The 69385-nt window shown below is 39.3% G+C and overlaps 1 protein-coding gene across 1 annotated transcript; it reads left to right on the top strand.

Moving 5' to 3' along the window:
• The first annotated feature begins 21156 nt into the window (after positions 1–21156).
• On the top strand, positions 21157–65736 carry LOC135473482 (gamma-aminobutyric acid type B receptor subunit 2-like). The gene is made up of 18 exons (XM_064753333.1): positions 21157–21265; positions 21640–22193; positions 46750–46887; positions 47304–47474; positions 48032–48142; positions 48620–48685; positions 49353–49541; positions 57494–57721; positions 58139–58199; positions 58512–58601; positions 58975–59125; positions 60198–60330; positions 60586–60702; positions 61563–61685; positions 61937–62272; positions 62855–63010; positions 63506–63639; positions 65493–65736. The coding sequence occupies exons 1-18, from the start codon at positions 21157–21159 to the stop codon at positions 65662–65664; spliced, it is 3039 nt and encodes a 1012-aa protein (XP_064609403.1). The 3' UTR covers positions 65665–65736.
• Positions 65737–69385: the final 3649 nt, after the last annotated feature.

Here is a 69385-nt window from a genome sequence, read left to right as displayed (position 1 = left end):
TGTCATGGATACAACATTGAATTTTACCTAACTACATTGTTCATGTATTTTTCAACGCTGTGAAAGGAAAGCACCGTCTGGCTTGTGCTACACCAAACCACAACATGGATATGCATGGTGACACGCCATTTAGCAAATTGGTTTAATGTATGATTTGCCGGATAAAGTAGCTCCAACATGTAGGATGTTAGTTGAATGAAATTTGTATTCATGACTAAAACATTTACACGTGAAAAAAAATACTGGTACTGGAGTTCAGGAAGTATCAGATAATATCAGATTCGCGTTATCTATGCCATGCATTGCACGCCCTTGCAAGAACTGTGGTCTCCTTATTTCAAGATGACTATTCTGTTACAGCACAGTCGCATCATTGACATTAAAACATCTGGAAAAGAGGATTAAGGGCAAAGACCACTGTTCACAAAAATATTTCGATTGATTAAAAAAAAAAGCAACTTAAAAAATACATTTTAAACTTTGGATTCTGTGGTTGCCCTTTCTACCCATGTTGAGACCAAGATTTTTGCCACATAGCACACACAGGCTGCTATATTTCATTACTTAAAATAGATATACATCTAGATTTATGAATTAATTCGCCAAATAGACCTTGAAATGAAATATTTCAAGCAAAAAATACGGATGTGATGTCACTGATATACTCTAGGTAACAACAGACCACTCCCCCCCCCCCCATAGATTCTGATGTTTTAAAATTATTTTACTCCACTGGAAAAATTCGAAAAAAAAAACAACAATCTCAGACCTTAATGGTCTTTCATCTGCTTTATACTTCGTTTTAGTGCTTTCTTTGCTTTTAATGCCTTTAACACCTATTATCTTATAATAACGATGGATACATGTTTTAACCCAAAAATATTGTATTTGACTCTGTCCCTTTTTAAAATATTGCATTTGAGTGTCTCAGCCATTTTCAAGTTTTTGACGTCTTCCAGCTAGGACTGAATGCAGCCCTCTGATTATTTTTTTTTAACTTCGTGCCTGAAACCGTCCTTAAGTAAAGTTTTCCATATTTTTCTTCTTTACATATTTTTATTGTTTTATTGAGTCAAATAGTGATGACAATGGTGCAGTCAGTCGAACTCTGTTATTAATGACGCTGGAATGTTTAGTGATTAACAAGGGATCATGGGGGGAAAAGTTTAACAGAAATTTTAGTGTGACTTTTAGTCTGAAACTTGTGTCATTTCGGAGTGAAGAGTTTGTAGGTTCTACCGCTCTGCACAACTCGTGATGAGACCTTACATGGCGACATATAAAAAAGTGGTCAACCATGTGTGGCTATTGGCGCACTTGAAAACCACTTGTTTCCACCAATATGATTTGCATATCCATACGTCACAATTAGTGGGAAAGTATCTGAATAATTGTTAAAGGTCGGTGGTTTACTTCGGAAATTTCGGTTTTCGGTTTCTTTCATCCATATAAATCTGCCCCACCCCCCTCCCCCCATCGTATAAGTGTAGGCTACGTATGTATATGTTTGTATGTATGTGTATATGCATGGGGTTTAACGTCGTACTTAACACATTTTCAGTCATAGGACGACGAGGTGTCATTGGGTGTGTGTACATATACCGTGTCTTGCCGCCAGTGAAGCATGTTGTCGAAGACACCAGACATGACACCCCATCCAGTCACATTATACTGACACCAGCCAACCAGTCCCGTTTCCTTGATACAGCCTCTCAGTGTTGATGACCAAGCGAGGCGGCAACAAAAACCAATTTATAAAGTTTTTGCAAATCCTGATTGATCTAGAAATTAGGTAGATCTCTCAGAACAACCTGTTAATCCCTCAGTTTGTATGCTGAACGGCTTGGGATAATAAAGAAGTACGACACCAGAAGTAAACAGCCTGCATCACCTGAACTGATGCTTGTAGCCTTCTAAGGAATCAACGAATTGACGAAACTATGAAAACTGACGTCAAGCAGACTTAGGCCTACTACCAGGCTACAAACAGTGTGGAGGTTGACCAATGGAAACTTTCGTGACATATACATGTAACGTATGGCAATTTCAATCACCGGTGTTATATTTATTTATTTATTGTTCAGTGCCATATTTATGTTAAGCAGTTTGTTATCGTGCTCGGGTATAAAACGCGTACCGGCCAAGTAAATGACGATCCTGGCCTAATGAGCAACAAGTCTCATAGTAATTGGTGCATGAAGGACAAGTGGTCTACGAAAGAATGCATAACGCCACGCAAACGGTCACACTGCTAAATATAACAAGTTCCCAAGAAGAGTGACAGATTAACAATGTTGTAATTCCCTGTCCATGGCCGGGATTGAACCCCTACCTTGTGTGGATCTTGGAGGGTGAGGTGTATCTTACTATTACAAAGACTAAGCACATCAAAACCAACGAACCAGCGACGAAAGTGTGAAACTTGGCAAATGGTCACCCTTAAGCAGTGAAAACAGCCTCTTGTTACTTTACCTCAGTTATATGGCTTTATTCTAATTGTTCATGTAAATGGTTAACAAGTTCTACCCCCACCCACCATGGCTAACGCAGAATTACCTGAAAAAATCAGTTTCCCACTGGTATTAATGTATGTGACAGATATGGGCATATTATGGGCTAGATGTGACATCAAAGGCGAATACATAGGCACACCAGATATGTTGGGTGCTTTGATAGATAAATTTGAAGTTCCTTAATTTAATCGCTAATTGTTTTCCTCTGTGCTGATAATTTCCACGGTTTGGAGACCTCCAAGGAATATGACTATAGCTTAATTAATTAAAATTGCTATAGTAAATCATCTTAATGATAAACCCATGTTGCCTGCTGATCGAGCCAGATCAAATTGAGCTACCCGATTTAATAAGGTCATTCCTCTATGAACCCTTTGAGAGTAGACAGAACAACTCGCTAAACTTATCTTCGATATTGGTGTATAACGTGAACATTTACGCCTACTTCATATTAACCCTGGCTATAGGCCTACAACCCACCGAAGAGCTCAGACAACAGTATCAGGAGAGAGGTAGTCAAAATCATGACATAAGTAGTCTCCCTTGTACCGCTCTGCCGTACCCGACTCGTCCTTTGTGCCGGACTGTGTTTACATGTTCTTTAGCGCAAAGGTACGAGTATGCAGTTCCTCTATTCTTTTCCGGTGTAGAAAATCAATGATCTCCTTTCCGTATGTAGTCGTCTATAAACCAGCCTGCATAATAGAAGGCTTCATGCAGCCTTACACCACGGGTTGACCGAAGAGCTCGCTGCACGTGTTTGTACAGTTTATCCAACCAAAGTAAACATTCACGTGGTCTACAAAGACAGTAAGTACTCAGATAGACAAAGCAGCTCCTAATGAGTTAAGCTTACAGTGTGGACCTAGCAGTGTTCTTTGTGCCCCACTGCACGAATTAGCTAGGTCGTCAAAACAGGAATCAAAATGTCTGCCCCTGTGGCGCGGACAGCTGAGGCAAAGCTAAGGGAAGGCTAGTTTGCTCACTGCTCCGTACATCTCTTGTCCCTAACCGCAGCCTAAAGTCACATTTATTCTTGTTTCACTGCTGGTCTTAAATTCGTGTTCATGTAAATGTATTTGCGGTATGAATACCTGCAGTTCTACTTGCAGAAGCCTGGCATGCCTGGGCTGGAACATTTTAGTAGTTAGTTTTAACATATATATAATACATAAATACAGTGTGTACATATCCTGCTATGTAAGTAATCTTGTCGAGTATAGACAGTATCTTATCAAAAAATTTTAATTTCATTTCCACTGAAATAATATGTATTGTGAAACGCAGTTCTTGGGAGTTGAAAAAAATTTGAATGTTTATGGTCAAGCTATGTCTACAATATCAACAATTTTGTGTTTATACTAAAATTTTGTGAATGAAATTTAATTTTTTTTTTTTCATTGATAGAAACAGACTTGATTAACAGCGTATTATCATGAGATAGACCCAATAGATGTCATGAAACTCATTCTTCTGCACTTCCATCCAAGCAGCATTATTCATAAAAATTCATTAAAAAATAATAATAATAAATAACAGTAAATACTTTTTATGTTCTTCAAGTTTTGTCCTCCAGATTTCTATTATCAGATGAAAATGTATAACATATAACATTACTGACTTGGAATAGTTTTAATTTTCAGAAACCTCCCCCACAAAAAAAATGGTTGCATTAAAACAAAAAAATTTATTAAATGTAGAAAAAAATTTTCCTGCTATGTAAAATAAAATTTGAATTTACCAGTCGTGCCAGTAGTTGTAAGAAGCATATGTATTTAATAAATCGCAAAGATCAGTTGATTTAGGGAAAAGGTTGTTGCCATGTGTGATAAAAATGCAGACTTCTTTTTCAAGTTTAAAATCATAGGCAATATATTAAATTTAATTTTTTTTTTGATTGATAGAAACAGACGTGATTAACAGCAGTGTGAGAGGGAACTGGACTGCTCAGAGTAAACCAGTGTTCTTCACTACTTTGCTGTTTACAGGACTAATTTGCTATCTGAAAGGGATACAGAATCAAAGCTGATTGGCTGACAGTGGACATAGGGTTTCCTGGGTTAATTCCTGCTTGGTCACTCTTGCTTAAATTTGCCATACCTAAAAGTCAGCTTAGGCTAGGCATAGCCTGGACTTGCCTATCTCTCGCACCAGCCAATCAGAATTAATTCTGTATCCATTTAAAGCTGTAACCGAACAGGGATTTTTTTTTTTAAATACATATATACCAGTAATGTTTGGATAGTTCATGAAAAAGTATGATTTACAGATGAAAATGCTATATACATTTTGGGTTATTATGCAATCTTTTCTAGGATCCAGAACATGTCAGTTTGAAAGTATTTATAGGTTGTGGATTGTGTCTGTTGGAAATGATATTTGTGTTGGAACAGGCACGTGTTAGCAGAGGGATTGTGTATGAGGAAGTAACAACTGATGTGCATATATCCATAAAATTTCCTCTATGACTAACTTGCTCAATTTACCACATTCTGAAAATTCTAATGATTTTAAAAAAAATGCTTTAAGGCTGGTTTGGATGGTATTATGATATCCTGTTGGCAAAATGTATGTTTCGGCACTAAAAATGATATTTTATGGCTTTTTTGCTGCTAATGTGATGAGGACTGCTATTGTTAACATGGCACTATATTGTAATTCAGCATGTGTGGCTGTGTGTCTTGGTATCGCCATAATAAGGGAGTGGGGCAGGAGGGGGGTCATTTGTGTTTCTTTAAGCAGGCATTGCAATGTGTAATGGTTAGATATTGCTTAGTGACATCTTATGTCTCAACATCACATCAAGGGTATGGCTTGGTAGCCTGCCTAGCATTTTGTGTGTCAGTGTATATGTTTTGGACAAATCCTACGCAGTATTTTTTGTATTTCCTTTTCGTGACATACTAAGTCAACAAAAATAAAAGCATAGATTACATGTAGACTTGTCATGTAATAAAATAATAATTTTATATATGCATTGATTATTAATGCCATATAGAAACATGCAGCACTGGTGACTCAATTCCAGCAGTTTCAAAGCACTTTTAGATATGTTATGTTTTTTATTTGTATCAGGTATGCTGCTGGCGTTATAGACTGATTGATAATATCATACCTTAGAACTGAATTGTTGAAAACTTTTCAGTAATAAGGATAAGTTACATTTCCATAGAACCAGAAATAATTTGGGCTTTTGTGAAGCTTTGGAGAAATCTTTCGATTCCACTGAAGAGCTGTTGGCTGAATTGAATTCAAATTTATTATGTTAGTTTAAATTGTCTGATTATCCAAAGTAAGAAGTCACACCAACAGCAATGGATAGTTTTGTGTAATATGTTGCTTGCCTAGATAATATCAAATCAGAACTTTTTTTATATTTATATAGTTGGTGCACAAATATTGTTGTTATTGGTATTTTTTAATAACACCTCTCATGGAATGGTAACATGAACAGCTGATAAAATGACTTAATAAAGTGTCATGAGGGACAGTTACGTTTGGCATATGTATCCCTTACTTCTGTGGTAGTGTGGCAGGTCAGTGAGAAAAAGTAAAATTAATTATGACTTTTCTCTATGTTTAAAGGGATACAGAATTGATTCTGATTGGCTCATGTGAGAGGTACATGTAGGCAAGTCCCGGCTTTTACTTGCCTATGTAAGCTGGATTTTAGGTATGGTAGATTTATTCAAGCGTGACCAAGGCTGCAAAATTTAACCCAGGAAACCCTGTTTTCACTGCCAATCAGTGTCAATTCTGTATCCCTTTAAAGTTGTGAATTATGTTGAATTTTTATGGAAGTGTGTTCTCACCTTGTACCATGCACCATGAGTGTTTCTGTTGTTCTTCTTGAATGATGCACTGCCCCAAAACGTTACTGCATGTGTCTTGGAAGATAAAGTGATTCAGTCCTAATCTTTGAATCCATACATTGTACATGGCAGTAAGTTAGCAAAAGGTTTATTTGAAATTGTACTGGAATCCACCCCTTCTGCATGAAAATATAGAACAAAATATTGTATTTATTTGATTGGAATTTTACGCGATACTCAAGAATATTTCACTTATATGACGGCGACCATCATTATTTTGAGAGGAAACCGGGTTCTGGAGGTTGCTGACTGACATTCCCATATACCACCAGAGAGAAAGCCAGCATGAGCTGGACTTGAACTCAGCAATCGCATTGGTGAAAGGCTCTTGGGCCATTGTGCAGGGCTGGCACGCTAACCACTAATCTGCGAGATTGTAAAAGGACATTTTAATGATGCAGAAAGGTTTTCAAGATTATAGCCTTATTTAGATAGTTTTGGGGAAGAACATCACGACCCAGGAATGATAAATATGCAGCGTTTATGATTTCAGAGAGGACTTATAGGTTTGGTATGTATATACTGTAACCTTAGTCTACACCGCGCTAAGTATAAATAGAAATCGATATCGCTTAAAATAATAAAAATGTCATACAATGTATAACTTAAAATCAATTGTAGGATGAAAACGCTAATAATGTTATTTATTACAAGAGTTCGTTGGGTGCCTTGCAAAGCCTACAATATTTAAGGCTGTCCAACTTTTTGGAACCGAATTGAGGTATGGTTATACTGCTAAATCTTACCAGACTGGAACAAATTCATTTATAGGTAATAGATGAGAAGATAATCTCGAATTTGTCTGGGGAACAGTAAGCTAGGTGACCAAGCATTTAAGTTCATTTGTGTTGGCTTTCAGTGTATGCGTGGGAAGGTCTGGCATCCACCTGTGGACGGTCGTCTGTTTTCCCTTGCTCTGCCCGGTTTCCTTCTACTATAATGCTTGCACCGTTGTATAAGTCAAATATTGTTCAGTGTGGCTTGAAAAACCAATCAACATACGAACGTAAATAAATACGGTATATCTGTACGTTCTGTTGAAAATCATTTTCCGCCTCTCATTATGGCCAGCGTATTGAGCTCGTTCTTCTGCATGGTGAAAATGTGTGCTCCACATGTTGAAAAATTCATCAGTCTTGATGGACACTACACAAACAAAAGTTAAAACGTTCCACAGAAACTGGGAAACATGCGCAGTGCAAGGGAAACAACCATTGCTGTCTTTGCAGAGCCAACTCAAATGCAGCCTGCGGTTCATTGTCAAGTATTTGGATTAGCGTGCCTTTTGTTTGCATACAGTATCAGAAAGACGAGGGCCAGTGGTTGTATTGTAATTGGTTCACCGTGCGTACACTGTGTGTGTGTCTAGTCCATTATAACACACCGGAAATCTGCACAGCTGAGACTTGAGAGTAAGGGATAGGCTTTAGGTTGCGTGCATGAGGGCATTTAGTTTTCTTACTATTTATGTAGTTAATTTGTCAACTTCTAGCCCTAAAGCATATAATCCCAAACTTTGTCACGATGCCATGCCCATACCACCATATGGAGCTTGCACTTTCTCTGCAACGGATAAAAGAACCAACCTGGAATGACCACCATTTTTAGCTCGCCGGTGCAAAGCAATGTTAAACAAGATGTCAGGGGTGGTGCACACATGTAGAGCGCAATAACACGAGGGGGATATTCCATCATTGATTCGGTGTGTACATATTACGTCAGTTAGCGAATTCCTGACTTAGTTATTGTGCATTAGAATCAATATTAAACAAAATGTTACGGGTGGTATCTCAAAAAGTAATGCCGGTGTTGAGATCGGGGTTTGCACATACTCCATTCTTGATTCGGTTGTGTACATATTTAGTATCAGACTATCATAATTCATTGAATTCCTGATTTAATGTATTGTGCACTAGAATCATTGTTAAACAAAATGTTAAGGATGGTATCTCAAAAAGAACAGCATGTTTTGTCCTGAAGTTTTACATGCATATAAAGCACAATGACGCAAGGGGGTTTTTCCATCACTGAAACTCTATGAGCATATAATTACCGTAAATTACCAAATTCACGATTTCAGTGCTATATGCATTGAGCTGAAGGTTTGCATTCATGTGTCACCTGCAGGCACGCTCTTTGGTAGCCTTGTTACTAAATCTAAGTTTTGATATGTGGTTGCAGGAAGTGAAGTCAGAGACTTTTGTCACATTGGTAACCTCTGGGTGGTGGGTGGGGGGTGATGTATCACTTGACCAGTTTTCCGTTCTATCCAAAGCAGACAAAACTGTGATATATATGTAACTATGTGCAAAATAACTGTGCAGAAGTTTGCGTATTCACAACCTAAAATGTCTGTGTGGCAATATTAACCAATCAGTGAGTGATTGCTTGGGGTTTAACGTCGTACTCAACAATTTTTCAGTCATATGACGACGAAGGAATCCTTAGGGTGCATGTACATGTAATGTGCCTCCTTGTAGCAGGACGGATTTCCACCGCTCTTTTATTTAGTGCTGCTTCACTGAGACGATTTACCGAAGGCAAATAAGCCGCCCCGCCCGAGCCATTATACTGATACGGGTCAACCAGTTGTTGCACTATCCCCTTCATGCTGAACGCCAAGCGAGGAAGTTACAACTTCCTCTTTTAAAGTCCTAGGTGTGACTCGATCAAGGATTGATCCTGGATCTACCGGTCCCTAAGCGGACGCTCTACCACCAATCAGTGCCTCAGCACTGTTCAGTTAGGAGGCAAAATTTGAACCCAGTTGGACGAATGGCCCACGTGTAACCTATGAATAGAGCTAGGTCAACAATAACTTACTAAGACAAGAAATAAAATGAAGACATAAGCACACGTCCAAGACAAGCGGTTCTCTGAAGAAAAGCATCATCCATGTATGTACTATGTAAAAAAAAAAAAAAAAAAAAGAGAAAAAGGCACCTTAAAGTCAGGTTGATAAAAAGAGTGAATGTGACTACAGCATGACTTAAGACGACTGTGGCTACGTACCTGTGTGCAGTTTACAGTTTGTAAGCACTAAAACGAATTTCTTCGTTTCATTGAGTGGCAGTTAAAAATCTCCCTCTCTCTTCTCAGGTGATTAGAAAAAAATCAAAATTTTACTTTTCCAGGCACTGTGGGTTACCTCCACCTATCACGAGTAAATTCGTAAGCACGACGTTAAGTATACTAATGAATCAAATTTTTATTTATCTTTTGATTGTGTTTATCGTTGTAGGGGACCATGCTGACCTCGATGGTGGTTCTGGTCATCATGTCTGCCACAGTAAGGGGAATACCCATCGACACCAGGCTGGAGGAGTACTGCAAGACACTTTTGGCTGTCTACGAGAAGAACCCTGAGTCAGAACTCGTCCAGGGCATCATAGAGCCCTGGGTGTGCCGAAGTTTGGATGCGATGGAAGAGTCTGATTATTTCCTCCCCAAAGTTCTGATCTGGTGTCCCCTTACTAGATTCAAACTTGTCCTTAAGTGTCCCACGCATGACACTATTCTAAGGGTTGGCGTATGGAAGGTCTCCACCAAAATGAGTTGTGAACCCCGCCTCTTGTTCGACATGGACGGCAACACTTTGCTAATCGCCAGGTACTACGTGTGCTCCACTCGGGGAATATATCACCGGATCCTTTCTTCAGATCAGGTTCTAAGAGAGCAGGTTCAGCGTGATGTGGAAATACCCTTTTTTTTGTCTCACCGTTCAGGCTACACTCTTCGCTTTCTCACTCATGTACGTGTGGAAATAGGGCTGGGCATCAACTTCAGCGAAATCTCACAGTCATTGAAGAAGATGAACTTAAACAATTATGTTAAAAGAAGGGAGTTAATGTTGCTTTTGTATAACTACCACAACAAACAACCCAGTCGAAAGTATCTGGACGAAACAGAATTCACTGAAAATCCGTTGTATGCTCATCCCAGTGACGATCACATTCGTGAAATGTTTCTCTTGAACTTCAGGCACACCCGAGCGATTTACGAAAGTGACATGAAAAAGCTGTCGGCAACATCCGTGTCTATGTTCCACACCTTCAAAGTGTGCAGTGTTGTTGGCACAACCAGATCCCTTGATGATCGCTGGGTTGCGGAATACAAAGGTCTGTTTGTTGTGACAAATGAACGCAGTGAAATTATCAAATGGTCTTTTTGTGTTGATGACAGTTTTGAAGAGATAAGAGTTCTTTTACTCGAGTTAAGCGGGAGGCTTGGCGTTCAGGGACGTCAACTAACTCATGCAATGGTGGGCTCATGCTGTACATGGCGACCGATGCTTTTGGAGATTTTCGGTGGCAACCTGTTAGTGAAGCAAGATCTATTCCAGACTGCACAAGTCCTGCGCAATAATTTTGAAGTTCAGGCACCGGAAAAGATGCAGTGTTTAGAGGGATTCGAATTGGTATTCAGAGATCTTGACGATAAGGGGCCAGAACGTCTTAAGCCCACCCCTGATCCGGATGTTCTCAATCGTCAGCTGGATGAATTTGTGGCAAGGTGGGAGTGTTCTTTCAACAGAGAGGTTCTTGATAGATTGAATGACCTCAAGGTACATATTGCACGAGGCTGTTTAAGTGGAATCCCGGTAGGTCACGGTGTGCATGAAAGCGAAGATCTGAATGAATTGATGAACAAATCGCTAATTCAGGGAGCGACAAGGATTGGCCCTGAATTGGCATTTGCCCTGATAACAGTGCTGTTTTACATTGTCAATGGAAAGCTACGAAGGAAAAAACAACTGTATGACGTTTACGGGGGAACCAATGCGTTTTCAAAGGAGCTGGAAGGCGAATCATTTGGCTTTTTGCCAAACGTTTCCGAGGGCTATTCGTCGAATGCTGACCAGATCTTACCCTCGCAATCCTCGGCATCTGGTGATCGTCAAGAACCGATGGACTATAATGTGTTAAGGGCAAGTGTCCAAAGTCTGCTAAGAGAAGATGTTTTACAAGCCCTGGTGCCGAAGTCGTTGGAACTACACGATATGTTGCAGAAAGTGGCTACAAGATGCACTCTGAAGACATTCAACGTATGGGACCTACCCTCTATCGGGACAGAGAAGTCCCTGCTGCTTTTAGCGAGGCCAAGTATTGAAAACGGTGTGATGGATGATGACGAACATTCATCAAGACTAGGTAGTAGATTGGAACAATTCAGCCTTGAACTAGAAGCAGTGGAAAAAGATGGGAACTGTGCGTTCACTGCAGTCGCATTGCAAATCAAACATGTTTTGGACCGAGGCGCCGACGACGAGTTCAGGGACTTGCTGTATTCTCTGGATTTAATAGAGACAACGTCCACGGAGATGATGGCTGGATGCTTGCGTTCTATGTTCATTCGCGAAATTACGACCAATATGGACGAGTATTATCCCTGTACTCACGATCTCAGCGAGGAAATGTATATGGAGGAAGCCAAGGCATTTCAGCTCGATGGCGTCTTCACCTCACAGTTGGGGGACTTCATAATGAAAGCTCTCGCTAAGGTTTTGTGTAGTGCAATTCTGGTCATTACTTCCATGCCTTCTGTGGAAGTTATACCATTCATACCTGATACTATCAAAAGTAAAAGCCCGTTGTTTTTGGCGTATAACCAGGCCGGCCCAGGACACTATGACAGTACAATAGACCGTCAAAAGAATGACTCAGCGTTGAACGGTGGACCAGGGTCAACCGTGATCGTCAGTAAGTACGCCTCTACCCAAGGCAAGTGTCGCTGCGGACGCGGTAAAGTAGCGGGCGATGGTGGAGAGACCCTGTCTTGTACCAACAAAGTACAAGAGGCTGGGAAGACCGGAAAGTATTTAACCCGATGCCCATGCTACAGACTGCAGCAAGGTTGTACTGTCATGTGCAGGTGTGTTAATTGTGGGAACGAGTATACTACGGAAGCTGAACGGGCGGAGATGTCCCGCGAAAGAGTGCTGAAAAGAAAACGCAATCTAACGGAATCGATTAAACGGAAAAAGGCCGAAGACTTTATCAATGATTTACGACTTCAGACACCCGCTTCTCAGTCAGCGTGGTCCTCTTTCGAATCTTGCGTTCTAGAAGCGGCTCTTCGTTTTCTTGACTTGTCCGGTTTGGAGCATACTCCAGAGAATGTGGTGGAGATGTACAACTTCATCGCAAAGTCTACAAGTGTAAGTTCCATGGGACTTGCGTTGCGATGCAAAACTATAACGCAGGTTGAGTGCAAGTTGAATGCAAGGAAAGCTACAATACATGAGACAGTTCTGGGCGTGTCCTAGGATATCAACTGATCATGTTGTGATAATACAGCTAGACCACCATGTAATTTTGAGAAAACCTACAGATTGGTGTTTTTTTGTTAGCCTTCATATTTACATAAATGTCGATGAAGCCATTCGATGCAAAAAAGTTCAAACCTCAACTTGTTTCTTGTCTTGTTTTAGATATCGTATTTTTTTTATGACATGCAGCTTGTATATTTTTACGTTTTGTGCAAACGTTTTTACTTTCATTTTTGTACTTATATTGAAGATTTATCGTTTCCATAGGAATCTTGTGTGTTTTACCATGATACTTCTTTATTTCCTCTTTAAGAAGACTGAGAAATTTCATATTACAACCGATGGGTAACAGTTGCTATTATATATTTCCAATGAACCGGAAGGTATAAAAATCTTCGGCAAAATAAAACTGCCAAATACTTGTTTGTTAAACTATTTGTTTTCTCATTGTGGAATTTGTTTTTGGTTTGAATTGTTTTGAGCCAGTCAGGTAAGCCGAGCCATCCATGCACTCACGGAAGAGAAACTGTTTTTTGAGGCACACACCTGCGGATTCGGTCTCTAGATATCTTTCACGTTTGAACCCTCATGGCAGTCGTTAGTGAATTGGGAGTGTCTGGGGTAAAGACTTAGTGTTTCATTCCCTTGGCTGTACACTGCTTTAGATTATGAAATACGCCGAGAGTCGGCGTCCAATAACAGCGGACGTTTATTTATTTATTTGATTGGTGTTTTACGCCTTACTCAAGAATAATTCACTTATACGACGACGCACAGCATTATGTTGGAAGAAACTGGGCAGAGCCCGGGGGAAATCCACGACCATGCACAGATGGTGCCAGACCTTCCCTCGTACGATCGGAGAGAAAGCTAGCATAATAGCTAAAGCAATGTTAGGGTGTATGTTTTGGGTGGTGACTTAAAGGGAAGATTCCACGTTATATGTTCTATGTTTCCGGTGCCTTCGGGGCAATGAACGCTCGATGATGCCCTGTTGTGCAGTCTTAGATGAAGGTTACATTCAAAAAATTAATGTGTAAAAATGTGATTGATGGTAGAATTGATTCTGTAGTGGAGAAACGACGAGCAACAGCTGCGTCGATTCCTTTTGAAGAATCAACTGTTGTGAGTTGTTCCTACTTAAACGTGTTTGTAGTAACGTAACAACTTTCGATTCTTTTCCAAGAATCTGGCGGTGTCACTTCAAACCTATAAACCAGCCCGGATAGCACAGTTGGTAGAGCGTCCGCTTGGTTGACCCGTATCAGTATAATGGCTCGGGCGGGGTGGCTTACTTGCCTTCGGTAAGTCGTCTCAGTGAAACAGCACTAAATAAAAGAGCGGTGGAAATCCGTCCTGCAACAAGGAGGCACATTACACGTACATGCACCCTAAGGATTCCTTCGTCGTCATATGACTGAAAAATTGTTGAGTACGACGTTAAACCCAAGCACTCACTCACTCAAACATGTAATAAAAAAACCGTTACAGCACAAGTAGCGTCAATGAATGCTCTTTTTGCCGGCTGAGCGGCATTATTCCAACAGTTGAATATAATACGTAGTATGATTGATCTTTCGTTACAGTGTTACATGAAGTTTTAGTGCAATAACGTGAGAGTTTAGCCACTGGGAATCCAGTCGGTTGTGCTCATATAATTTACTACTGGGTGTATAACATTATGGACAGTGACCCAGCCTGTGATTTGTTACGGGTAAAGTAAATCTGAATTGATTGAAGCTTACATATAATCTAGGGAAGTCTGATAACAGATCATACAATCTCTGTCACATTGACACAACCAGGCCTGGAGATATCCATGATCGTAATGAGAATGCGTCACGTTTGCTGTTCATATTTGTGCCTAAGATAATTGATGACGCTACTCTGCCTTTTCTCACTCTGCCATTTAGTGTATTTGAAATGAAGGCGAAGAACGAAACTGTTGATCAGAAACGAATGGACCCTTCCAATATAATATTCTTAAGATCGGTTAGACAAAGGATTGACGTCACCACAAAAGTTCAAATTCACCTTAAAGGACAAGGTTGTATGGTCTTCCCGGATAGCTCAGCGTGACATTGGAATGTTTGTGTTTCTGAGTTCGAATCCATCTCTACCCTAGGTCGTCTTCCATCACCATTCAAACTAAAAACTCGCAATGTGGTTTCTTGAAATATAATCAACTGAGCAGACAATAGTGTGACATCACAGCAGACGCTTAAGTTACTGTAACACAATATTCTGTAGTATTCAGCATAATATCCTATTAGTCTAATAGAGTCTATGTTGAATTAATAGAATATGTGTGTTATATGTAACAGAATAATCTGCTGCAATGACATAATACAATCTAGCATTACTCAGACAACGCATTACTCTGTTAAAACTATCATTATTTTTTTTCGTTTTACTTGATAACATTTACGATGGCGTGTGTCACACGTGGAAACGTTTGCCAGTATAGCTTGTCAGAGCTCTGGGATTTACTCTTAATATCAAAGAAACTGGCCAGGTGATGTTGTCCTCTGACTGAGTATTAATATATGTAGCAAAGAATTGCCATGTTAGGGTTGATTATATATAGCAAAGGACGTTTACTGCACATAGTGGCTCCGGTGTCTTTCCACCCGTAAGTCTATATAACCCCTGTCCTATAAGTGCATAATTTTTTCTTGCACCGTTAAGCAAACAATCAAATAAAAGTAAGGGCGTGTTAATCTCGGTCTTCCGTAAATGGTACTATATGTTGACCTTTATCCTGTTTTATCTATGCTTTGTATTCAATTTCGTTATACTTAATTGACTTAAAATTGTAAACTTTACTCTCTAACGTTTAAACAATAAGTCGACATTTATCTATGAAACAGAATTTGTAGGACATGAATGACTATTAACCTTTTACGAAAATGCTGGGAAGAAATCTTTACGAACAGTCTAATGCAACCGCCATTTATCTTGAGGGGTGACTTGTAAAGCACCAGTTAACCTCATGTGTTTGACTTGCTCATATGTCCTGTCTTCATGTTATAATAATAGAAGTATATTTTGTGAATTATGCGATTTGTTTAAATTTATAGTTACGTGGCGTGCGAGAGTGTGAATTTTTTTTAGACTAAGCCAGGCTTAACAATAGATCGGTCTGATCAGCATGAATAGTATGTATTATAGGCGGGCAAATGGTACTTCATTTTTGCATTTGCAAGGGACGTAACTGGCAGACGTAATGGTTTGAAAACCTGGTATGTATTGCGTCCCTTGGAGCGTACGCTTGTTTGTTAGCACAGTTGAAATATCTGGAAAGAGAAAGGCCAAACTCGATATCATTTCCTGCATCTAAAGAAAAGGCATACCGTTTTTTATGTGAAACGTGATATATTTATTTATTTCAGAATTTTCAACATCAATGATAAAGGTCAATTTTATGGAGAAAACGGGAATACCCAGGGTTAAACACTTAAGCAAGGTACTGACGAATGAGACGCACAGACTTTCACGCCATACTGGCAGAAAACTAAATGGCCATCCACGACTGAGCACACACTGCGGAATAGGCATGACCCCAGCGGGAAGGGTAAGATTTTAACACGATATCAAGGTCCTCGTGAAAGATGAAAAGCGCAGACTGTTAGTAAGATATGCCTAGCACGTAGGCCTATAAAAAAGGCACGGGTGCAGGTTAACAAAACTTCGATATTTTTCTCATCGGGCACCGCCGTGGTCAAGTAATTTAGCGTGCTAGCACAGCAGAATGCCCCAGAAACGTCTCTAATTAATGCCAATCGCTGTGAGATCAAGTCAAGCTCATGTAGGCTTCTTCTCTGGTCATATGTGGGAAGGCAAGGCAGCTACCTGCGCACGGTCTTGGGTTGAGAGCCCGATTTCTTCCCACCATAACGCTAGCCGCGGTCGTGTAAATGAAATATTCTTGAGTGCGGCATAAAACTCCAATGAAGTAAATAAATAAATATTTTCACTATCGCTCACAATTCCAGTATATCTACGGCTCATGGATCCTTGAACTTAATAACATCATGTCAAAAGGTTAATTGTATTTCATGTCCATCAGAAGATAAGGAAGCTTCCGGTGGTCTGTTGGTTATCCGGTCATCCGCACTGAGGTCTGGGGGATCCGGTACGTTCAGGACTACGTCCGGAGGTGCTCCAGTCAAAGGCTTAGGACGTGAATTCAGCTTCTACGCTCATCTGGCTGCTGAAGCCCCTAACAACATATGGCACCATGCTAGCCATTTCGTTGGCATCATTTGTGGTCAATGCGCCTGATAGCGGGTGAGATTTTCCACGCGTTCTTCTTGGCTGTAGGAATGTTTAACCTCTTAATTTATTATACAGATATTTAACAATTATTAATAATAAAAACTATGTCTTAGCATCCAGTTAAAGGCCTGAAATCAACAATAGGCTATCGGATCTAACCAATCAACGGCAAGATGTGATTCATGTAAAATACTTGGTTCTCCCTCTCAACGAAGACAGTTAGGTAGGAGACGCATACGCCATGTTTATCATGTGGCCATTTAAGTGATGGAAACTCGGATGCTCAAGGACTCGGCAAACAAGGCTGGCCTTTTCTCTAGTTGAGCACATAATAATGGCACTTCCCTAACCTGCCACGCGCACCTGAAAATCTATACCTGACATGGTATTTTCAATGACACCTTCATGATAAGAGAGTACTAGAGATCAAAGACCTGGGTCACGAAGCCTACATGATATAAGACTATAACCTGTGTATCAACGTATCGATGCTGCAATATACCAGAACTGACCTAAAATTTCGCCCACAGAAGTGCATTTTTAGAGGCAAATAAATGTCACAAAATATTTTGGGTGCTGAAACTTACAATTTTCCAGTAGAACATCTGTGATATTTGAGATACAAACAAACCTCAACACACCATTCTAAAAATCAACAGAATTCTCAGAATCAGGAAATATGAGCACGGCAGTCATGGACGAAATTTGTGATCATTTAGGGTATCCCTAAGTATGTCCTGAGTCTAAACGCCGGTTATGTTCAGTGGCAACAGAATGTAATATGGGCCAGTTACAGTGGAACATGTTTCTACATCACACATTTAAGGAACAGAATATGATAGCAACCTCGTGGATCATTACTTCATACAAAACGAATGTAAATTGTTTTGAACACGTACAAGTTTTGCGGGAAGTAACCATTACTTGTTCTGGGTTCAAGATGGTTCAAGATCGGTAGTTCCACGTGTTAGTGCTTATAAGACAACAGTTTATGTATTTATTTGATTCTTGCTAAACGCCATACTCGTGAATTTTCCCCTTATAAGATGACGTAGAGCTTTATCGGCAGAGGATACGGGAAGGCCCGGAGTAAACCACTGACCTTGGGTAAATTACTGACAAACTTTCCCGCATGTGATGTACAGATATGCATACCATATTGGTGGAAATCAAGCGGTCTTCAACGAGCGTTTGACTGCTCAAACGGCCACTGAACGCCGTTGAACCCAATGTCACCAAGGGCCCACAAGCAGGTTAATCGGTAGAATATCGGACTTTATTGAGAGCCACTGCTTTCCTGTTGGCCATATACTCACCTTAAAGCATATTGGTCATAGCGATAAAATATTCTGTAACAGGGAATAAATACTATGTAACCAAATAAATTCTGAAGTCCAAAGTCTGACTGTTCATGCATGTGCGTAGGGTATGTACTAATTAAATTTTGGTTTCATGCTATAGCATGGGTTTCCGTGCAGAGCATTACATGAGGTACACATTAAGCACATTATTGAATTCCAGATGTAAATTCATGAATACCGCAGTAATTAATGAAGGAAAAAACAAACACCAAAATACACGATTTGTTAGTTATGCAATAGTTGCTTCTATGATTTTCAGTGCGGGATAGTTTATATCACATTACTCAGTTTAATGCCGATGTTTTTCAGCCAAGAAATATCACTTATGACTTAACTGATACTATGCAAGACGGCGCACATCCATCATGGTGGATATCAAAGACGTGTGTGATATTACAGACGTTTGTTCATATATCTTCCTCACGAAATAGGACGAAATTTAGAGGAATGGATAAAATCAGCTCATTTTGTCAAGCGTATATGGTAGAGTATTTAATGAAAGCACGGGACTTCACAGGACTAAAGTTAATCGTGAACAGAGTGTATTATAGTGCAGCTATAAAACAGTGTAAAAGGTTGTAGACGGCTTATAAAATGCAGGCTATACAAAAAGAAGGGCAGCCTGTTTTGATTGGTTGACATTTTGTTTCCTTAACGACAACAGATAAGAGTTTCATTACACTTCTGGGTATATACGCCAAGTAAAGAAATTTTAAACAAAAACAAAAAAAACTGACTAAAGATTTTCATCGAGATCGTAAATCATTTTTAACCTGGTTTGGAAAGCAATTTAAGGAACTTAAACATGGTCTCATATCGTTTAACAATATCGTTCTGATCCAAATTCAAATGGTTTTCTAATGTAGTACGAGGCGAATTGACCAATTCTTAAAATCACAGAAGTTTTTCTGACAAAGTACTTTAAACCTTTTTCCCACTTGGTTGCAGAAGGGTACATAATTGTCTAGAGAAGCGGCGCTGTGAACCACGTCAGGACGCTTTCGTAGAATTAAAAGAGTCTGTTCCTATATGTATATCTGGAGCAATGTACTAGGTGCTGGTTCAATCGAAACAAATTATCTTCCAGATGATCCCGTACTGTTGGATACTTGGAGGGCAATAAGAGACCAGGAATACTGGTATGGCAGTATAAATGGAATGTATGTGTATGAAGCTAATACATAGTTACTATATACATTGAACTCGCCGTTAAGCATGACAGTCAGCCACACAAGCTGATTCATCAGATGCTAACGGTCGATGTTAATTATTCTGCACACTCCTTCGGCTTCCTCCACCCATAAAGTTCATGAAAGATTTTTGAGTGCAGCTAATAAAAGACAAATGTTGGAACCTAAAATCGGTTATACGAAGCCTACGCAGCTTGTAGTTGCACATGAATAAGTGCCCAGATACACGAAATTCATCTATTGGCACGTGTGCTTTGCGATTCTGGGTCCAGTGTGTCCAAAGAAGGTGTGTCAAGGTCCGAACATGAACAGGAAATAATTGAAAACCAACAAATTCACAGTCAAGAGAAAGTTTTACAAAGCTTTGTGTTAAAATGAACAGATTAGGTTATTGCGTGTATCTGACTGAATATTCTTGAGAACGGCTTCAAATATCAATCAAATAGATAAATAAATAGATAAATAAATAAATAAATCTTAACTGATTGTGTGTAAAACGATACAAAATCACACTTCCACGAAAACATTTTCCGGCTTTTAAAGTCCACCCCCTGCACTTGGCTATAGCGTCGGCCACAACCCAATATACAGCCTTACCCTTGCTCTGGTCGCACTGACTTTATTTACAGTTTTGGCTGACGTAAGGCTACGAATTCTTTGTGAAAAAAAACAGGCTCCTGCCCTTTGAACTGGTTTGAAAGCAGCTTCACTTGGTTAAATATAATTGTGAAATTTAGGAAATATTGACATTGCATCCGATTAGCAATAAGGTAAACTGTTGGTCCATCTCCGTACATAAAGTTATTCAATTATTATGAAATGGAAATGGTTCACCATATGTATTTTGGAATTTTTCCTTCGTTTTTATGTATGAGATTTGTTTTTATATCTTCCTATGTAGGGTCTGAACTTTGTACGAAAGGCGGCCGTGCTCCTAGGGCGACGTATTTCATTTCCCCGTTATAAAATGAAATTATGTGGACAAAAGGTTTCAATTTTGCAGCTCATCTCGTTGTGATATAGGGCGGGGTGCTCATTGATTGGAAGCGAACGGCAAACAGAGTTACGATTACTTCTGGTGAGGTTAGGCAAACGCCGTCGACTAATGCTCGCCTTCTACACCAGCCGTCTGTCCTCCGGCCGATGTCTCATTCTTGTTCACAGTGCCAGAAAGTTTGTAGGTGAAAATGCTTCTACTCTACAGCCACAAGCCACATGACCGCATTTCCATCCATATACTGTCACAACAGCATTTACAGAGGCCACCGTAGTAACCCGTAATATCGGAATCTAAAAATCTTTATCTTGGCCCGAGAAACAGTTATTAGTATTATGCAGACGAACCAGATGTGCCATGCAGGCCTTCAATATCGACAAGCGTTAAGTCTTTTAACCGGATAGTCTGAATTGAAGTGTCTGTACCTTTTAACCATGACAGAGATATTTGTGTGTCGAATAACTCTATAATCATTCATTAAATTTGAGCTTTTTCTTAAGCAATAGTCATAGTAGCTTTTCACAACGACTAACAAGAATTACAAGCATTCAACATTAATTCTCCGCATAGCTTTTGGTATTATGGTCCATACTAGTTACATACTTTGACGTTTTCTGTACAACATTAGTTGCATAATGGTGTTAACGTGTCGTAGACAAACGGGTAATGTAAAGTCGATGCGGGACGTGGTACAGGAGTCGACATTCTCTCTCTGTTTCTGCTGCCTGACAAACGAGATTGATCCATCAAGCGCTCAGTGGCAGTCTTCCCCCTCAGTAGCCAGCTGCAAGCACGCACAACCACACGGGGCTGGAGAGGATGCTTTCTTTTACGGGATCTTACTTTGACGATACGCCACAGTCTTGTTATTCAGGTGTATTCAGTCCTCTAAACAGACTTTTAGCGAGTGCCCTATGACGTAACTAAAACCAGCAGCCAACTCGGAGCACCGTGTGCCCATCCCGCGGGGAAGTGAAACACTACTGTCATGATGGTACATACACGGGCTTGTTATTGTGGACCCAGACCCCGGCTCCTTTAAGAAGATTTAATCCGACTGATTGCAGTTTTAGCCATGCTGTGCCTTCTGCCTAGATTGCCTTTATGTTCTTACATCATCCCTGTCTGTATATCTGTCTATGTTTTAACATGGCTTGTAGATGTCCGCTGTGGGCCGGAAAGTGATTTTGACCATATCGTGAATGTCTCTTTGCTGTCCGCCAACGAAACTGTGCCAACTTCGATTCAAAGTATTTCCAAACAGGGAAACTTTTCACAAGAAATACTCAACGTGCGACAGGTGTCTTCGGGGTGTAACTCATCTTTCGCCAATATAACCACAGAGAGTAATTTTTCGACTTTGTCACCAACGGTTCACAGTTTGGAATGGTCACCGTTTGAAAACGCAACGGTCACCAGCGGTGATAATCAGCGGGATAAGGAAAAAAGTTTTGAAGTCACTTCTCAGAGAGGTTTCTTAGGTGAAAGTGTATTCACAACTGGTGGTACAACGCCGCCTTTCACAGTGGAGGCGAATAGTTCATTAATGAAGGTGTACATCGGGGGTCTATTTGACCTTAGTGAGGCCTCGCCGGGGTCTGGGGGTCGCAGTGGTCGAGCGGAACTGGACAGTGCCTTGATGGCCATAGACCATGTGAATAACCAACAATTCATACCCAATGTTACCTTGGAGTTATTACATAACAGTACGATGGTAAGTACCACTATCTACAATTTATTTTCACAATCGTTGCGAGTACGAGGGGTTGTTTTATGGCAGAGTAACCCGATCTTTACGTCGTCTTTAATGAAAGTCTATTTAACCACTCCATCTTTCACAGGGGAACCTTAAATAGAGTTATTGTTCGAAAGACAAGCAATCTATAGACTACTTCAGATTAAGCAAATAGGCATTGACCACTGATGTTGCAGGTTCAAACCCAGATGATTCAAAATTTTGCCTTGACGGTGTTCTTTTCATTGCACTCATAAAATTTAGCACCGACATAAATGAACACATTGTTGGACATATACAGAAAAATAATGAATACATACACAAAAAGCCTGTCAGTAAGAGAAAAGCAAGAATGCTACGAGCAAATTTTAATACAATAGAATTGAGCGAACAGTCGAACAACTATGAGTCATTATATAGGCCCTACCACGTGTATCATAAGGGGTTTGAGATGAGGAAGCTTATCTTAATCACTGTTAATTAGCAGCAGCTTGAAAATATAAACAAGTATATTCTATTAATAGACCATTGTATGTATACACGTGTGTCTAAACCCTTTTCATGTATTATGTTGATTTACATGTAATGCACCCTTTGTCGAGAGATGAAATGTACACTAAATACACAGAATATGGTCTTTCAAAACCATAACTGAATGAAATTAAATTGACAAATATAAAGAAATATCGTCTTAGCGAAAAATTTCCCTCCATGAAATTAGACTTTAACGGGTTTGATGATTTCGTGATGCAGAAATGTTTGTTCTCTGTGGCTGAAAATATACACCAGTAATATGTTTACATGGCTAACACAAGAGATCTCATCTCCGAGGAAAAGACAAAAACCATAACTGGTGCAGAACAGCACTATAACAAGGCATGCATATACTAATTGACATGAGTAAAATGACGAGTGCCTCTATACATGTGTTACATGTGCGACGAAAGGCTTGATGATATAGGATACGTCAGCTGCCTTTCCGCAAATTTGGGTCAACCCTATCTACCATCGTTAATTGAACATCTGTTCTTAAGAACAAAACCACTAAACCTATAGAAACATGCTATACTGTAACCAAATAAGCTGTCTGGGACATGTACAAGTAACAGACCCATTGTCTATTTTCGGTTCTTATATGTAAAAAAAAGTCTCCCAACACACTTCGTTTGGTCAGTATGTGTATAATTTGAAGCGGCTTATTTAGTCTATGTGTATATAGATGGGAATAGGTGCTACAAAGGTACATTTGAGACAATATTAACTACATACCTCCCAACTGTTGAGTATACCTCCCGGTTTAATATACTGTGTACTTCCGTTATGACAGCGCCATGCTCTTGTTCTATTTTCTGACTCGATGCCAACTTAGATACATATCTTACCAATTTTTTAAACAGATTTATAAAACTCAGTGTTTAAATAGACATACGTAAACGTGTTCATCTTTGATAAGCAACGTTAATATTCTCTGAATGAAATGACGCTTACGTAAACGCACATACCCTCTAACCTCTCAATACCGCGGTGAACTTCTGTGTTATATGGGCAGGACATGTTTATATCACCACAGTTAAGTGTTCTTTTCTTTACTGTACTTAATTAGCATGATTGTGGTAATCATTGGCAGGGACAATTGTGAACGTATTGATTTAGATGTGGTTAGAGGGCGTCAATCAGTGAAGATGGCCAGTATATAGCAAAACACATATTAATTAGTAAACCGTACAGCTATATGTAACACGCGACCAAGCCTGTGGTATATGCCGTACAGGTGCAAAGGTTGTAATTCAGTGTCTGCTATATCAAGTGATATAACTGCATCTCAACTAATAAAGTTGCCTACCAGTCGTTGATTGCGTGATACAAATTCATTACCACCTTCCTCTCGATGACTAAGGTTTTTCGCTTCACAGGATTCACGACGGTCGGGCCGGCTACTCCTTCCACACTCAACTCTGGTTAACTCACTGGTTTTGTGAATGGCAGATTAGTTGCATACCCTCTGGTGCTATGTCTAGGTGTGAAATGTCCCTCGAGACCACCCACGGGTTATCGGCATAACGATCAGTCTAATCGGAAGTGAAACCAGAGAAATTAACTCGTAAACTATTGAAATCTGATTATTCGTATATTATTTTTAAGACGTTTTTGCTTGATGCCGCACCTCCCCCTTAGAGAATTAGAGATTCTATAAGCAACGACTGTCAACGATAACTGTGTGAGTAATAATGTGATGGAGTTGTATCATGGCGTGTATACAATATACATTAGGTTCAAATGAAATGTGAAAAGAAACACCCATTAAATATTACCCAACTCAGATGAAAAGTTGTTCTGATATATGAAAAATGAATTTTAATATTACTTAATAACCCTGTTTTGCACCGAATATGTGTGTTAAATAACGTAGAGTGGAATATTTAATTGTTGGCGGCGGAAGTTTGCCAGAAGCTTCCGGTATATGATGGAATAAGCAGCTATTACCAAAGTATGGTGGTCCCGTAGAAGTATGTTGTACATGCGGAGTTTGTTTAGACTGCCATAAGTCATCTCAGGCAGTCCTCTGACATCACGAAGAGTACAGAGATCTCTCGTGTCAATCTGCTGCCATCGAACTGTACTCCTCTTTGTGGAGTGTTTACTTAACTGGTATTGTGTGCCACAGATACATTAGTAGTGTAAAAAAAGCCCCCATATCGGTCTTCAAGCTTAAGTTTGCAATCACGGACCAGCAGGAATTGTATCGATGCGCCATTGTACTGGCCGGAAAGATGAAGAAATCTGTCAGACGAACTCTACGTTGAAACCTCAATAAATCACTTTCTAGCTTACTGACAATGGCTCATGGTAAATGGCCTGAGTTGGGCTGACAAGAGATGATAGATTACTTGGGAGACCGACCGCAGCGCCACGCTTTCCCTGCTTGGCCAGACTCCCTCACTTGTATCACACTGATATTACGGACGAGTTACAGATCTGTACGTCGTCAATGTCTGGACTACAGCTTGCGGGGGGAACTATTAGCACATTGGGGTGACAAACGTTTCATGTAAGATTATACGTGCGACTGACTTACAGTTTGATGGATTGCTTTCTGAACCTACGATACGCTTGACAACATGCCAAATGTCTCCACTACAAACAAGGAAGAGGGAGAGCATCCAGTTACATTATCTACAGTTTGAGGACTTCTTCACCGACATTCCAATTCTAGACACTTACCAAATATACTCTTCTCTCAAATGTCAGATTCAAAGATTTAATCAAAACATAGCTTACACTTTCATGATAACAACGGGTCAATAAATATTTTTTGTTATTAGTCTACGGATTCATTCTTTTGACAAACCAATTCCAGCTTAATTGAAGACAAGCGTGTCTTCAAAACAGAAGATGACAAAATTTGTCGCAAATCGCCCGATTTACTCAGATGTACATACTTAGGAGGGCATGTGTGGGAAAGGCGTAAGGAGAGGCCATCTTTGTGTTTGAATCTCAAACAATTGAAAATTAAAAATGAAATCCTTGTAAAGTGGTTATTGTATAATGTCACAGGTTTTGCTTATTTCAGCTCCAGCTCGTTGAATATTGCACAAGAAGGGGGTGGGGGGGGGGGGGGGGCGTAGCCGTGACCGGTTCTCCTTGGTTTCCTCATTGATATTATTGCGGTTACATCATACACGACGGTGTGTCCATGAAGTAGACCAGTCCCACTGACAATATAATGCTGCCTTACTGAAAGCCATGCCGAAGGTGCGAGACCAGACACCCCACAATGCTCAAGTATACTGACACCATGGGTGATACCTCACCTAGTTAAAATAGAACTGACACCACACCAGACGACCCATTCAGCCAGCCAAACTCTACTAACACCACACTGGACCTCCAAAATCAAGTAAAGCATGCTGAGACCTGACCAGACAACTCACTATGTTAAAGTATACTGACACCAGTCCAGACACCTCTGCTTGTCCAAGTATACGGACACCATACCAAACACCCACTATTTCACAGTATACTGACACCAGACTTGACACCCCACTAAGCCAAAGAATATTGACACCAGACACCCCATACAATCAATGTATACTGACACCACGTCAGACACAAGACCAACACAAAATATACTGAAACCAGACCAGACACCCCACGGAATCACAATATACAAACAGACCAGGCACAAAGTATAAACTGTTACCACACGTCACCAAAACGAACAAAACAACCAACCAGAGAATAATAATCCATGGACAAACTCTCGTCTATGCGCTTAAAAGAGAATAAAATATAAAAATGATGTCAAAATCAGATGAAAGATCGTCAAAACATAAAAAAACACAAAATATTTTTGTATGTGTTTTGGAGACAACCTTTTGTTATTTATCGTCCTTTCATAATGATGTCCCAAATAATGATGTGATCTGGCGTAATAAATTTATTTGAATCTAAATTATATAACTTGTTTGTTTTTATCCAAACATATTCATTTAATCTAATCGGGTCATATTTATGGATATATTATAAATATGATCAAAATCCACGTTGAATACATTTGTTTGCTAAAAAGACCAAATTCTAGTGCTAATATATTTATTAAGGATGTATTACAACCTCATTGGTAGCATTATTACGCGAAAACTATATGAACATAAAGGTGGCCCAAATACCCACCATACAAAATTTTTTTCAAGCGTCTTTTTGTCTTTAAAGAAAAATCGAAAAAAAAATATTGAAGACCACAAAGTTTTCGTACTCTTTCATCTAACATTATTGTAATGTTTCTGTTTTCTCCACCTTCAACACCCTAGCTCTAAGCTAGAAAATTCTAAGTTCCGATGGCTAAAGTTCGGACCTACGTAGAGTTCACAGTTTTTTTCTTGTAGGCACTGAATGCGAACAGTGACAAGTTGTCTTCAAAACATAGGTAACAGCTTTTAGCTAGAAAAGTGCGCACATAAAGGTCAATCCATCAATTAAATAGTCATTTATTCTTGTAGCATATCAAATGCTGGTCGTTTGTCAAACACATTATGCCCGGGTACAGGTTTAAAATAAGATTTCTTGAACGAAAACTGGCAGACAAGGGAGAAATAATGGATCATTTGTTTAACAAATCAATACGCCATTCACGCGAGGAAATAACGTAATCTGTGGGTTCGCTAGTTCTTTTTTCTGATCTCATCGTTCTAGCGTTGTAGGCCGAGATATTTTAAACTTCTCCGTGTAGAGGTCTCCTAAATTACTGAGCTGCCTGTTACAGCTACAGCTACACGTACCATTATGTCCAGCTTCACAAAGGCAACATTTTTTTACACATTCGTAGGCTTTCAGGTCCTTATATGCTTTTCGGCTTATAATCCTCTTTTTTGAATGAATGATTATGGCTTAACGCCACATCGCAATATTTCAACCCATACCGTGGGGTTTCATTTTTTGAAGTATTAAGTTATCTGCTCGCTTATCTAATCATTCATATGCAAATGTCGCGCGGAAAACATGACGACGTCGCCTGTACCACTGTGTATTGCTTCAGCGAAAACCACCAACTATTTGAGAGGTTTTGTAAAGTAACATATTTACATACAGATGAGAATGTGACAAGTGAATAACCGTTAGTGTTCACAAGCGAAGAAGTTATTTCGCTGTTTGAGTCATAGTTCGAAGAGAGCGTCGGTTTTGATTTTTTTGTGTGAAATTTGACTTTTTACTCACTGTAGAGATGGTATGAGAATAGCCTTCTTTTAATTTATAGCCGGCTGAATCAAAACTACTTCATGAGGTATACCTTTCAGTACTGAACTGTATGGCGCCTGGTATTCGTTGCATACAGGTGGGAAAGATTTTTTGCCGCGGATATACGCTAGGCAGACCGCTGAAAGTGATGACGTGTCACGATATACCCTAATTCTTCTAATTTTTGGGACATCTTATCTGCTCTTTTTTGCCAATATAGATGTAATTGTAGCAGAAATATTTAGTTCCTTTTTTCACGTGGTTAATCCATCTAATGAACAACATATTCATATCTTTACTTTTCAAAATAATTGGGAGAAAATTTATTATGAATGCTGTAAGTCTTTATTACAATTTCTGGTCGCGGCGACGATACATGCATGTTTACCGAAATATCGCTGCCAAGTATATCCACGTGGCATGTTGCTCTGTAAAAGATTGTCATTAGTTTTAGGGCTGTTTGAGTTAAATCCTTTTCTGAAATATTCCGTCATAAACACCTGTCTCAATCGGCTTTTAACGAGAGTCTTAAATAGTAATTAATTATCGTATAACATCCGTTTTGCCCAGTACGTAATAGCTCGCCTGTCATCTCTACAAATACAGCTCCCCTAAGTAAGCCATCTGTTGGTGTTTGACAAACTCGGTAGGCACGGATCATATATCGATTATATAGATCTCTGCCACATGCGTTCCAGATATGGTTGAATCATATCATACAGGCCTTTCTGTATTGAACCAATGTCATTTTTGTCGAAAGGAACACAAACTAACGTATAATGATGAGGTATCAGATGTCAGTCCCTGAATGAATGTCAGCCAATTTCCTAGAAAATGAGAATGCTCAAAACAAATCCCAGCAGAGTCTGTAATCGGTGCTGTTCGCTTTGAGATTTTACATATTGAAATTTCCGGTTCCATTCCGGATTTGAAAATCGCGTTTAATATAAAAATCGATGTGCACTAAGGACTGGAAAAAACTGTTTGCATGTGTAATTACTTTTGGAAAGCAGAAGGTAGAGCAGGTGATTGACACGGCTCTCCCGAATTACATTCAAATTTCTTTTTTGTACGAAACGTTTAATTATCATATGCTTGACAGCAAGGCTTTAGTCCGGCTCGCAGCACCTGCTACCAGCGTAATTTACAAAACAACTTAATTACACACACCGCTCAAAGGCAAGATTTGTTGAAGAGCTCTACCACACGGCTGAGCTTGCTCTTACTTTTTTCCCCTTAACTGTCCGTTTTCATAAACTGCCCTTTCATCTTCGCCGTTGAATGGGATTTAAATAAACTTCTTCCTGAATTGCATTGGGGAATCCAGTTGGCACGCTTTTGTTCGTTGCCAGTTCTAGTGCAGTTTCTCCAGGAGCACATGTCTTTTATATAGCGCATCTTGTGCTGATCAAACACGGTTTGATTAGCTGTACGACCATGTGAATAATAAATTAACAAAGAAGTAAAATGCACAATATGCAGGTAATGCTCAAGTCAAAGACAGGGGACAGAACCGCAGATAGAGAACTGTGGACAGTAATGCGGCAGGTCACGAAGTACAGTACAAGACACAATCAAAGCGTCAGAAACTTTGACACAACGTTTGACACAACCACAAAATAAACTACACATCCTCTGTTACACAACAGATAACACTGATATCTATACTATAGAACCAAAAACACAACAATGCCAAAAGTAAAGAACAAGAGCGCTACAGTGCGAAAGGTTGATATATACCTGGATATAGCAATTCCGTTGATGAAGAACAGAGAAAAAGACAGTTTTTCCAGAACACAGGATTCCAGAGCGACAGCTAAAAGCGAAGTACATAGTAACATTGTAAGACTGTACAACAGTAGACAAAAACCCAGGACAAAACACTTGAAATCAACAGAATGTGGGCAATGGACACAGCATTACAGGCCAACAAACAACGAACATGACATCTACTTAAGAAATAATGTTCGCGTCAGGGTAGTCTAACGGTAGTTTTACATCAAATCGATGTGGAAGAGTTTACAAATTTTAGGTCTCAAGCTTCGCCTTCGACCTAAAATTTGTAAACTCTTCCACATCGACTTGATGTAAAACTACCGCCTTCGCCTTCGACCTAAAATTTGTAAACTCTTCCACATCGATTTGATGTAAAACTACCGTTAAACTACCCTGACGCGAACATTATTTCTATTCTATTATCTTGGTAGAAGCAAAATGTTTTCGTAATTATAACAAAAACGCCATTGCGGTATAGATTAACAGCAAAAAACGCCCCCGCTTTCCCTGACATGTTGTTTTCGTCCAACCGAACGTTCTAAAGGGGCGTGACCTAATTCCGGACGAAACCATGATGTGTTTTACAGGAGGTGTTAAAATGCGATGCTAAATATTACGGGCGTGCTTCACGACTAAAATGGAATAATAAAAAGAATACGTTTGTTTCTCGAAAACAATTCCGACTGTAAATATAGCACTATAGAGTAAAACATCTGCAGGGTTGCTTTCATATTGTCCTGCTTTCAGCTAAGGCGCTGTTATCAGGGTGGGCTTCGGAAAGACAGGCACGGTGTCAAACGACAAACATTGACAGTGAGCTGGGGAGGTCGCTCGTTGCTAGCAGCGAGAGTTCGGGCAGGTTAAAAGTTTTCCCAAACTCTGTCTGACAGAGCTAAAGGAGCTGGAAACCTCTGGCATCAGCAAAACTAAAACTAAAGTCGGGAGTTCGACTGTTTAAACGTAATTACAGTCTGAATTACGTACGAAAAAATAATAATTGAAACACACGAAATTAGGTTAACAATAGTTTGATACTGAATTTTATTTGGTTTGCTTGTGTAAATGCCTTGCGGTCATGTTATATTCTGTATTAAATTCAATAACACTGGGTAACGAATGCTGGAATAATGGAACACTTCAGTTCACATTTTCAATTCAATGTTAATTTCTCAACATATGTTGATAAATAACAAAACAATAACAGCATCATAGATATGTGTTTATGCTTATTATAAGTAAGCAAATAAACATAATTTATATGTTCAAGGTATCACGAGGATAAATATGATTTGCGTTTGTAGTATTGTGAAATACAATGGATATCACAATTTAAATTTGTAATGACGCAATCTGTACAAAGTTATATGTACATTAAACCAGCCCCGTGCACTTGTTTCACTCAGTACGCCGTACCATTTACGTAAAATATACGCGTCACACTCATGCATAAATGATGTACCAAATTTGAAGATCTGGATCAACGGCAATATATTGGCGGCAGTCAGACAACAGCGTTTGCGGAGAGAAAACATGAGTAAACGGACTGGACATTGTAGGGAAAAAAACAAGCTCAACATGGATAAACATCAAACAAGGATTGGGAGTTGAAAACGACGATCTGCAGCCAGTCCGCTTTCCACAGGATGTGAAGCTGATGTGAACTGTGCTGTTATTTATTGTTGCTTTGTTGAACAACCCTCCAAAACTTTGAGGCGTGACTGAAACCTGGGATTTTGCCATTTGGATGGTATTGCTACCGTTACGTGTAACATTACAGTCGACAGCGTCGGGCATTTGCACTGGGAGTGGCATGACTGACATGGGAGTACTTACACTCAACGGCATTTTCACTTTCAGCATTTTCTGATTACACACTTGAAGCATGAAGGGTGGTGCTGATTTCACGGCGTTTTGAAACATAACTCCGTACACTGGATTCATTGCGGTGGCCTCTCACAGACATAACGTCCATCACAGAAACCCCGGGATCAGCAAGAACTGTGGCTGTCGTAGCCCGGACGCAGTGATTCGTGTACCAGCGGCTAAGTTTTGCATCGCGGGAAATATCAGACATCATGGATCCGATCGTTTTGTGACCCACTGGCTGATTGCCATACCATGGTTAGTCGTCAACTGGGACGTTTAGGAGAGGCCGCTGAAAGAAAGACTCGCAGGAAGAATTATCAGGTCCATATGTAAAAAAAAAAAAGTTTCATGAAACCATTACTATCTCTTATTGTGTAGCATTCAAACGTGCCAATGGGTTTAAAACATCTGTGACTTGAAACTTTTCTCCTTTAAAGTAAACGTTCGCTTCGACAGAAAAAATCACCATTTTGTTTCTTTGTTTATATTTGTCGTCTGCTTTATTCAATGTAAACAACAACCTCTATCCACCCATACAACGCCAACAGAAGTCAAACGCTTCTGTCTCGTGATGAGGGGTTTCTAACGACTCAGATAATGTGCACTTGGCACAGAGCCAAGCAGTGCGTTGTATGTAATAAAAAGGAATCGAAGGGTAATAGAATTGTATATAACGCATTCTGGAAGCGTAGATTATAAAGGTATATAACTCTCCTTCCTATAGTCTTTTTACATTGTACGGCCAACGTAGAAAGCGATGGAAACAGCATTGCAGTACCATAGTTAAGAAAGGCTGGATACGGCATTGTAAAGTCATAGTTAGAAAACTAGAAGAATGCACTAGAGCGCAACAGAAAACGTTGGCACGGCATAGTCAAGTCATAGTTAGAGAATGTCGGGAACAGCGCTGTGGAGCAATGGTAAGAAAACTTTGGAGACAGGATTGGAAAGCCATATAGCTAGAAAATCCCAGAGACAACATTGGAGAGCAGTCGTGGAACGCTGGAGACAGCATTGTTTGGAGCATTTGCTGTACACAGTCTTAGAACATTCTTCCATTGCTAATGTACAGTTTTGGTAAAATGTTACTTCTCGTTAAATAAAGATTGTTTTTGAAGGGACACTTCGATCTAACGGCGTCTTCAATTGGTGATCAGGATCCATTGGTTTGAAAGTCATACAGTGAATACTGGGGATCAATAGACACAATGAGAAAAGTGTCGAGCATGGCAGGTACTGTTGAAAGAGCAGACAGTGAACGATAGCCATGGCTCTTAAAAGATACCCGATATTCACCGTAAAAAGTGCTAGTCGTCTTGGGGGTTGATATCAAATCTAAGCATGTTTAATTATGTGTGGGAATTTTCTAGCGGCGAGGCGTGCGTTTTGGCACAACACGATTCCGTCTGAAGGAGCTACTGTTTCCGAACTGACTTAAGCACAGAGGCCGAGAGTCCTTTGGCAGAGGGATCTGGCTTCACTAGCATGGTCCTAGGAAATTACCTGAAATTGGATTTCGCTCATATTTCGACATTTGACCAGCCATTAACAAAGACGGGTTGATCAGCGGGGTTTCATCAGCTTTCTAAATATTTGCTGCAATCGCTGAGTGCCAGTTAAAGATGTTTACACATTTTGTCCAATAATGTCCCTGAGAAACGGCTAATCTTCACCACTAAATATGCCTATGGAAATTAATCTGAGTCCGCCTGCAATAAACTGAGTGGCAGCCCGTGTGCAGTTTATTTCATCTGTATATACGTGTAAACAGCGAGCATTGTTTTCATTCCAGCCTGTTTAAAGGAAATTTTACTACATCTACACGGCCACCAAGTTTTATTGTCTCAGCTGAGGTTACCGAAAGAGAAACGCTCAGGTGATGTCTTGTGTAAACGTAATTTCGTAATGTGGTTCTAATTTGTAATTGGGAGTTACGCAGGGGGGAGAGAGGTTGATCGATCGAAGGTTCTTTGTAATAATCTAGGCTGCTGCTGCAGAAAAAGAAAAGACTTTGGATTAAAACATCAAACGCTTTCCCAAGCGCATGAACATTCTGATAACGATAAAGACTTTGCATGCAAGTGTTTTCTCTTTCCACACAGTAGCAGCGTGCAAAGCAGGGGTTTCCTTTGTCCATACTTTTGATCCCTGGTTTTTGAACACGAAGCCTTTATTTTAAAACCACAATCTTGCATGTCAAGTATGTTTAAGATCACTCTCGAGTTCAAGCGCAAATAACAAATTTTTATGGAAGCTTTTGATGAAGCAAAAATTAATTAACCTGGTGGAAACGGCTTGAGCGAGATCTTTTCCAAGACGTTTTACGCTTGATCACATGAGCTTGAGTATTTTATGAAATTGTTTTGGTGTTTTGTCTTGAGAGCTTTAATTCAGATTGACGGTCTGGTTGAACTGTAAATATTATCTTTAGGAGGGAAATAATAATGGTTGGCAAATCCGCCTCTTGTACACTGAAGGTAAGGCCTTCCTGGTTAGTCTTCAATAACACAGAGAGTCTGCTGAAGAGAGCCCGCTCAAAAAGGCTCTTTCAAACGATGGTAATTACGGCAAGATGGAAACGCATTCATAGTGCTATGAACCAAGCCATCTGTAACCCGTGACAAAAGTTCTTGGCGGAACTAGCCAAGAATCACGTCTTGTGGCCGCAACATCCGAGATATAGCACAATGTACAATGGCGCCGTGATTATCTGCTACTATGAGGGCAATTTGGAAGACGTGACGGTTAAACTCGGTCTACCGCGTGACTCTACCTCTGGGTAGAGACTAAAAGAAACATGGATATAAAACGGCTTTTGTCTGTCCAAGTACACCGAGATTCTTCCAAAGGAAAAAAGCTTTCCGTTTAAGGGTGGAAACGAAGTTTTGATCTTCATATGGATATGTTTCAATCAACTAAAACGGATTTATGAATACTTGGTAGTAAATCAAACAAATTTCATCCTTCATCTAGATGCCCACCGAAAATATTTACAACGAAGACAAGGTATTATTTGTTTCATTATGTAACGTTTGACTTCTTCTCCCTACAATGGGTGTAAAATTAGCAGGCAACAAGACGAAGACAAGAATCGATCAGTCCAAAACCTAGACTCGATGTACCTCGGGTAAATCATACTGCAACAGTTTCATGATTTCTAGTAATTAAGGCAACTTAAATGAGCCGTGTGTTATGATTGTCAGCACGTTATGTAGCTAGCATAAAGGTTATCGTTGTGAAACCGAAGTTTAGAGGAACATCTCCTGGGACGGAATTTGACCGCGAGTGGAAGCAGAATGTTATATATGCCCTATGTATGAATTGGTAGCTTGATTATAACTGGAGCAGGAACTTCAATCAGTATTGACAGAATAAGTCAGACGTGAGTGGGTAATTATCACAAACAAACAATCCTTGAAATCAGATATTCTGGTTTAGATGAGTTCAGAAAGTAAAATTGCACATGCGACAGTTTGTCAATGTCAATATCCCATGTTTTCATTTTCTATCCAAGTATTCTGCAGTCAGTAGTTATTAGTTTCCACCCTGCTAGTTGTATGTAAACACAAAGCTTTTTTTTAAGCTATGGGAGGGAATATTCGCAAAGAAATCAGAATACACACGGATTAATATTATACAAAACCTGAAATATAATAACTAGTGTTCACTAATAATGTTTGATTTACATTCTCCAATAATGGTAATACAACAGCTAGTAATAGCTAGTAATTGTAATCCGTCAAATTGTATTCGGCAATAACTACATATTAAACATACTGTAACATCACAGGGAACAACGTTTGGAACGCAATGACCGATCAATATCGGTTTATCCGACTTTCCGTGCATTGGTTCCCTAAGCGAAAACGGGCGTATTTCATTCAAGGATCCTGTTCCTACTCTCGGTTTAAATGAAATCATGAGGGTAAATAAATGTGTGAGCTGTAATTCTTAAATAGTTAGGTTCAGGTTGTCTACTTTGATATGGGTATACACTTTGAAACAGAAAATGTTCATGCGACTGATTAAGGCAAGAATCCTGAAGGCCTACTACTTGCGCCACAGGAACATTAAAGATGAAGTTCCAGTTGCAGGTCGACAATGAAAACTTGTTATTAGCTTATTATTTATTTTTAATGCTTTAACAAAGAAACCCCATAACTCCACCATAAATCTGACCCTTACCAATGCGATCGCTTTGAGTCCATCTCGTACTCTCTTCCTCTCTGGTTACACGTGGGAAGGTCTGCCAACACCTGCAGAAGGTCGTCGGTTTACCCCGGGCTCTCTTCGATATCCTTCAACCATAAAGCTAGAATATAAGTGAAATATTCTTGAGTAAAACACCAATGAAATAAAATAAATAAATAAATAAACCTGACCATTTTGTGACGGTGGCAAGGAATATAAGAGGTAGAAAAGCGGAGTGCCTGAAGTAAATCAACGTCTTTTGCCTGATACAACGCTGTTGGTCAAAAGCCTCTTACAAATCAGCTACAGCTGGATTGGAGACTGCGACCTCATAATCTAGGCGTCTTGTATACCTGTCCACAATCTAAATGGACGTTCCATTTCAATAATCGTAAGACCAATACCCAAAACATCACTGTGGGCTGAAATCTTTTGCAACGATTACAGCGCAAGGTTACCATATTTGTTCCACTTCTCCGAACTTTATGATGTTTGCCAAATGTTATAAAGATTTCTCACAAAAAAGTTGAAATTATATACGAAACGACCGAAATTTAACGACGTCTTGAGTGATGTAATTCTCAACACTGAAGTGTAATGACAAAACAGCATTTGAGTAATTCTAGACCAGTAACGTCTGCAGCTCTAAATCAGGTAAACTGAAAAGTGACTGGATTCTACTAACTACGTGTGACTATAGACTGCTGTAGTCTGTTATATATTTTGGTGAAATTAAATTGATCAAATCGGTTTTGGGCGAAATGACTTCCACGTGGGCTACGAGATACAACAACGACGAGTCCCTTACACTCAAATCTCGCATTAGTATGATTTCCATGTAGCGGGAGCTCCTGTGACATGTAGCGTATACCAATGAAGATGCAGGTAGAGCGATGAAACTCTAAATTCGCAGTGAGATGATTGCCGTGTCGTTTATCACCGATATTTGACAGGCTTTACGGTGATACAGGGCTGTCGTTGAGTAGAAATACGCCTACATGGACAAATCCTCTTTTTATGACAGATGGTTAAGATAGATTTAAGGATTCGTGAAATCTAACGTCTTTTTGTCCGCTATATTTAGTTTATGTAGTGTTCTAAAAACGTATGAGGACAAATAAGCTTTTCAGGCTTCATCTGTTATAGGAGATAGGTATGGTTTTAGATACAAAATTTGTTCAGCTCTTATCAATCATTCCGAAAGTTAATAAGCTAGGCATGTGGTTGTAAATGCTATTCAAAGCTAATATTGGATGAGGGGTGCAGAGAGAGGGGACAACCTGCGCATAAAACGAAATTCCGATAAATCCGAAGTGTTAGCGGGAAATATATATATATATTAATTTGTTGATTTCTTTGGTGTTTTACGCCGTACTCAAGAATATGTCGCGTATATGGCGGCGGCCAGCATTATGATGGGAGGAAACCGGGCAGTGCCTGGGGGAAACCCACAACCGAAAGCATATTTAAGCGGGCATTGAAATTACAAGACAGCAAATTATGCCCCAAGAATGAAAAATAACTATGTTCAGTTTTGTTCAGATTCTGAATTAATACCTGAAATACTGAACAATACAATGCTTATGAATACCTTTATGCCTCATGAAGCACTCTAAGTGGCTTCAACATCTATCGCTTCTGGCGAATGTCAGATTAGTTATTACGTGATGGAACATTGTTACGGTTTGGCCGAATTAAAAGGCTTAATTAGGCTCAAATACAATTGATTGCCCCCGGAACTGATTACTGTCCAAATATAACAGGACAGCAAATTATTGTCACGTCATTTTGCAAATTTGATTAATAACTAATCTGCTCACGCCACCTCTCAATTTGTCATTAAATTTAATTTCAATAATCTAGGAAAGGCGGTAATAGTCACTAATGATGTGAGGATACATCATGTTATGCGTATTATGATTGTTTTGCTCCAAAACCTACAAACCTTGGAAATATTCGAATATAAAAAAAGGTGGATTATTTGATGCAAATGGCACAATAGTGTATCTGCACATATTATGTAAAGTGTAATTAAATAGTTTACATTTGGCCCAATGTCGAATCTAGAAATATATCGTATTTATGATGGTTCGATTACTAAAAATATGACCTGATTTCTCCATGTGGAATCTTAATTAACACCCCCGTAAGGTGTATTCACTTAACCACACAAGTGTCCTTCTTATGTTCATAAAGTTCCAACTCCACAGTGTTGCAATTTACCGCACCGTGTGCTGTCTTTACATTTACAGCTTTGAAATGTTCACCCAATTATCACTAAAGCTGTACTTTGCATTTACGACGGACGGCACATTATGGGAAAGTCTCTGAATGGAATATGCCGAACGCAGACGCAACCAATTCCTTTACAATGTTAAATTAAATCTTTTGGAAAAAACTTTCTTACTTCAATTTTAAAGACACACAGTCTCATAATGTCTGCCTAGTTCTGGGGAAGGATGCGAAGCACCTTTTTAGAACATTTAAACACGTTCAACTGGAACTATATGCTCCGCCTTTCTGTGGAACCAAATCAAGTAGATGTCCATAAACTGTGTTTAATGATGTGACACTGTTCGTCCTGTAATTTATAACCTCTAGTGCCACTGTAAAGCTTTGGTATTGTTTTTAATTTCCTTGGAGTTCGATTAAATCTTTTGCAAAGGGGCCTATAACTAGTTTGAAGGGAATTAACGGCCGGAAGGGAAACGTTTTACTTCAAATTACCGAGGAGGTGAATTTCTGCTGATGTTATTTCAGTTTATATCGAACCATTTGCCACAAATCTTTATTTCATTTTCCATGCCTTCAAATACTATTGATCCTGGTGACCAGCTGGAGATGCTTCTTCTTCATTGTTTCCGGGTTAATCCAGCTCCAATCACTCTTAAGATACTCTCAGACTAAGGCACTTGTTAAAGACGTCTGAAGCCTCAACAAGCATGGACGGCTCAAACTTGCTTCGCATCGATAGCCAAAAATGCGGTCAGATTAAATGTTATTTCGTTTCACTTGAAATGGGCCTGTTCCTCTATGCAAGATGACCATCTGTCTCTATGCTGTAGCAAGCGGTACAGTGTCCCCAGGGTTTCCCAGGCTCAACTCACGACGAGAGCTCAGACGAAATACCGAAACGTATATCACCCATCAGTGAACATTCCCATCAAGAATAACCAGCGATGTTCCCCCGAAGTCTTAAAATGCCACTAGTTACAATACTTGAGCTATAAGCTATTACCATGTTGAAGCCGATGTCGCACCATTGACCAAATCCACTCGTTACCAATGTCTGGTTAAGTAAGACAAACTGGGAGGAGTTGTTATAGAACGATACAAAGGTGACTTAGAGGTTATACGGTGATCACAAATTGTGGTAAAAGAAGGGAAAAGGCCTATGAATCCACCTAGATCTGTTAATTTAGACTTCAAACTCAACTGCTCTTCTTTTTGAATGCTATCGGTCCAATCGCTACAAATTGCCCTCCCGCTAAGATCTTTTGATTTCTTTCAGCGATAGCGTAAATTCCACCGTTGTGTACATACAGAAAGCATTGTGGTTTTACAATACGGTTTATGCTACCAACCTTCTTACGAGCTATAATTCTGATGGATCTAACTCGCAACAACTAGGCTACTTAGCATTTTTGAATCGGCTCCGTAAAATCCCATCAGCAGTATTTCAAATTACACAAAGACAAGGGTAAACAAACAGTGCGGTGTTAAGTTAATAATATTCATCAGGCTAAAAGACAAAAAGGCGACAGTCTGCCAGAAAGGTGGGAGAAAATCACCATAGGATCAGACGAACCTCTAATAAGGTTGTCCAAGGTTCTAACCGTGCAATATGCAATTGTATGCCATAGGATCAGACGAACCTCTAATAAGGTTGTCTAAGGTTCTAACTGTGCAATATGCAATTGTATGCATATTACCTTCACTTTGTTGGCGCGAGTTACTGAGCATTGGTTGGCGACCTCACAATATATTCGATCGACGTTTTTGCCCAGTCTGAGGCGTTTCTTTTTTAATACAGACAGGCTGACATACAAATCTGTACACGTCACGGAATGTGTGATCAGGACTCCTAAAACTTCCTACAGCTACGAGTGTTTTGCCCACTAAACACTAGTTTGGTACAAGGGGTTTTGTAAGCAACTGTTTGAACTCTGGTCATCACCACACTGTTAAAATCGAAAAAAAAATATATTGAGGTTGGAAGTTGAATTTAAATTTGGTGAATAAGCCTCTATTGCTCTCAAGTTTGTAGAACTTTGTATCAGTTGTCCTGTAGAGTCGCTGCAAGTACATAACAACTGTTATAGTTTTTTTCCTGTAAGCTCTTACTTCAAATTGGACAACAAAGTATACAGCTATAATATCGAAAATGCACACAGGAATTGGACACATTTAATTGAAAAGAAATGTGTTATTCCACCTGTTGTCCTTATTACAATATTTCCGGTCAGCTGAGAGAATTTAAAGAATCTGTCAGCCTGGTAAATCACAGACCAAACACGATTTGGTCTGGCAGGGCAGTTTATATTAGAAAGAATACAGAATGCATGGAAAGTAAAATCAGAGCAGCGACGACAATGTGATAGGTGGAAGTTGGTCACATGTAGCCAGCGAAACACGCCCTCTTTACTTCAGTTAGTGTAAATTGTTGACAGCTTCTTTCTTACATGCTTTATTTACTATTTATATATTATTTCTAATATATTCAATTGGGAACTGGTGTTTTAAACTTTGAATGCCCATTTACGGTTTACAAGTGGTATACGAATGTTTGACTTGACCTGTGTTTACAACATTGCCCATATACTATTGAATTCAGTTCTTTCATTTTCTAGCATGTTAGAAATATAGAAAGAAATTGTCAAATCAAGAACGTAAAAGTGTATAGTGTGATATAGATGTGATGTCACCGTAGAGTGTGCTCGATGTACGTGCGTAAAACGCATATGTCTGTAACAGTATTCTGAAGATTAGACAATTACTGCATCACTCTCTAACTCACACGTTTACAGGCAGACCATTGTCATAGTATAATTTGATAGAAATGACTTAAAAATCAATCAAACTCGAAATTTATAAACCAATATATAAATATATGCACGCAGACCATTTTACCCTCGACCTGGAAATAGTGGGGTGTAATAAATTTATTTATTTATTTGTTTGGTATTCAAGAAATTTTTCACTTACACCAGGGCGGCCAGTGTTGTGGTGGGAGGAAACCGGACAGACTTTCCCACGTACGACCGGAGAGAAAGCCAACATGAACCGGACTTGAACTCACAGGTTGTAATAAATCAATGCCAACTTAAAACGAAATAGAGAAATATTTGTGCTCAAAAATTTGCCCGGACACGTTACGTTTACCGTTATCTTCATTCGTTTGAACTACTTGATATGTGTAAGAAGCTGAAGGACCTGTGAAAATGACATCAAAGGGATATGATATAAGTCTGTCGGAGTATGAGAGCTACTAAAGGAGTATAAGATTACTGTCTGTTTTCCTGGCCTTTGGTGGACGGAGCCGTGGAATGATTTACATTCTTGATTGATAGGCTTGTCTGCGAATAGCGTCATCAATATAGTCAGGACCGGAACCTAATTCATTTTCGTTAATGACTCGATCCTGTTTACTGCCAAGAGGAATTAACTGACGTAACTTAGGCATTGTGCATGTTACCGCAATTGGCCTCAGCGACACCATAGAGGCGTATTTTATATTCCGGCTGCAGTTGTCAGAACTAATCCTCGTCTCACTTGATGCACCAGTTATAACGTATGCGAGAAACAATCTATTGTAACTGTTATCCAGAGGCTTTTACTAGAGAATCTGTTATACCGGTTTGTCCAGCTGTTGGACGAATCTACAAAATACGTAGCATTCTTCATCATGTTGGATGTTGTTACCCTGAGACTAACTGGAGAACCTGCTATACCAGCTTGTCCAGCTGCTGGACGAATCTTACAACATATGAAGCGTTTTTCATCATGCTGGATGTTGTTATCCAGAGACTAATTGGAAAATCTGTTATACTGGTATGGACGAATCATACAAAATACGCAGCATTCTTCATCATGCTGGATGTTGTTATCCTGAGACAAATTAGAGAATCTGTTATACAGAGACAAATTGAAAATCTGTTATACCGGTCTGGACGAATCATACAAAATACGCAGCATTCTTCATCATGCTGGATGTTGTTATCCAGAGACAAATTGGAGAATCTGTTATAACAGCTTGTCCAGCTACTGGACGAATCTTACAAAATATGAAACATTCTTCATCTAGTTGGATCTTGTAATGAAAAAAACCCATTGGCCATCTGTGAGGTTCCATCTTGTCTTCAGGGTGTGATCTAACAGCAAGACACTGCTTTCGTAAATGGTGCAGCGTAAATATCGACGTGCTTGTTATGGTGGTTTCATTTTTGTTAGCCATTAAAAGTTATCCAATATTTCCTTCCAGTCCTGAGAAGAAATCATTTATTCCCCATAGCACACAAGCATATGAAGTGTTCTTTGATAGATCTGTTTGTGTATACATGTATCAAACTTTCATTTCCATCTCCAAAGTTAAGGATGACAACGATCTTTTTGTGAGTAACCGTTAGAGACCAAATATATTTTAAAGTTAAATGGCTTACGTTTTGTGAAGTGCACCACCAAATATATCTTGCCTAATGGTAAGTGTGAACATAAAAGTGAGCAGGAGCTCACTATTGTGAACTGATGATCTTATACCTTCCTTTGTCATTGTACAACGCACGCACGAAAATCATTTAAGAACCAACCCCCAAGACCTCACTTCCTCAAACCCCGTCTGGTGAATGAAAATGATGTTATTGAATGCAACCACCTATAATATTATTGGCATCAGTTCGATTAGAAACAGACCACCGTTGTTGTCTTTGAGCAACTTATGACTCAAATATGTCATAAAACAGAAAGGCTGTGATTACGGTAGACAGTTTGACTATACCTAAGCCTATCCTTTTGGAAAAATCGGCACTTTCAAGCCACACACAACAGCCAATCAAAGGTTGTGATGAAAGATGACACTGGGCAAACTTAACATAGTTGACCTAATGATGCTGCAAGATTTTACACAAAACGTCACTTAGTTTAGTTTGCAAATGATCATATGTAACCGATTCAAACCGGTCTCTTGTCAATTTACCTCATTTGTTCTAACCTTTCATGCAATTGCGTACATAAATGATATCAACATTTACGCTCCTAGCACCATGGCTTAAGCCGAACTGAATGCCTATTATTTTGCATCATTGAAGGAAAGAGCATTGCGTAGTTGAACCCTGTTTTGTCTACCTAATTCTAGTTTCAGGGTTACTGCTCTTCTGTTTGTTACTAATTATGCCAAAGCAATTATTTGATATTTCCATTCTGTGTATAGGATCGGAGGTTTCAAATGGTTTACCGAAGCCGATTACTCAAAACAGATTCCTATATCGCACATTTTGTTCTGGACTGGTATCCCAGTCTGACCGGTACATTGCCCTCAAGGCCTTTAAAAGGCTCAAAGGATTGTCCCTTCATTCTCCCAGGATTCACCAGAAGGTCGTGCCATTTATTCAACATGCGATGGCGTTTACCAGTAAGGTCTCTGAGTGCAAAACTGAACACATATCCATAAATTATAACGTGAGTGGGTTCAAGGCTGCTTTAAGTAGAATTCTCTAGGCATTTATTCTGGGGATTATGCGTACATGTAAGTCAGGGTAAATGGCACTACTGACATTCAACGCCACAGACAACGGACACGTTTTACACCTGCTCGTTTCTTGGAATCCAAACGGTGTCAAGGATTCCAGTTGTATACCTTCCATAGGCGAGTTTAACAAATATAAAATTTCAAGATATTTTGATAATCTATAATCTAATAATGTGCTGCCCTATACTATAGTTTATCAAGTGCCGCTCAACAATATCAGAAGTATGGTTTGGGATGTACTTTTGGTATCTCATATTCAGCGGAAGTGCTGTTGAATAGTGTATGACACGCTACTGTAGGAGATCCAATGACAACTATATCCATAATTGTATTCGACAATGTGGCGCTACCGGTAATATTTATCTATATTTACATGAACTTTCACACTGTTCCATAGGGAGAGCAGAATATGGCTATTTTCCTGTCATTTGGGGCTTGGTTGAACAACTGTTCCTTGTTCATTGTCAGAATAAAAAGCGTCGTAAGCGAGGGCAGTATCATGCGTTTACATTGCATGCGTGGGTACACTTGTTGATAGAGAGTCCCAACAAATCGTGTTTGCAACAACCAAACAGATCCCTGGAAAATTGCCCTCCTTTCAGTGCGTGTTAATTGAACTAATCACAGCTCTCTTCGTTGTACTTTTTAATAATGTTTAAAAAGAAAATTTAAATAAGGAAGAAAGGCATTTTAATATTCAAAGATAACTACGGCAATATTTAAATGAAGAACAGAAAAGGACGCTTCAATGTCTTCAGGGTATGCATGAAGAAAAAAATCATATTTGTAAATTAGTACTTATTTACAAATGTGATTTATTTTCCTTTAGAGTTTTTAACTAATAAACTAGTACCGGTATACATCCTACTGCTGGCTATGTCCAGATCTTTACTGTTGAAAGTCACTAGAGAACATCCACTTTTGTTGCTTTGTTGTTTTCATGACGTGGTACTTTTTAAGTGGCTTAATCAGTTGATAGCCCGTGGTATAGATCCATCCCTGTGGATATATTATTCGCAGTTCGCGTAATTCTCTTAACAGTTGATAACCCGTGGTGTACATCCTTGTTACTGGTTTGTTAGTAGGTAGGTATTTTCCTTTCTTGATAACCATTTGAAATCCTTTGGTATTCATCCTACGTTTGCCTTTCACAATGTTTTTTTTAAGCATTAGACATTCCGCAGTGTATATATTCTACGTTTAGCGTTGTTAACCGTCATTTCACCTTTCACCTTTAAACGGGTGTCTTAGATGAGGAATGTTCATGGCCTTGAAAAACTTCCAAGGTTCAAGGTTTGGGATTGTCAAAAGCAGATGGAGTTTCTTTCCATCGCTAACAGCGCACGGGTTTTATCGATGCTATATGACAACTTATCACCTTCGTTAAAACATGATATCGTTTCAGAGTAAATGACAGGTATTAAGACATTTAATATCGACAGCTAAGTCCAGATTATCAAAGACGGAGTGGCCAGTCTTAATAATGTCAACCAGCTGATGTGAAGGGAATTGGTTTTCTTTGTCCTATCTAATGATGACAAACTAATGCCAAACGTTACTGGACCAAAGGCGGTCAGCCAGGCTTATAGTGGTACAGTAGTGATGGATCAATACTGTACATTAGTTTTGTGTAACGAACGTTAGTTGTGTTTATACTTAGTCACGTCGACGCAATCCCTCTTCTTGCCGAATCGCCTCTCACATCGGCATACACTCAGCTCCAGTGCTATTGCTACTCTATCAGTAAAGGTTTTCGCTTGGTCCTGGCCAAAAAATTATGTTTGATGTTCTGGGAGGTTTTTGTTCATTATCTAAGTAGCCAAGGCGTGTTTAATCTGGTCGAGTTGAAGGCCTGTATCAAGCCGACACAAAACGCTATGAGAACATGCTTTAAGTCGACAACTGTATCCGCCTGATCCACTTGGTTCTCGGAAAAGGCACGTCGTATCGACCCAGGGGCTGCAGGACTTAACCCGCACATGTGGTTATCACTTTTAAAGCATTAGGTCTATCAGTATTGAAAATCAGATGATCTTCATTCAAAATTCCCCCATTTTGATCAATCTTCGTCGCATCTCTGATGATAAATCATGCAAGAAGTTTTCGTGGCGTTTTCTTTTATTTCTTTCGTAACAACTGAAGATACTCTTTGGTAGTAGGTCTATCTAGACAGTTTATCTCCTGTGCAATCGCATTTTTTTTTTATTTTTCGCATTTTTAAAACCGATTTAAGCTTGATTTATGAGCGTACACGTAGTGAAAAAATTACAGAAAAATTATTATCATATCAAGATTCCAGAAGAAAGTTTCTTCCGAGATTCACATATCATATGGAAATCTCAAAACAAATTGTTTCTGACAATGTACTAAGTCTCCAATTCATCAAACAGCACACATGCATGAGATGGTGTTGAATTTAGTCAACTGTTTGCTTATTGCCTAAATCATTCCATATACACCAATTATTCAGTAGTATTTTCCCGGTGTTAATGTGTACATATTATCTGACGAAAATGACGGCACATCTGTGATATCTACTCCTTTACGATATATGTTATATTCCATGACCGTCGTTTGCGCAACATTTAGTCGATGACAAAATTTACTCCATGGCCGCATCTGTTATAATTACTCCATGGTGGTATATGTGCATGACATTGACTCCGTGACAATGTATGTGATATTTACTCCATGGCCGCATCTGTTATAATTACTCCATGTGCATGACCATGTATGGGTATGTGATAATCACTCCACACCATAAATGTGATATTTTCTCCATGATTGAGTGTGTGTGATATTTACTACATGTCAGTACATGAGTCCATTTGGTATCCGTGATATTTAAACAATGTGACTCCTGTGTGAGCGGGAACTAGGTATACACGTGGATGTAGGGGTTGTGTGCATCTATTACTCTGTAACAATGTGACTTTTACACATCGGTGTGAAGTGCGTAATCCATTACTCTGTTTGTGTGTCTGATGTTTACTTCCCAGTGTGCAATGTGTAATCTATTACTCTGCTTGTGCCACTATATATCTACTTCTATGTGTGAAGTATGTAATCCAATATTCTGCTTATGTAACTGTATTTATGATATCTACGTCTCAGTGTGAAGTGTGTAATCCGTTACTCTACTTGTGACATCTACTTCTCAACGTTAAGTGTGTAATGCATTACTCTGAGTGTGTAACTTCATATCGGATATTTACTCCTCAGTGTGATCCCGGAGTTGGTGTGGATGCCTTCTTTGATATCGTATACCGGAAGCCACCCATTGTCATGGTGATTGGTGGGTCATGTTCCCCAGTTACCGAAGTTTTAGCTGAAATTGTCCCATTTTTTAATCTCGTCATGGTGAGTACAACGATCTGCACAAATTGTAAATTTATATCATTTTGCATCGCCCCTTTTGCAAACATACTTGGGCGGTACCTGATAACAGTGAAAACATGGAAATTATCCAGAGGGATCCTCAACAAATTGTCTTGACTGATATATTGTTTGAGCTGGCGTTTGTTTGATAGATTCTTTTGACGTACCTTGATAATGCTATGGACCTCATGTATATCTGAACAACAATGCTCTAATGGCATTTGCTATTCTTTTCTCATTCCGCGGTTGGAATATTCATGTATAAAACAGCTCTAGTGCAACATAAGTATGTCATTTTGTCGGGAGATCGATTTTTCATTGAAATTTATTCTAAGTACCACTTTAAAGATTCCTGGCAGACAAGATAATATGTCGTATATTTTTTTTATGGCCTCTAGATTTCACATTCGTCTCGATCTTCGGCTTTGAGTGACCGGAAAAAGTATCCGACGTTTTTCCGGTTAGCTCAGGCCGATTCCTCTTTCAACCCCGCCAGACGTATGTTTATACAGCATTTTGGCTGGAACACAGTCGCCGTCATACACCAAGACAGCGAAGAGTTCTCATTGGTAAGTCAAACACTTCCTCTCGCCGCTAGTCGCCAGATGTAACAAGAGATCTCAATGGCTAAATTATAACACTTCCGGTGTATAAATTATTCAGCCAAAACCCGCTCTTTGTGGTTAATAAGATTTGGAGCTTTTTTTTTTATACTTCAACTCACTTCCGTAAGCCCAGTTTGCATGCATGAGGTCGAATTCTGTTGAGTCATCTTTTTTGACTCACTTTTTTTTTTCAAAAGTGTATCCGTTCATTTTCCCAACTGTCAAGTAATCCCTTGTGTTTTATGTAACCTAGTTTACAGCGTGCTTCAGGTAATCTGGAATTGGAGACTTATAGGCATATTAAGTTTAATTTTTTATGGGGGTATATACCGAAACTTATTCGGGACACGGGTTGAGGGACGGGGCCTCATTCGAGCATCTTAACTTAATTAGACTGCTACAAAGAGACAAGACGAGTTCATTGGTTGGCCGCCTCTGACAGAGAGCAAAGCCATGTTGCATCATTTACAACGGCCGAAATCAATACTGATGTTTAATGTACTTAGTGCGTTTCACTGCAGGCCATCAATGAAATGATCAAAGATTTCGAGAGGCACAACATAACGGTGAAAGTTTCAGAGTCGTGTAAAGCCACTCCAGAGGATATTGCAGAAAAACTTCAGCGTCTCGAGGTGAGAAGCCAATGTCTGCTCTAGTCTCTATAAGGGTTCTTACAATGGCGTAAGATGTCTTCAAGCTAAACTGATAAATTCACTGAATTCGGTTGCAAATGGCCTTTCACACGCGTCGCTTTTGGAAACAGTGATTTAAAAACAAGTTCCTAAGGAACATCTTACTATTTTGCGAATTAAGAAATGGAAGTACTCGTTAGAAAGAGGATTATACATTTTTTTACCTTATTTTTTAAATACAGCAATTCTCAAGCTAAACAGTATTTACATCCAACACGCTTGAAATGAAAAAACAGAAGCAACAACTTGAACTTGTTTCTGATCGGTTAAAGAGTGAAGAGCGAATGTTTTGTGACGATCAGAGACGGAGACTCTGGCTTCACAACGGCGCTCTCCAGAACCAAATAAGCAGCACCATGCCCGCCAGTGAATCAATAAACAAATCAAGCAGCCAATAATTCTCTCGTTTTGCTTCAGGCTGTCGACGCCAGAGTCATCATCGGAGCTTTTGATAAAAACACAACCACCACATTATTTTGCCAGGTAGGTTTGCCAGTCTTTGCTAATCTTTTTTTCCTTACCATCATGTTCAAGAATTGATCGATATATTAACTTTCGTACACAATACCAGTCAAAAGTTCTTAACGCCATGCCACAATCAGGCGTAGTAGACATTTAGTGTTACAACAGCATTTTCTGCGCTTTCATCTACTGAAGGTGCCCCACCCTGTGATCATGACTATAGGATAACAGAAATATTGTTTCTGTGTTCCAAAACCATTCCATAAGCGTGCAGGTGGAAACTCACAGGCAGTGTGGCATAGTTTGTACTCTACTATAGATTACATAATACCGTGATTTCTTTCGATAACGTTTTAAACACAAAGTCCTGACTAAGAAATGAAAGAAAAGAAATGACTGATTGCGCCGTAAGTATTTATACTACAGGCACTAAGAGTACGCTCAAAAGTAAACCATACGTTTACCAGTAGGAAGAAATTGTTGAGAACATTATTTTATTAATCTTTTACTCTTGTTGGAAAAGTGACACCAGAGTTCCTAGAAACCAGCAGTGTGTTAAGCCCACCTTAGGACTGAGGCATTTGAACGTCTTTAATTCTCCTGAGAAAAATCTGAAAAAAGAAATGAATGTATTTTTATGCATAGTTTTAAGCAGTCTAGAATGTGTCATCTCCATTGCAATTTTCAGGTTTACAAGAGCGGTCTGTATGGAGGGAGATATGTATGGCTCATGGTGAACCATTACGGCAATGCTTGGTGGACAGACTGGAACACCACGGACTGTCTGTTGGAGGAACTCGCCCGCTCAGTCGAGGGACACTTCGAGATCGCTGGCCTGGACCGACTGCTTGGAGAGGAAGCCTCCATATCAGGTCTGGTATGTGTGCAGTACTAGCGAATGTGTACAACAGTTATTCTCCATTTACCCTTCGATGTACAACTTATATTTTTATTTTATTGATTTCTGTAACTGTTGTTGAGCACCATAAACGATTTTCCACAGTGGCGGTCAGTTTTCATGGGTCTAAGAAACCGGAGTACCCGGGATAAACCATTGACCTTTGATAACTTATTCAAGATCTTACTTACGCGTATATATTATATATACTTTATTGATGAAACATTTATTTATTGGTTCATAGTTCTTTAACCTCATACTTATAAGTGAAGGACGAGTGACTTTTAGACCCCCGGAAATTTCCAAGTGAGCGTCGTCGATTGCCTATTTTTACCAACATCTGCCCTTTTACAAAGTCATTAGTTCACATTAATTTCACTGAGAATTGTGGGGTTTATAAATTTGGGCAAATTCTGGGTAAAAACAGATAAAGATTTTACAGTCATTACATGTATCCCTTGGACTTGCACTTTTATACTTATCTGCGTATACCATGTTAGCAAAATAAAAAAATCTATGTATTTGCATGGCATTGTATGAAAAGACTGTGCAAAAAATGCTCTCATATTTGCAAATACCAAAATCAGTTACAATTACAATGGAGTGTGTGCTGACGACCCTTCAGTCACGAAAACCTTAATGCCTACAAGCATAGTTGAACTAAATAATATTTTACCATTTTGCAAAGTTGTTTGGAATTGCGTCCAATCATGCGTAAAGGGTTACACTGCTTGTAAGGAAAATGGACAACGTTGCCGATTAATATCAATGCATTATCACAACGTCCTTGGCTAAATACGGGTCAAACCACGGAAATGACTTCTCAGATTTGACATTCATTACAAAAACGAAAAAATATGAGGAGCAAAGTGTCAATGGCAACGGCAGCGACCTTGGAAATCATTTCCAATTTACTAGCTCATAAAAGACCACCAAACACCCCAAGTTTGCTGCAAACACGCAAATTACACGAAGCCATAAAATACATGTCTGATTTAATATAGAAGTATGTTACAGCTGATAATTTGAAACCTATTCAGCACAATCTAATCTGTTAGCGGCGAAATATTAAACTATATTCAGCGGATTCATCACAGACTTGGTGCTTTTTGTATGATCGATTATCGTATCTCAATGAAATGACCCAAATTTGACAACAAGGTTTCCTTTTTCTATACTTTTCAAAACAAATCAGAAGAAATGGCTGCAAAGTGTGAATGGTATTATCGTACACGGAAAAGCTGTGAGCGGTAATGGGTCCCTGAGGTCATTACATCTGACTACACAAGTAGCTTGCCGACAAATTCCATTGTAAGAGGAGTACCCTTATATTTAGGGTATAGACGTGACCAACCCCAAAATAAGGGTCAAATAACCTACCCCAAAATAGGGTCGATCGACTGCAAAATTGGTTTCAAATTCTGACCCTAAAAATAGGGTTCATGAACTACAAAAAGCAGGGTCAAATTTCTGACCCCAAACTTTTGGGTCCACGGGCGACTCCAAAAATTAGAGTCGCTCAATCCAGTAATCCAGAGTAGTGTTGAATACTGCAACGACACACCCCCACCCCACCCTCAATTCCCAACCTTCCATCACACAAGCATATGACATTCTATCTTAGAGCATATACATGCAATCTGCATTGCCTTAGGTTATAATGGTACTCCTGGTGGTCATGTGGAAGACATGGGTAAAACCAGGTGAAGCCAAAATGGTTCTGTTTGCAATCGACATAATATACACTACACCACAGACCGGACACATCATATTAAAGACACTATGCCTTATGCCTCAGTCAAACAGAATTAAAATAGAAAAATATGCTACAAAGTAGACATCTTGAATCCAGAACAAAAGACGAAATTCAGTCAGAAACTAGAATATGTATTATAAAAAAATTTCATATATCATAAATACAATCATATTATTGTATGGCCTGTCTGTATATATAAGTTTTCAATCATAAAATTAAACACAGTTATATAAATTTGAATGAAACATGAACAAAACATTAAAGAAGAATATAACACTAATTAAACTGTGTATAAACACATCAGTCACACAGTTTCCTGAAAGAAAGAAAGCACACCAAAAAATATCACTCTAAAAGCACAGGGAATGTTCAGCACTATTAACTTGTCACCAATGTCATCCCGTGATAGTCCTCTCTAAAACTTTTAATTTCCAGAAATCCTTCATTGCATTCACATGGGCTTAATTTGAGAATAATTTTACCTCAAATCTTGTATATGTAGCTGAGAAAAAGTAGCATTTATAGGTTTAATGAAATACAAGCTCATGCGCTACTTAAAAATAAAAGATTTCATAGTTTAACAGTTCTTGAAATAAAGAGAGTCAGTGCCATATAAAACATAATCTCAGCTGTGCCATGATACACCTTAATTTAGCAATATCTTAGCCTGATTCAGTGATTTCGACTGTACAAAATAATGTTGTTTTTTTTAGCATATGAGTAAGAAAAGAATTGTGGTCAGAGAAAAGTGGCCATCGCCGGGTGGAAACCCATTACACATACATTTGTACATGAAACTTGTACATGTTTGCCAGGGACTATTGTGACTCAATCAGCTGACAATATCTTCTAATTTATGTGTATGTATTAACCAGGCAGCCATTCAATCAAACAGAAGGGGCCTCCGTGGCTCAGTCGGTTAGCGCACTAGCGCAGAGTAGTGACCCAGAAGCCTCTCACCAATGCGGTCGCTGTGAGCTCAAGACCAGCTCATGCTGGCTTCCTCTCCGGCCGTACGTGGGAATGTCTGCCTGCAACCTGCGGATGGTCATGGGTTTCCCCCGGGCTGTGCCCGGTTTCTACCCACCATAATGCTGGTCGCCGTCGTATAAGTGAAATATTTTTGAGTACGGCGTAAAACACCAATCAAATAAATAAATAAATAAATAAAGATATACTAGCACTAAGATCTGAGATTTCTTGTCAGCTGACACACAATTCTGTTGCTGAAGATGATTTATTAATTCTTTATTCTTTTGACTAATTTGCTTTTACTTTTCCCATCTGTCCCCGTAATCATTTCTGTTAAAGGAGAAGAAAACATAAAAATGATGCCAAAATCAGATGAAAAAGCAAAAAACTTATTTGCAAATATGATCTTTAATATTTTTGGGGATTTTTTTTTTCAAGAGAAAAGGGTGTTTGAAATTTTTTTTTGCGGTGGGTATTTGGGACCAACTTTTGGTATTCATCCCTGTTACATAATAATGTTCTAAATAAGGATGTGATGCTTGTCTAATAAATTTATTTGAATGTAAATTTGTTGTTTATATCGAAACATATGCATTTAACCTGAATTATGATCATATTTATGAAGATATTAAAAATATAAATATGATCCAAATTGAGATTTGGTACATCTGTTAGATGAAAAGAACAAATTCTAGCGCAAAAATATTTATTAAACCCGTGTTACATCCTCATTTATGACATTATTAAACAAAGACTATAAATACCAAAAGGTGGTCCCAAATATCCACCATACAAAAATTATTTTCAAGGGTCTTTTTCTCCTTAAGGAAAAATCGGGAAAAAAAATTAAAGACCACATTTAGGAATAACTTTTTACACTCCTTCATCTGAACTTTATGTCAGTTTTATGTTTTCTCCACCTTTAAGTCCAATTAGAACACATGCATAGTAAATCGTTTTAGCGTGATGTTAGACATTGAATAGTCCTAGCTATATGCAGAAATTCAAAGCAACAACAATATTTGACTACACATGATATTTTAGACGAACAGCATAGAGAGTAAGACCAGAGCATCGACGACAGTGTGACAGCCTCATCATGCAGTGTCCATTGTTTACGACTGTGGTCTACACCACGTGGCAGATTTAGCTCCAGGTGGCTACTTCACCTCCTGTCTTTATACTGGGCTGGATGACGACAGTTCTTTGAAAAGTGCTTTTCACAGTGACATCTGAGAAGAGAATCAGCTGCAAACAATGAACAGTACTAATCTCACAACTCCCATGTTCAACTCTGGCGGTTGTAAAGACTAGGGTGACCTTACTGTTAGTCAATGGGCCCTTCTCAGGTGTTCATTGTGACGACACCCTCAAGTTTAAAATCCCTAAACTATTAAATATATTATAGATATACTTACCTACCAACACGTACGCCGGCATATTCAATTTCAGAAATTTAAAAAAAATATTCAGTTTTCAAAAGCCGACTGCTTTTGTTCGATCATGAATCCTAACGATATACGTTTCGACAGAAAGGCTGAATTCTGTAAGACGGGTCCGAAGTTGGGGGTCACGTGACCACCCTTTTGTGTCTAAAACAAAATGGCCGCCCAGTGTTAAAGCATTGGGGAAAAGGTAACTTTTTGCCATTTCACTAACGACCGCTAAGGCCTAGTTGTACAAAATACCACCACGAAAGCTCTACAGAAATACTCAGACCATCTGGAAAGCTGAAAATTATACAAAATCCAACCGATACAAGATCGCTGACAGCTATTCAAAAATGGGCATTTTCCTATGCAGTAACGTTGGGAGGACCGTTTTCTTCAACCACGCCGTTTGTTACTAAGGAGAGCACGTGGTCTCTAGCTTCCGATCATTCTTACAGAATAAATCCATTTTCACAGCGTTGCTAGGATCAGACAAGCAAAAAATGACACAATAGCGTCTTTATGGATCTGATCATATGGAGAGCGTGTGAATAGCACGATAACACCATAAACCATCGAAAAGATTTAACGCACTGCTGCTAGTGAAATGAAAAACCGGTATGTGAACAACGATCACGTGACCTGACCTTCTCCGCGAGTATATCTATCTTTCGGTAGTTTTCGTAAGCATCCGAAATGACCCGAGGGCTCGTGTAACGAAATATGCGGTAGAGGAGAAAGTTTCAATGTTTCAAGTTCTCTGTATTTTACTGTTAGCTGTTAGTGAAATAAAATATCAAGTTGTTTGCTTAGTCAAAATAGCCATTGATTTTAATTTATGTTATCGTTTTCGAGACTTCCATTAACTTCTCTTAGTGTTAATTAGATAGTATTCCGACAATAAAAATATCTTTGAAATGAGTGACCCTGTTTTTGGAGTCAAACATTTTGACTATAAATTTTCGAGCCCTATCGAAAGGTTTTCAACCCTGAAAAATAAGGTCAGGCTGACCTTAAAATTTTGACAATGAAATAAACTACGAGTTTCGATTACAAATTGCCCCGTCAACTATGTGTCCTCTAGCAAAAGGCCTGGTCAGCGAAGCGTTCTTGCCGTAATTTTTTCCCGTCAACATAGTGTCCCTTTATACAAAGGATGTAGACTGTAATGAGGTGTCATTGTGACCTGTATTGATATATCATATTGACCTCTAGTGAGATGTCGCTGTGAGTTCAAGTCCAGCTCATGCTGGCTTCCTCTCCGGCCGTAGGTAGGAGATCTTCTATTAACCTGCGGATGGTCGTGGCTCTGCCCGGTCTCCTACCACCATAAAGGTTGGTCGCAGTTGTATAGGTGAAATAGTCTTGAGTACGGCGTAAAACACCAATAAAATAAATAAATAAATCTAGTGAGATGTCAACAGCATCTGGATCAAATGTTGACCTGTAACGAGGTGCTACAGCAGTGGTGTCAGATATTCACCTGTAGTGAATTGTGAACAGTAACTGTGTCAGATATTAACCTGCACTGAGGTGCCAACACCAGCTGTGTCAGATAATGGCCTGTAGCGAGGTGCCAGCAGCAACGGTGTTAGATATTGACCTGTAGCTAGGTACCCACACCGACTGTGTAAGATTTTGGTCTGTAATGAATTGTCAACGGTAAATGTGTCAGATGTTGACTTGTAGGGAGGTGTCAACAGGAAATGTGTCAGATATTAACCTACAATGAAGTGTCAACGGCAACTTTGTCAGATAATGATCTGTGGTGAGGTGTCAACAATCATTGTGTCAGATATTGACCTGTAGTGAGGTATCAAAAGCAACTGTATCAGACATTGACTTGTGGCGAGTTGTCAAAATCAAATGTATCAGATGTTAACCTGTATTGAGGTGTGAACAACAACTGTGACCGATGTTGGCCTGTAGTGAGTTGTCAACAGCAACTGTGTCAGATGTTGACTTGTAGCTTTGTGTCAACAGTAGCTGTGTCAGATATTGACCTGTAGTGAGATGTCAAAGGCAACTGTGTCAGATACTGAGCTGTAGTGAGATTTCAAGAGCAACAGTGTCAGATATTGACCTGTAACTAACGTGTAGTGAGACCGGCAACTAACGTGTAGTGAGATGCCAACAGCAACTGTGTCAGATACTGAGTTGTAGTGAGGTGTCAAGAGCAACTGTGTCAGACATTGACCTGTAGTGAGGTGGCAGATATTGGCGTGTAGTGAGGTGTCAAGAGCAACTGTATCAGATGTTGACCTGTAGTGAGGTGTCAACGTAAACTGTGTCAGATATTGGCCTTTTGTCAGATTTTGACAAAAACCAGCAAATGTTAACAGCAAATGTGTCAGATATTGGCCTGTAGTGAGCTGTCTACAACAACTGTATTTGTTTATTTGATTGGTGTTTTACGCCGTGCTTAAGTGAATATTTCACTTATACGACGGTGGAACGGTGGAAGGAAACCGGACAGAGCCGGTGGAGGTGGGGGGGGCACGTGAACATCTGCAGGCTGCTGCAGACCTTTCCACGTACGGTCAGAGAGGAAGCCAGCATGAGCTGGGCTTCAACTCACAGCGACCGCATTGGTGAGAGGTTCCTGGATCATTACGCTGCGCTAGCGCGCTAACTAACTGAGCCACGGAGGCCCTACAGCTACTGTGTCAGATATTGACCTGTAATGAGGTGCCTACTGTAACTGTCTAAGACGTTGATCTGTATTGAGGTGTCAGCAGGAACTGTGTCAGATGTTGACCTGTAGTGAGGAGCCAACAGTAACTGTGTCAGATATTGACCTGTAGTGAGGTGTCAGCATCAATTGTGTCAGATGTTGAGCTGTATTGAGTTGTCAATAGCAACTGTGGCCGATGTTGGCCTGTAGTGAGGTGTCAACAGCAACTGTGTCAGATGTTGACTTGAAGTTTTGTGTCAACAGTAGCTGTGTCAGATATTGACCTGTAGTGAGGTGGCAGATATTGGCGTGTAGTGAGGTGTCAAGAGCAACTGTATCAGATGTTGACCTCTAGTGAGGTGACAGACCTTTCCACGTACGGCCAGAGAGGAAGCCAGCATGAGCTGGGTTTCAACTCACAGCGACCGCATTGGTGAGAGGCTCCTGGGTCATCTACGCTGCGCTAGCGCGCTAACCAACTCTCATTTGTGTGATCTGTCATTTGTTAACAGACACTGCTTCATTCATAATTATATACTAATTACAGCTAAAATGTACCTTTAGCCTATACCTTTACATGTATGTTGCAGTTGGCATGGAGCCTATATGTATGTTGATAATCCACCTCACGGAATTTAAACTTAGAAATTAATGATTGCTTTAGGGGATTTTTATGATCACAAATAACTCTGTATAAATTTAACAAGTTTAGCTTGTTATAAAGTATAATATTCTATCTTGAGGTATTTCATTTAAGATTGCTTAGAATCTTCTCACAATAAACTGAATACTGCTGTAAAAACCGACAAATCACTTGACAAATGCAAAAAATGTAATATCCTGCTTCAAGGCACTTTAATTAAGCATTCAGCGGATTATTGTCACGTTTAGCTTTAGGCCTGCATATTTCTATAACATGATAGAGCAATCTGAAGTTTATGTGTTTTCCAATATCTACATGTCGGAGAATATCCTTTTATCAAGTATTTGCGATTGGAATTTTATCACAGTCCAATTGCCAGATTCGATCCAGATTTAGATCTCCACCGGAATAATTTCGGCGTATATCTATATATTTTTTTTTTTGGTTTTTGTTCAGACAACTGCGGAGTTCCAGCGTAAGTTCTCTTCATATAGCAGAGGCACGGGCAGGCAAAAGGACGTGAGGAATTCGTACGATACTGTCTGGACGGTGGCACAGGTGCTCCGAGCCTTCCTCAGACGGAACCCCGCATCACTAGTTCAGACATTCGATTATGACAGCGCTGCTAATATCTCCACGGAATTCCACCAGATCGTGTCATCCATAGATTTCCTCGGTGTATCGGTAAATGTTTGCGCTGAGTCATTCAGCCTCTACTGAATTCCTTAAGAATCTTGAGCCAAGGATTCCAGCTTCGCGCACAATTATCAGATATGTATTGTCAGTTCTCTAAGATTATAACTGTCGGAACTGGGCTGCATTTAATGCTTCTTCAGCTCGTTGCCGAACGAAAAAAGGAATGAATCCAGACGGCAATCGTTAAATGACAAAAAGTCTATAATCAGATGCAATAACTGAACTCATGAAGAAATAAATGCTTGCCACAGATTATAGGATAGAATTAGACATCTTTTTTATCCAGACAATATGTGAAAGTGGTTTTGTCTTGATTTCAGAAAGTGGTTATAGTTAGCTTAAATGTGAATATATCAGAATCGTTAAATCTGTAAGAGCTATATTTCGTTTCTCCCTTTTATTCAGGGCCCTGTGTCGTTTGATGGACCAGATCGACAAGCTGTATCACTAGTAGAGCAGCATCAAGGTACGTCATCACCGTTCCAAAGATCCATCCTGGTGAGAAAAAGTGATTACTAAGAAAATTAGAGTGTGTGGATGTTGATGGGGGTGGGGATGGGTGGGAGTGAGTATGATATATATGTTATTTAATAGAGCACAATACAGTCTGTTATACAATTACCCTTTCCTTTCGTACCTTTTCGTAGCCTCCTAAAAGGTTTGCAATTGACTCATTTTTGCTTTTGGAGTGCTTGTTGCTTGCGATATTTTCAGCTTAATTGTAGAGATTTCCCTTCGCTAATTTAATTGTCTTTGCTTTGTCTTTTTGTTCCTCAAGGTGGCGTGATAAAAAAGGTGGCTATTTATTCTCCCGGCAACAACACGTTAAGCTACGAGTGCCCAGAATGCGTGCTTGTTGTGTGGCCAGGTATGTCTTATACTGTGTAACTGGTTACCAAGACCCCGCTAAATACCTGTCACACTCAAGTGTTCCACAGCTCTCTCCAGTGATGGTATCTAATCTTCACGCCTTAATTTAATTTGTGTAACCAGCTTAAGGACGTTCACATTAACAGCTTTTCTCCCAAGATAAATGGGTATTGTGCTTTAAGTGGGCTTAAATAATGCTCCAAAGCAATCTAACTATACAATCCGTGCTTCTCCGAGCTGAGATTTGCTTTTTGTAAGCAATTACCGCTGTTAGCGCTCTTTCCAGTCCTCAAGGATTTCTAAATTCAGTTCAAACATCGATCTTTGCGACAGGGCTCTAAAAAAAGCAACAATTTCCTTCTATTTTACAGGTGGGACGATTCCACCCGATAAGTACACGCTAGTGGTTCGTCTGCGAACAATAGAGGCCGGGGTATTCATTGGCGTTGCCATTATGTGTATATGTGGCATTGTGACTGGTTTTCTCTTCCTATGTTTCAACATCTACTACAGGAATTTAAAGTTAGTCATTACCTAATACAAAGAGCTCTATTAATGGCTCCGTCTGTTTTTTCTCTGGCTGTCGTTCAGTCTGTCCATTTTCTCACATACTATCTTTTAACATGGACCATTTGAATACTGATTTCACTCCTTCGCCTAGAACATAATTTGCATCTTTCCAACATCATTGAAAACTGTTAACTGCTTCTCTTTGCATGATGCTGTTAGAATTTCGTACATTATTTACTTTCTTATTTCTTTGGTGGTTGTGTTAAACGTCGTTTTGGGAATCGATCTTCCAATTATTGATACGGAACGTTCATTGTGGTTGACGGCTAGTATACGAAAGTCTGTTTCGACGCATAGATTCAGTAGAAAAGGGTCCTGCGGGACGACATTGACTCTTTGCGGGCTGTCGCATACGCATGTGTTGCGAATTTGCCCATGCATTGATCATGTTTTGAAAAGTGCCCAGTCGACATTATGTTTCAAGTCTGTTGACCTTGCATGATAAATGATTTTGGTCAGAAGACACATTCCCATCCGTATGAATATTAATTGTCATTTGATGTCTGAAGTGCTCAAAACCATATCATTTCATCAGAGGTTGTTTACGTGACCGGCCACCCATAGACAATCTCTTGCCCTTGTGGGTTAATGAAGCTCCGATCGTTTTCGTGCACAAACCACACGAACGTCATCGTTGTTGGGTGCCGAGCGCTTTATGTCCAGCCTTTTTGAATGATGCCTTTTTTTTTTTACCACAGTAGTCATTTCATTAACTGATATCATTGTGTATTATCCACTGTGACAATCCCATCGCCTGATAATAACACGACTGGTAATTGCAATATCAGAAACAACACGATATGTTACTCCGAGCGATTTTTCAAATGGTTGCGTTCCAAACTATCGTCGATATGTGACAGCGATTCCTGTTCTGTCATATCATACATCTTAATAATGACCATGATTTGTTATACAATTTTCAAGGTTTAACCAATTTCCACTGCATTCCTAGAATAGTCATTAGTTTCCGGAATTTTAGTAATTCCAAATCACGTTTCACGGCACCATCACATTATGCTTCCAGATATATAAAGTTATCTAGCCCTAACCTGAACAACGTTGCCGTTGCTGGATGTATTCTGGTGTACACAGCCGTGATTCTGCTGGGTCTCGACGATAGCCGGCTTCGTGCGGAACTCTATCCGCTCGTCTGTACTGTGAGTGAGAAATTTGCCTATATTGGTTCATACAATTCAACGAATTGGACGCAGCTATACAGACAGACAGAAGGAGACAAATAATATCTCTAGGATTCATAGACGACTTCAGAACCCCAAAATTTCGAACACGATAAATTTTGGTATCTAAATAGTTCAATCGCTTCTCTGCAAAAAATATGTTCATTAGACGAAAGAAGACTGCAGATGTAAACTAGCGTCATTATTCATGAGTTTTCTTTCTTTTTGTTGAAGGTTAGAGCTTTCACATTTGCAGCAGGGTTTTCCTTAGCATTCGGCGCCATGTTCACTAAAACCTACCGGGTTCATCAAATCATCCTTCGTGCTAACAGTGCCTTGATCAAAAGTAAAGTAAGTATACAAAGTAATAAATAAATGAAATAATTTCAGTACAGAAACTATTAACAGATACTAGTCAAAAATGTTGCAATATTTGTAGATACACAAGCTCAATAAGACTGAAAGCTGTTGTGTTGTCAACATACAGTTTATGTCTTTGTCCGGAGGCTTAGACTGATGATAAGAACCAACCTTTGTTGCGCTAAATGTTGAGATGTCTCTGTGAACAAGGAAAAGTGCATTCTTAAGTGCAATGTTTTTCGCAATGCAATTCAAGAGTTCATCTCGAGTTTCAAGGAACTCAAGAAAGCATTGCGAGTATCTTGTACTAATAACATTTATCCAAACAATTGAGTTACTTCTGGTGGGACCATTTCATCAGTGGGCTCAGTAGGTTAGCGCGCTAGAGCAGCGTTGTGATCCAGGAGCCTCTCAACAATGCGGTCGCCGTGAGTTCAGGTCAAGCTCATGCTATCTTCCTTCCCGGTCGTAAGTGGGAAGGTCTGTCATCAACCTGCGGATGGTCGTGGGTTTCCCCCGGGCTCTGCTCGGATTCCTCCCACCATAATGCTGGCCGCCGTGGTATAAGTGAAATATTCTTGAGTACGGCGTAAAACATCAATCAGATAAATAAATAAATTTAACCTGTGTTCCATTGGGACAATGTCTTAGCATTAAAACTCAAACTATGTACAAAATCATCTGTAAAACTCAGTGCCACAAAAAGATGTACTTGAAGTTTTGTGTTGGTACCCAAGTACAACACTTTGTTGTTCCTGTATGCTGTTTGAAGAGATTTGTTTACGTGACGAGCTTAGAGGAAAATTAAATGAAATGAATGACATTTAAAGAACATTTTTTTTATCCCACAGCTTTTAAAAGATAAACAGTTGTTGTTTATTGTCGGTGGTCTTCTTATTGGGGATTCCCTGCTGACGTCACTCTGGGCTATTGTGGACCCGATGAACCGTCAAATCAGAAATCTTACAATGGAGGTAAGATATCCAATCAAACTGAGGACACAAACACGTTTCTAACTGTTGTCAAAGTATTATCATGTTGTAAAATGGCGATGTAGGTTTTCTTCAAAACTATTATATGAAGCTAAGTCTCATCCCAAAATATGCTCTAATAAATACAAAAATTTTCTTGCTCCTTCGTTTGCAACATTCTTTCGTGGCCAATAAATACATTTTTCATGACTACTTTTGTCGGTATCTCCATTAATCAATCTTTTTTTTTTCAGCCTTCAGACACAGAAGAAGACATCTTATACGTTCCTCAAGTATCACGCTGCCATTCTCATCACGGTGAGAAATGGTTAGCGGCCCTTTACGTTTACAAGGGAATTTTGCTCATAGGGGGAGCTTATATGGCATGGGAGACCCGGAAAGTGAAGATCCCGGTGCTGAATGACTCTCAGTATATCGGCATGAACGTTTATAACGTGGTGCTGATGAGTATTATAGTGGTAGTTTTATCATACATGTTACCGGACCAGCCATCTCTCGCCTTCCTGACCGAATCTACATTCATCTTTTTATCAACCACTCTGACCATCTGTCTTCTTTTTATTCCCAAGGTAATCTATCCATCTTAATTTTTAATACATATTTAGATCTATATGTTACGAGTTTTCAATTGTCTTTCCATAATACATCACACTTTCATCATTTTGCACATCTATTAATATTTTAATATTTATTTTATGCTTTAAATTTAGGAATTTTATTGTCTCACTTCCAATGTAGCCTTTATGAATTATACTGACACTAAAGACTACACCTTAAACAAAGCATTTAACGTTGATAAAGCTCTTTTTTCATAAATTTATTGCCCCTGAAAATGATCGCATTGTTTGTAAATATATTTGGAAATTTTAATCCTGCAATGCCTTTTTGTCACCTCTGGTTAAAGTTATCTCCAAACCCCACCATAGATCCAAGTTTATGGAAAGCATTTTACTCCAGTAGTGTAAATAGTGGAACAGTATTTTTAAATGTTCCTTGGCAATACACTCTTAAGCTATCTATATATATTGTGGTGGAACAAGTGGACAAAATTCCAACTTTTAACGTTATGCACGTATGCAATATAGTACAGAAACTTATGTGTACATTTTCGTAACGCACAGGTTCATGTATTGTTTTAATGTAAATTACAGGTTTATGCAATAATGCGGTCACAGGGTATGCCGGCGGTGACGACGGCCGGTTTGACAGTCCAGGAGAACACGAGGCGCTTTGTCCTGGATGAGAAGAAAGAATTATATTATAGGGCTGAGGTGCAAAACAGGGTGTACAAACGTCAGCTCTTAGAGGTACTGAAGAACATGGTGTATAAACGTCAGTTGTGAGAGGTATGAGAGAACAGGGTGTACAATCGCCAGTTGTTAGAGGTACAAGAGAACAGGGTGTATTAACACCAGGTGTTAGACATATGAGAAAACAGGGTGTATAAACGTCAGCTGTTAGAGGTATAGAAGAACATGGTTTATAAGCGTCAGTTGTTGATGATATGAGAGAACAGGGTGTACAAAAGACAGTTGTTAGAGGTATGTATGGAAACTGGATGAGGACATCTGGCCTTGCGGGCCCGCGGCCCACCCCACGAAGACGGCGTAAATCGCGCGCGAATGGTACTGTTTTCGTGCCGTTGCCCGAGACACGAGAATAGAACATTTGTTATAATCGTGAGCCCTCTAAGGTATTTGGGTCTACAAAAGTAATATTTAACCTTCACATGAAGCTTTTTGCAGGCTGACTTTTTGGATTGGATTTTTACTCATTATGTCTCAATCTGTGTGTACTTTCAGCTGGACCAAGAGTTGGCTCGATTAAAAAGATTATTACACCTAATAGAGCAGAAAGGGGAATTCACGCCAGAACTGCTGGATATGGCGTCACAGACTGAGATACCACCTGTTAATCCGGCGCCGGGTATGAAAGTGTAAGTGATCTTGGAAGAAAGACCGCGTAGGTGGCTGAAGTGTTAATTGGCAAGTCTATTGTTTATTGAATTTGTCTGTACATTTAGTGCAATATGAAGATCTCATTGCTTCCACTGAATTATAAATATTTAACTATCGTTAGGAAATTGGGAAGTAATTCAGACCTAACCCACGTGGGCTGTTTAAACATTCATGCCATGCAATGAAGTCATATGACGTCATGTGAGCAAACTGGCACTGCACGAAAACATTGGTCAGTTCTGCTTGGACGCGAGGCACGATGGCGCGGGAAAAGTAGTACCAAAGGCTGCGCGTTTTACAGCATGAGTTAAGGAATCCTGCATTTGATCATTGTTGTAGGTGGGGTAGGGGATGCTGGGTGGGCGGTGGTGGATATAGTGAAACTTTTTGCTGTTTAGGTATTGGGTCTTTACATCGTTGCTAAGACTACCTTGAATACGTTAGTCAACAATACAAGTAAGACATTTTCACTTTTTTGTTAACTTTTCGGTGTGTCCTGTAGTTTTACTGACCATTGAGGGAGACCATAGCTGTGAATTGGAATAGATATAGTAAGGCACAATCGTAGGTTCACAAATGCAAATTCTTGAACAGAATGAATACAACAAAGGATTCCACGCGTGTTAAAATTAAAAATAACAAAGAAGAAAAACCAGTTTTAGTTTTGCCCTTTCGTGTGAATCTTTATCTTGCGAACTGTCCATTAGCGAGCATGTACAAACCCACGCTGAGCGTATGAGTGGGTGAATAGACCAGCCAGTATATCCGGGCAGAATGGCCTGTTAAGCGCTTTTACGATCTCCTTGCGGAACGAGCGAATTTATGTGCGGCACAGTATCGATAAAATTCCTTATGCCCACACCATAATTGCATAGTGATGATTGCTGGATAACGAAATTTCTCCCGCGAAACGTACATCGTCGTATTTACCTGTCTACCCTATTCTGGTGCATCACAACAAGTCCGTTACGGATCTGTTATGACAGTTAACATCCAAGCATTATAAAAGGCACTGTACAGTAGTATTACTTGGAAATACATGGTTAAAAAATCAGAATTCCAATCCGACCATCAGGGAGCTTTAATTTTCATCGGACCTCTCCGGACAGTTGTCTAATGCGCTCTTCTGGAAACCTCCTAGCCTTTTACCAATGCCGACCGCGAATTCGAATCCAGGCGCCCATAATTTGTTAGTTTCAAACAAGGTGCTATGCTATCCTATCCTTTAGATAAAGGCCTTTTTTCTTCACTCATAAACTTCACCGCCATGTGGCAAATGAAATACACTAAGTATAGCGTAAAACACCGGTTACATCATAACTGGAGAATACTAGGTTTCGTATTCTTGAGTATGTTATAAAGACAGCAATAGCTGAACTCGTTTCCATTAATATGTAGACATAATGTAAATGACGGATTGAAGTACTCAAAAGCTCTGGGGTTTTTTTTGAGTTTTCTTCGTTCCTTATGATAATACATCGGTCTTGGAAGAATCCCGGCTGTTGGTAATCCGCTTGCGATAATCACCATCAACTCAAACGTCAACTTTAAACTTGTAACGTGCGCTTCTTTTGCCGATGCTTTTATCTAGTAGTTTATACTTAGAATCTATACTAAGTAAATAATGGAATAGTATAGCCTCAACACAAGTTGGCACCGTGACATATAGAATATATAAAAAAAACTGAATTGGGAGACAAGGGAATTTACCAAAACAGTAACGGAATGGCAAATTTTTTAAAGCTTAAAGTTGCTCTGTTGAAATAGATTTATTTAGGTTCGATTGATTTTATTGTATTCAATCATTTTATTCCACTATGGCTTGTTTCAGGACGCTGTCCATGTATGACATCATGGAAGAAAGTGATGTCAGTGTTCGTGAGCTGAGTATGGATGAGCTTAGACTATATGAATGTAAAGATACAAGCGAATGTGAGTTGTCCTCTCCAGATTTAAGAATCGGCAGGCGATGTTCACAGATACAGGAGTGTTCCGAAGGCTAGACCAATCCTAAACAACACCAGCGTGCAGGCATGCACACCACAGACTTTTGTCGAAAGTGTACAGCCTCACAATCCCTCACAAATGGCGTAGATTGATAGTGAGAAATCTTCCAATACTGCAGAACTGCTCAGGGAAGTGACTTTGGCAAAGTCAGCCCGTGCATCACAGCGATGTGCAAAGTTGATCCGTCGCCATATAAAGTGACAAGATATATGACCTCAGGTACCTTCCCAACTTTCATACGTCGTAGAAGAAGTATCCATCTGGTCGACGACGTTATAAATTGAAGGACTTTCGGCACGAACTTATTTCCTGACAAATACCAATATCCGTTTATAATATTGCAGGTGTATTGGGTTGGTCGAAAGATTTCGTCTGATTGATGTGCTATGGCTACACTAGAGACTATACAGTTTCAGGAAAGGCAGTGGCTGAGTTGCAGTATAACCTTATATATGCAACTGTTAAAACTGGAGTTGAACACTCTGTAAGACTCAGCGTTGACACCTCGGCTGTGAAATTTTGCCCTGAGGGTCTTACAAATACAGGGTATATCTGCGTTAACAACCGTTGTCGTGATCAATTTCTCTTCAACATTAACATATCATGTGAATGTGTATACGGCATCCGTTAATCGCGATTTCCGAACATTGGTTAGTGGATCTGTAATTTCCACAACACACTTGAATCCAGGACAGGCTCTGACCATTGACAGTTACCATGCCAAGGAGTACCCTTCCAGGACAGAAATTACAATGCACTGCTTTACTGTTCAGCTGTCTTTGTTTCTTTGTATCGGTAATCAGACCCATGTTACTAATAGAAATGAAGCTGTCATTGCAGTTAATTAACATGGAATGGATCCAGAGTCTCGTAACATTTACTTCTCTTTATTTTTACTTCGTTGGGAACAATTACACCCTTAACATGCTGAAATCTTACGTGAAAATAATTCCTGAAAAATATCCATTGAATGAAATATATGCGGATTTATTTCATGTTCCAAAATTGACAAATGAACACTAAACAGTTTCATATCCTCTTCTTCTGTTTTTCTTTGTCAAACGTTTGAAACAAAATACGACACATAAAAATGCTTAAACGTCTTCAGCATTACCTTGCATATGATGTAATGGTGCACTACATCTAACATGTGACCTGGTTTATTACTATGTTGATACCATGTTAAACACCAATGGAATAAAGAAATTGTAAAGATGACATGGCTATGATTTTACACACGCCTCACACGCCTGTCGCATGCCTTAACCGCATATCACAAATTTATGACGAATGACATGCTATGTGTATGGTGTCTTTAATAGATGACTGGCGTACACGGCCATGGTGAATCTCTAAGTAAGGAATTTCTTGGTTCAGTTTTTATTTCTGGTAGAAATCCAGCATGACCGCGATAGTAAAATATTAGTACCAAAACGTTCTTTTCCATACAAATGTCCACTTTGATATTATGGCTTCTATATACAGGCGAAATAGAACCTTCCGTGTCCTAGCTGACCATCAGAATAGGAAATTACACTACAAAACCAAAGTGCACCTAGGATAAAACGTTGGGAAAATTCTTGATCTTCTAGTGACACACTTGTGAACGATTTTGGTACAAATGTCCACTTTGATATTATGGCTACTATATACGGGCCAAATGAAATCTTCCGTATCCTAACTGACCATCTGACAAGAAAATCTGAGCTAAGTTATATCTAAATATTTTAAACGACAATACTACAAAACCAAAATGCGTCTGGGATAAAACCTTGGGAATAGCGTGGATCTTCTGGTGACACGCTAAAGTATGCATGAGCTAAGTGGATGTCTGTATATATTTACCCACCGTCTCAATGAGATGTAACCAAGCGGATTGTATTGATTGTGCTAACAGGGGTGGTCTGGTAATGGGCTTTGTTTTACCCAGAACGCCTTGCCAATATTGTTAGACTTCCGATTTTTACGATGTGGGCCTGTATAACCTTTGGACACACAATGATTTGCTTCTAACTTTTAAAGCTTAGTTTCTCGCGTGGAAATTTGGCATACAGTAATATGGCTGGTGTTTAACTCAACCAGTGAACTGCATTCTACATGGGATTGCAATATTACGGTATAAGCCAAGCCAAAAAGGCTAGTAGAGAGCCGCTAGCCTGCTACAATGAATTGTCGGTGCATGATTCTGAAACACAAATAAAAATGGTCGTGTGGGCTGGTGACCATATACATACACAGTGCTTGGGGATAGCATACACAGCAATAACAAAATTTTCACTCCCGTGAAGGCTGCGCAAATAATATGTTGATGGAAAAACGCAAAGGAGTGTTCTGGGCGAATTAATTAAATCAGTATCTAAACCATGTACCATGCTAGTATATAAGTTATGAGTAATCAAAATATGTACCCCAGTGACCTTGTCGTGAGCCATAATGATTTGGGCATTTGAAACATTTAGCCCATTTTTTACCTATTAGACTTTGTTAGTATTTAAGAATACGAAAACATCTCAGGGCCCAGTTACACAAAGCGGCTTACGACATTTTTTATCGTACATTTGTTTCTTTGACATTTTGAGACTCCATTTTTGGTGTTTCCTACCACATTCAAATTGTATATGCCTAAGATTTGACAAAAAGTATAATTTGTTGCCAACCAATAACTTGTTGCAACGTACCGTATCTGTGGTAAATGTTTATTGCCTCATGTTATTATTTGTTTATAAACTGTGCACACAATTTACATTTCGACCATTCTCTCATTTCTGTTTTTGACACAGTCGTGTGGTTGAATGAGTTTACTTCGGTTTTATTGCTTTGAACATAATGCTTTGAAATTTCGCACAAATGTTGCTGAATACTGAAGCTAAAACAACGCACAACAAAGGAATTTAAGGAATTAGTTAAAAAATATTAAAGATTTCTAAATTTTTGAAATGTTTTATCTTTGAATGACAGATTTGAAAAATCTTAGATGAACATTAAAATCTGTTGTAAACGATATTGGATAATAAAATTTCAAAAACGTTGCAAATTGGAGAACCAAAATGCCATAGATGAATTTTTTTTCAGTTTTCTACTAATTTTCACTGACACGTAAGATAGAAAAATATTGAAAATATTTTTGATATCACTTATTTCTGTTTTCCATTTATGGTATCTTCCATAAATATGGTGATGGTAAGCAGGTTTTATGCATCACTAAAACCGTGTATCTCTTTAACAGAAAGCTGCAGAAATATTCATTCAGACATTATTTCAAATGCATTAAGTAGTATCTAAGTCCCGGACATTTGCTTAAGTCAAGAATTCAGAAAGACTTGTGATGCCGATACACGTTCCTTTTGTTTTATTCAATCTATAAACTGATAGTACTAGGCAATTTAAATAAATAAAAAATAAATGATTGAATGTTTGAATGGTTGATTACTAAATGAAGTTCCATTGAAATGATGCCGTGATGAACTGATTAATAAAAAACATGAAATAGGATGCCAGGTTCAATGTACTGCGACATTGGGGTATCAAAATTTGTCCCGTTACGACTCAGTACAACCCATCGTTGTAAAGCAATGATTCTGCGGTTTGACTCATGTAGGGCGAATCAAAAAAGACACAACAAATGCATTGGGCTCGTGGACAAATTATGTTAGCCAAACGGGCTTTCATTGTCTCGTTTATCCATTGTAGGAGAACACATCCGAGCAAGACGGTTTT

Source organism: Liolophura sinensis, chromosome 8 (genome assembly GCF_032854445.1).
Source record: "Liolophura sinensis isolate JHLJ2023 chromosome 8, CUHK_Ljap_v2, whole genome shotgun sequence".
Classification (NCBI taxonomy): domain Eukaryota; kingdom Metazoa; phylum Mollusca; class Polyplacophora; order Chitonida; family Chitonidae; genus Liolophura; species Liolophura sinensis.
Note: the sequence above shows the minus strand (reverse complement) of the source record. Positions and strands in the feature narration are given on the sequence as shown.

What these genes read in the sequence shown, in the direction of transcription:
- LOC135473482 (XM_064753333.1), top strand. Translation starts at nt 21,157, where the DNA reads ATGCGGGACGTGGTACAGGAGTCGACATTCTCTCTCTGTTTCTGCTGC. An exon ending in AAAAACTTCAGCGTCTCGAG is followed by an intron (nt 48,143 to 48,619) that starts GTGAGAAGCCAA and finishes GTTTTGCTTCAG; the next exon opens with GCTGTCGACGCCAGAGTCAT. An exon ending in CCGGCGCCGGGTATGAAAGT is followed by an intron (nt 63,640 to 65,492) that starts GTAAGTGATCTT and finishes GGCTTGTTTCAG; the next exon opens with GACGCTGTCCATGTATGACA.